At 35.8% G+C, this 69,794-nt stretch overlaps 11 protein-coding genes across 11 annotated transcripts; 5 read left to right on the top strand and 6 right to left on the bottom strand.

Annotated features, from left to right (window-relative positions):
* Window positions 1-1,959: 1,959 nt before the first annotated feature.
* LOC116022420 (uncharacterized protein At4g06744) lies at window positions 1,960-3,812 on the bottom strand. The gene has a single exon (XM_031263151.1). It carries the CDS (start codon window positions 3,579-3,581, stop codon window positions 2,385-2,387), a length of 1,197 nt encoding a protein of 398 aa, XP_031119011.1. The 5' UTR covers window positions 3,582-3,812; the 3' UTR covers window positions 1,960-2,384.
* An 8,751-nt stretch (window positions 3,813-12,563) lies between these two features.
* LOC116022502 (probable WRKY transcription factor 7) lies at window positions 12,564-14,369 on the bottom strand. The gene is made up of 3 exons (XM_031263236.1): window positions 13,442-14,369; window positions 13,224-13,349; window positions 12,564-13,133 (listed from the first exon to the last, which is right to left on the bottom strand). The coding sequence occupies exons 1-3, from the start codon at window positions 14,224-14,226 to the stop codon at window positions 12,971-12,973; spliced, it is 1,074 nt and encodes a 357-aa protein (XP_031119096.1). The 5' UTR covers window positions 14,227-14,369; the 3' UTR covers window positions 12,564-12,970.
* Window positions 14,370-21,905: 7,536 nt separating this feature from the next.
* LOC116022323 (low-temperature-induced cysteine proteinase-like) lies at window positions 21,906-24,438 on the top strand. The gene is made up of 5 exons (XM_031262977.1): window positions 21,906-22,410; window positions 22,627-22,862; window positions 23,327-23,467; window positions 23,543-24,001; window positions 24,093-24,438. The coding sequence occupies exons 1-5, from the start codon at window positions 21,939-21,941 to the stop codon at window positions 24,204-24,206; spliced, it is 1,422 nt and encodes a 473-aa protein (XP_031118837.1). The 5' UTR covers window positions 21,906-21,938; the 3' UTR covers window positions 24,207-24,438.
* Window positions 24,439-25,635: 1,197 nt separating this feature from the next.
* Window positions 25,636-27,706, bottom strand: LOC116022487 (transcription factor EMB1444-like). The gene is made up of 8 exons (XM_031263211.1): window positions 27,619-27,706; window positions 27,340-27,478; window positions 27,201-27,254; window positions 26,967-27,098; window positions 26,760-26,868; window positions 26,602-26,643; window positions 26,456-26,512; window positions 25,636-26,378 (listed from the first exon to the last, which is right to left on the bottom strand). Exons 2-8 carry the CDS (start codon window positions 27,465-27,467, stop codon window positions 25,815-25,817), a joined length of 1,086 nt encoding a protein of 361 aa, XP_031119071.1. The 5' UTR covers window positions 27,468-27,478; window positions 27,619-27,706; the 3' UTR covers window positions 25,636-25,814.
* A 3,036-nt stretch (window positions 27,707-30,742) lies between these two features.
* Window positions 30,743-34,668, top strand: LOC116022688 (mannose-P-dolichol utilization defect 1 protein homolog 2-like). The gene is made up of 8 exons (XM_031263518.1): window positions 30,743-31,045; window positions 31,862-32,015; window positions 32,335-32,407; window positions 32,559-32,625; window positions 32,790-32,849; window positions 33,769-33,829; window positions 33,973-34,014; window positions 34,273-34,668. Exons 1-8 carry the CDS (start codon window positions 30,893-30,895, stop codon window positions 34,374-34,376), a joined length of 714 nt encoding a protein of 237 aa, XP_031119378.1. The 5' UTR covers window positions 30,743-30,892; the 3' UTR covers window positions 34,377-34,668.
* Window positions 34,669-35,212: 544 nt separating this feature from the next.
* LOC116022215 (F-box protein At1g47056-like) lies at window positions 35,213-37,263 on the bottom strand. The gene has a single exon (XM_031262833.1). It carries the CDS (start codon window positions 37,108-37,110, stop codon window positions 35,503-35,505), a length of 1,608 nt encoding a protein of 535 aa, XP_031118693.1. The 5' UTR covers window positions 37,111-37,263; the 3' UTR covers window positions 35,213-35,502.
* Window positions 37,264-40,859: 3,596 nt separating this feature from the next.
* Window positions 40,860-45,827, top strand: LOC116022748 (protein DCL homolog, chloroplastic-like). The gene is made up of 3 exons (XM_031263608.1): window positions 40,860-41,266; window positions 42,706-42,820; window positions 45,261-45,827. Exons 1-3 carry the CDS (start codon window positions 40,950-40,952, stop codon window positions 45,426-45,428), a joined length of 600 nt encoding a protein of 199 aa, XP_031119468.1. The 5' UTR covers window positions 40,860-40,949; the 3' UTR covers window positions 45,429-45,827.
* A 2,413-nt stretch (window positions 45,828-48,240) lies between these two features.
* On the top strand, window positions 48,241-50,173 carry LOC116022512 (cyclin-D3-1-like). Its single transcript, XM_031263246.1, has 4 exons — window positions 48,241-48,866; window positions 48,963-49,164; window positions 49,486-49,616; window positions 49,703-50,173. Exons 1-4 carry the CDS (start codon window positions 48,360-48,362, stop codon window positions 49,928-49,930), a joined length of 1,068 nt encoding a protein of 355 aa, XP_031119106.1. The 5' UTR covers window positions 48,241-48,359; the 3' UTR covers window positions 49,931-50,173.
* Window positions 50,174-60,777: 10,604 nt separating this feature from the next.
* On the top strand, window positions 60,778-62,667 carry LOC116022591 (probable isoaspartyl peptidase/L-asparaginase 2). The gene is made up of 4 exons (XM_031263357.1): window positions 60,778-60,967; window positions 61,122-61,355; window positions 61,715-61,801; window positions 61,932-62,667. Exons 1-4 carry the CDS (start codon window positions 60,806-60,808, stop codon window positions 62,424-62,426), a joined length of 978 nt encoding a protein of 325 aa, XP_031119217.1. The 5' UTR covers window positions 60,778-60,805; the 3' UTR covers window positions 62,427-62,667.
* A 1,406-nt stretch (window positions 62,668-64,073) lies between these two features.
* Window positions 64,074-65,527, bottom strand: LOC116013248 (probable carbohydrate esterase At4g34215). Its single transcript, XM_031252906.1, has 2 exons — window positions 64,931-65,527; window positions 64,074-64,415 (listed from the first exon to the last, which is right to left on the bottom strand). Exons 1-2 carry the CDS (start codon window positions 65,525-65,527, stop codon window positions 64,074-64,076), a joined length of 939 nt encoding a protein of 312 aa, XP_031108766.1.
* Window positions 65,528-66,945: 1,418 nt separating this feature from the next.
* Window positions 66,946-68,869, bottom strand: LOC116022628 (probable carbohydrate esterase At4g34215). Its single transcript, XM_031263398.1, has 2 exons — window positions 68,052-68,869; window positions 66,946-67,369 (listed from the first exon to the last, which is right to left on the bottom strand). Exons 1-2 carry the CDS (start codon window positions 68,712-68,714, stop codon window positions 67,103-67,105), a joined length of 930 nt encoding a protein of 309 aa, XP_031119258.1. The 5' UTR covers window positions 68,715-68,869; the 3' UTR covers window positions 66,946-67,102.
* Window positions 68,870-69,794: the final 925 nt, after the last annotated feature.

Raw genomic sequence — 69,794 nt, 5'->3', positions numbered from 1 at the left:
AACCTAAATGTCTGCAGTAGCACTAGAGCCACTGTTTTAGGATGTTCAATCTTTCTTATAATTGGAAGTTGATGTTAATATTTTATGCCATGAATAGTGATGTCAATTGTACCCGTACCCGACGGGGAATCCGATTCCCCACTCCTACGGGGATGGGGATGGGGACAAAAATAGGGGATCGGGGATGGGGATGGGGGCAATTTTAAATTCCCCGCCCCGTCCCCGAAATATATATATGTATAGTCACACAACACACACATATGTATTACTTTGTATATAATCTATACGGAGTATAATTTTAAAAGCATATTTGTCATTGTATGTCATGAAATGTATATTTAGGTAACATGTTTAATTGTAAAATATTGAATACTACTTTAAGTTGGAGATGAATATATATGCGTTATTTATTTAAATATTTTTAATGTTTAATTTTTAAATCTGTTTATAACTTATAAATGGGGTGGAGATTCCCCGTCCCCGAATAATCCCCGTGGGGATGGGGATGGGGGATTTTTTCCTTCCCCGGCGGGGGTGGGGACGGGGAATGGGAAAGAAATTCGGGGGCGGGGATGGGGGTATGTCCCCGCCCCCATCCCGCCCCGTTGACATCCCTAGCCATAAACAATACCTTAGGCCCTACTTATAAGAAAGTAGATTCATGTTAACAGCAAAGCAGTGATATGATGAAAGATTTGACCTTTGCAATCCCAATAGAAAAAGAAAAACAGTTTCTTTATCCTATGTTATCATTAAGTACAGTCCTAATAAACAATATCATGGAGAAAACCAACCACTAGAAATGCAATTTAGCACAAATCCCATTGATTTGTGCTAAAAGTAAGCTGAAACGCGAATCAAACTTTTAACGGAGTATTCATTTCTTGATGGAGAAAATCTTGCCTTGTCCTGAAATCAGAGCCTTCAACGATCAAGGTAGGGAAGTTTCAAACTGGTCAAATTCCACTTTTTAGATTATGATGATGATGATAGCTCACTGCAATTAGCGCAATTGTTGTGTGTTTGTCGGACCCAAAGCCAAAATAGTCACTTTCATTACTGTTTGATTAAGGGGGGTAATCTCCACTCGTTTTTACAGGGGCCCTGAGGCAGATTTTCCAGTTTAAAGAAATGGATTGATAATGACATTACTGCGATTTCTGCGTGTAAACTGTATTCCTTTTTACCTGCATTTACATGTCACAGAGATTTCTACAATCTGGGTATCTATGCATTGTATTGAGGGTTGAAAGTTTGCATTTTGCAAAGAATGTTTCGGATAGATTTAGGATGAAAGTTGGGCTGAATATAATATACTTCTTGCAGGCCAAAGAATATAGTTTGATGCTTATTGGTTAGTAAAGACAAATTGATGCATTGTATAATATTTGTGTCCACTTCTTATCTGCTGCTATATTCTCCACTAACCATTATTTGAGGCTTTGAAAACTAAGAACAGTGGTTGTATGACAAGGCTGAGGCATTCAGTGCCGCAAAACTGATAGTTTGATGTGTTAATGTTTGGTGAATGATAAATATAATGTTGTTGTCTGTCTTCTGTGAAAAAAAACTATTTTGCAGGTGGTAGTGGATTTTTGGGTAGCCTCTAATTTGATCCTCAATACATCAACCTTGATGGGATATTGGGATTGATCACTAACACCCCATTAACATGAGTGGAAGTGTGGAACTTCACCTACCTAGTAAACTAAAGTTTGCATCATTAGAATTTAGTACCATGTATGTACCTTTTGCCCTGTTGGTCCAAAATTCTTGCCTAGGTTCGTCACAAGCTACCAAGTCCACCAGATGTTGATGTTCTTGCCTTTCTAAACTAACTTTGGGATTGTGTTAAATTGTTCTCCTTTCATGTTTTCTTTAAGGAAATGCGTGTTTTGGGTGATCTAAAAAAGAAACGGATTTTAAGCAAACCAATGGTTTGGAAAGAACACCACTCTAGACAACCCAATGAAGTTATTCAGATTGTTGATTTGGTAACACAAGTTACAAGTTTGACTCCCAACGGGAGTAGCCTAATAGCCTTCTCGATTTGAACTGGTCAGCTATAGGCAACAAAGCTGGTTTACCTTTTTGTGGTCATTTGTCGACTAAGGCCACAAGGCGGGGTTTACCCAGTACACACCTTCAGGTAGTGGCTATGGTTTCCCTCATTACTCAAAACAAAAAGAAAGAGCACCACTCTAACCAGTCTCATCTGGTTGGTTTATATGAGTGTAGGAAGATAACAGCAGTTCAATGTAAGGTTGGGATTTAGGAACATAGACATGTGAAGGAATGATTGGAAATGTAATGCATTCATGTTTGATACAGATTCAGAAGTCCATGAACAGAATATTCCAAGACCAAAGACTAAGCAGACCATACTAGAAAGGGGAAGGAGCCATTTCTTCTGCAGACTTGAAGTTGGGGTGCGAGCAGGGAATGTAAGTATATGGTGGCATGTTGTGACAGAATCTTGGAACAGCAAAGAACTGTACACACTCAGGTATTGATCTCTGGAATGGCAGACCAGGAATGCAATTGTTCCTCACATCAAGCACTCCGCTTCTGATCAAGCCGAAGCAATTTGGCCCTATCGCGTTGAAATAATTATTAGCCAAGGATAGATTTGCCAGGTTTCCCAGGGCACATATCACATCTGGCACCATTCCATACAACAGATTCCCTGCAAAATTCAAGACCTCAACTTTGTCCAAGCACCCTAATGAGAATGGCAAGGGACCTGTTAAGTGATTGTTGCCAGCATCAAAGACCACAGCATCGTTCAAAAACCCGAGTTCATAAGGAAGACAGCCACTCAACTTGTTGTTAAGCAGCAAAACCTCTGAAACACCCGACAAGGCTTTCGAGATGGTTCTCGGGATTGGACCAAAGAAGTTGTTGTTGGCTAAGGTTAGGAAGTAAATATGGGTGCTGAAAGCATCAGGCAACCTCTGCATGAAGTTGTTGTTGTTGAGGAACAGCGCATCAAACTCCTCGGTGAACAGCTGGGGTGGAACTGACCCGGTGAAGGAATTGAAACGAATGTCCAAGAAAGTAAGGCCTTTCATGCCCAGAATAGCAGTTGGGAACTGCCCAGAAAACAGATTGTTACTAATATCAATCTCATACAAATAAGGAAGCTTAGCAATATCCGGGGAAATGGTTCCTGAAAAACTGTTGGAATTAGCATGGAACAGGGCTATATCCGGGAGCTTATCAATGAACCCATCAAGACTCGGCGCTGTGAGGCGAAATCCATTGAAATCCACAGAGGCAAGAGCAATGGCTGATTTATTGTCTGGGGGGATCCCACAGAAGAACCCAGTGTAGTTGCAGATGTTTGGACCTACCCAAGTCTTGGTCACTCCCAACGGATCAGAAGTGATGATATTCTTGAAATTCTGTATAATGGGGTAAACAGCAGCCAGTCTTTGATCTGCAAAAACTAGCTCCCTTTCTCCCAACCCTGAAACTGCAAGCTTCTTTTTGCCTCCATTAACAAGAGTGCTAGTACTATGGAGTACGAGGAACACGCTGAGAATCAAAACGATGATGTTCTTCCCCATAACCTTAACCATCTTGTTTCTATATTGAAATTTGGTTCCACAGTGGAGAAAAGAACCAAGCTGAACATGGAAATTAAAGCAAGCAGCCTAGCTAGCTACTTTATAGTACTTCTTCCAGTATTTAATTCATTCATACAGAGTATAAAGTTTTGTATCTATCATTTACAGTGTTTACAGTCGTCTCGTTCAAAACAAATTGCAGACACAGAGCCCAAAAAAAAAAAAAAAGTGACCAAATGAAAAGTTCACCATGTTGTTGTGACCACAGATGAGCATGCTTTTCATTATTAAAGAAATGGAGAAGAGCTTCTTTGCAACTGTGCGTTTGGCCGCCACATTCTCTATTATTCATTTATTCCATTCACCTTTCACTCTTATTTTTTATATTAATAATAATTATAATCATATATTTGTGACTGGAGTCCATTACTTGGTGTCACATTTCATTGTCTTCTGTACGTGATTATTGTATGCAGGCCAGCTACAAGTTACAGTCTTGGATGCTAGGGAACACCATGATTATTAACTCTCCAGTCGTACGTAAAGGGGTACTTTGTATAATGAATATCATAAATTTAAGATCAGTTAAGTAGGTAGATTTTAATTGTATTGAGCTTTAACTTCTATCGAATAGGACTTGACCAAATTATTAATTGATCAGTTAAGTAGGTAGATTTTAATTGTATTGAGTTTTAACTTCTATCGAATAGGACTTGACCTTGACTGCAAATTATTAATTGAAGTAATACTATATTCAATTCTTATACTGCCAAAGACGTTGTGGTCTCAGTGGAGGCAACTGTTGACTCTTTGTGCTTCAGTAGATTGATAAAGTAGCTATGAACAGATACTATATTGTAACAGAGTCGGTAGTACGCAAAAAAATATATATATTCAATTTTTATATGTCAATGACTTTGTAGTCTAGTAGCACCCGGTTGCACTCCATGTGGAAGGAAGTGAGCTTGAGCCTCATGTTAACAATAGTTACATATAATCTAAATATTATTTTATACAAAGGTCTGTAATACAAGGTAAACTCTGGTCAATTTACATACTATATTAGGGTAGGGTGTAACCCAATTTTGTTGGGTTGGGTGAAGTATGAGGTTGGCCTAACCCGATCTAGTGAAGGATTGGCCCACTGTGCATGTTGATTGTTGAGAGGCGGTTATTTCACATATTTAATTGTATAATGTCGAATGAAACTGTAGTTATATTGAAAGGAAACTGTATGTGTGTTGAAAGAAATCTACAGTAAATACACACGGAGTTACTTTTTGCGGAACGAGTATCGTTTCTGCCGTTTCTTTTCATTAATCAAAACGATGTCATTTTGATGCATGGATTACCATGCATTCTGGACCGTGGTGCACAGTAAAATTTGCAGTTGAGTGGTGTTATGCATCTTGAAGATGGAGAATGGGGTGGTTATTGGGTGATTTCACAAATTATACCGTGGATTATGAATAAATGTTTATGGTTTGTGTACTAAAATTTAATTCTGGCAGAATACACATTACATTAAATTAAAAAGACAAGAATCAACGAAGCTTTTTGATTGGTGGAAGTTATTAATTTTTAAACTATTTTTTGTATTAATTCGCATTAATACTATTGTTATGTTTAAAAATGATGAATTTGGGCAAATTATGTTGTGGGCCAGGTCCACCTTTGAGTTTATTTATTTAGTTTACTTATTATGATTTTAGAGCAACATGAGAAATTTAGAATCATTTATCATGATACATAATTATAATTAATAGATAGATTATGTATCTAAAAATATAAGTTTATGTACCTACAAAGAAAAAGAATTAAAAATTGCGCTAATTTAAATAAAATGACATTATTTTGAATCAATGTTCAATTGTTCATAATGCAAGATAAATCATAATCAATGATATAATTTGCGTTTTATAAATAAGTAATTTTTGAATATAAATTTTTAAAATATTATTGTCGGTGAGAATGAGTTGGGTCACCCAATGTATATTTACTTCAATACATTTTTGGTGAAACCAATAGTGCATATTTCATTAATTTGGATAGGGAGTAGGGACGAACTAGTATAATGGGAAACTCTTCAGTCGATATTACTTAAATGCTCATAAGTAGTACTTGTACTTTCTATAATCAATATGACAACTTTAAAAATGATGTAAGACTATATTGAGTTTGAACTTGTGAATGGAGCTATGGCTATAGGGAGCTCTGTTCTAAAGTAAGAGTAATGTTAGGTATCCTTTTTAAAAGTTTTGTTTCTAATTTTGTCTCTCGATGTGACACAATTTAATTAGATTATTTAGCATTTAATTAAAAGTGTACGGGGTTCGTCAATTCATGACACTTAATTAATATAAGTCACATCATATAGGTAAAATGGTATGAGAAATTTAAGATAGGTAAATAACATATTAATGTAATTTATTGGTAGTAAAAATAATTAATTTTAAATATTTATATAATAATATATGAATTGAAATATAAATATCATGATATGGCAGCGATGACATCAGCGTCATGTAAGTTTAGCTAACAGTAACATTAAAACTGTTAACTAGTGTCCTTAATTGCACTACTTTTTAAAGTTCAGGTACTAAATTGAACAAAACACTATAATACATAGACTTCATAAGTACTTTGACCTTAAATAATGCGGAGTACTATATAACAAAATAATTAGAGTTATTATTGCATGGACCATAGTCTTTCTATATTCATATGTACATTATATGTATTTTCATTCACTATGTAGTATGTTCTTAATATTACAAAGCTTGATGTACATAAATATTACATTACAAGTGCTTGATAGCTATAGTGTGCGATAAATAATGTGAAGGAATGTTAATCATACTAACTTGAAACAATGTCATTTTGAATTGAAGTTTATATTATAAAGTTGATCTAATTCAGGATATAATGATGGTACAATGTTTAGTACTTCAATTCATGTTTGGACAAACCAATAGTTAATTATACGGAGTATTTAATTAAGTTGGATAGGGAAGACCATGATTGGAAACTCTTGAGCCGATATGTAATTCCTAATATTTCCTATTTCCGCCTACTTGGTTAATCAATATGAGAAATTTAAGAACGTCTAAGTAGATGAAGTTTAATTGAATCGGATGCAAACATGTGAATGGGTAATAGCCACGAGAGCTTTATTCAAATAAGATTATGTCATAACATTGACTTTGTTGTAAAATACTAAAAAAAAACATCTCGAAACCGAGAGATAAAGAAGAGAGAAAAAAAAAAAAGAATCTCAATTCATGGAATTGCATGTCACCTCTTTTATTGATCATTTTATTTTACATATATAATTACATTATCGTAACGTAACTACTCCATAATAACTACTCAAAATACAATATTTTGAGAAAGTGGGATAGTGGAGACTAGAGAGCTCGTATGATAATGGCCATAACTTAATATTTATAATAAACTCTAAATTATTAATTCAAATAATACTATTTCTTGGAATAATTACGAATGACCCAATTTGAGTTAATAGCCAATATTAGTCATTGATTATAGTGATTTTCTGAATTTAGTTCTAAATGTCTTTTTGTGGTTAACTAGGTCATTGATTTCGATGACTTTTCCTAATTGAGTCATCAGTTGTTAGAATCAAAGAATTAAATCGAAAAAATTTACTATAGTCGATAGCTAAATTGAGTATTAACCACTATAATGAATGATTAATTTTGATAAAATCACTATAGTCAAAGACTAAATTTAGTAAATTTAGTATTAATACAGGAGAAATTGCTAAACTACCGTTATAGATGATTCAAACAAGAGTCATTGGCTTCTTCTTCTTCATTTTTTTTTCCTTTAGTTTGAAACCAGAAGTGGTTCCGGTTCCCAATTTTATCAAACCGAAACTGAAACCTTTTACATTTTGGTATGGTACAATTCTCAATTTCTACCGTGAATGATTCGAAGCAATCCCTGATCATCCCTATTCGAGGATCTAATCCAGGGAACACATAGTCTACTGTGCATGTAAAGAGGTGTTATTGAATTTTGAAGACTCGAAGTGGATTAGTTACTAGACGATTTGTTTGGTTAAAGGGTTATACTTATTAGGTATGTATACCATCTTCATCAAAACATAATAATGAATTTGGGCTGTCCCAATTCTTTTGCCCTGCTATTGGATTTGCAAAAGCCCAACTACTTGAGTCTTTGAAAATAATAATTTTAGTTTATATATATATATATATATATATAAATAAGCAAGTTTTAATATAAAATTTTAAAATCTTATAGTTGGTGAAAATGAGTTGGGTCACCCAATATTTAGTACTTCAATTCATTTTTGGTCAAACCAATATAGTACATATTTAATTTATCGGATACGTTAGTTAGGGAAATGATACATAGACTTTTCTTGGGAGTAAAATTTTCATGTATTATAATTTTATTGATAGAAAAAAAAAATAGATGAATAAAAAATTAAAAATTGTGACTCACACTTTTTTTTCCTAGATGAATCATAGTAGATTAGTAGGGCACTTAAATAGAGAGTAAACAAAAAAATAAAGTTGCTTTAAAAGAGCTGATTGAGCGGGTAGAGCATGATTATTGTACCATTAGATTGTAAGTTTGATTCTTATTTTGAAGATTGATTCTTATTAACACCATTTTGATTGAGTTTATTGCGCAAAATCTTTATATTGCAATTTATCACTCTTGAGTTTGACCCATTCAACAAATTGCATGTCCAAATCACCCATTTATTACGTGTGTTAATCTTCCATGAAGGCATATCATACTTGCCTACTATTAAGTGGTTTAAATTTCTTTGAGTTGACCGGACAAAAAATATTTCAAATCAAATAAAAAGGAATGAGAATTGATATATATTACCGTTGGTGTAAATTAGACTAGCAATCCCATCATAAATTATTGGACTTAAAATTTAAAACAATTTTGTTGACATGTATTTGAGGTAATAAGGATAAAACAAATGAAATTTTCATCACTCGGGAGTCGAGTCGGGATGATTGGAAAACAATGCTTCATTAAAATACTCCGTATCAAAGTGTTGATCACTTGTTAGTACATGGATATGCATTTATAAACAAACTAGTTTACCATTGTGCGACTTATTTAAAATTCATTTATATTTAAATAAGTAATTCAAAATATAACAATGCAAGACTATATATGAGAAGTTCATTATAGAATTATAATTAGCATTAAATTAAGGCAAATCCTTATGTGAGATCGTCCCACCGTGATACGGTCGGGTCGGGTCGGGTCAAGATACAGATATAATACTTATACGCACAAATGTCATACTTATATGCTCAAATGTAATACTAATCAGGAATAAAATTTTTGTTACTTATAACGGTAAATGTAATACTTTTAAGGAAAAATACAATACTTTTATATTTCGATTTAAAAGTATTACATTTTTCCTCAAAAGTATTATATTTTTCCTTATAAGTTAGGGGCACTTGTCAACATTACTTATTATGAAAAATATATTACTTTTCTCTTATAAGTAACAAAAGTTGTATTCCTAGTTAATATTATATTTGAGCATATAAGTATGACATTTGCACATATAAGTATGACATTTGCATGTTACTTCGACCCGATCCAACCTGTCTCACGAATAAGGATCCTTGAAACGGTCTTACTTGATTAATGTTTAATTTGTACCTTTTTCTTTTCTTTTCTTGAAACAGACAAAGGAACTTTCCTTAGACCATGTCAAAATCCAAACTATCAAAAATGATAGCTAGTGATACATGCATCAAACGAAATCATACATTCAGTCATAGAAACAACAGCCCTCGCAAAACTGCAAAAGAGCACGTGCTACTCGTGTGTTTGTCGAACGATTGATAATATAATATTGTTAAGAAAAACATCAATGAGAGCACTCACCGACTGGCAACTAAATTCTTGAATCACTTGCTTGGCGACTAGTTGATGTCCGACTCAATATGGAGTTGTTAGTGTTGTTGTTGTTGTTTTTTTTTTTTCAATATTATTTTTCAAATAATTGTTATTTTCTAATTAAAATTACTTTTTAACATGTCATTATTTTTAATAAAATAATTTGTAAATTGGTCGATCGAAGAATCTACGTTACACTTTGTTATATGGGGTGTAAGTTGACCAAAAACACTGGTCCAAACGATTATATAGACAATACTCTACAATCGAAAATGACAAGCCCCTTTCTTTGACTGCACCTCAATTTCTGCCATTATTGTCTTCCTCAAGACCTCAACCCTGCAATCCAGTTCACATATCTGGGTATACCTCTTATAATAATTTCTTATTTTATTTTATTTTTAATATCCCCATGTGTTCTTGTTTAAAACTAAAACCAAAATGATCTAATATTAAACCAACAAAAAATGTTAATAATAATTGAAATGAAGACATAAATAATATTTCTTAGATAAAAACTTGTGTCAGACCGTCTCACAGATACTTATTTGTGATATGACTATATGGGTCAGGCCGAGATGAAATGTAATACTAAATCAGGAATAAAATATGTTTATTACTTATATTAAAATATAATACTTTTACATTTTGATGTAAAAATATTACATTTTTAATAAAAAAATATTAAATTTTCCTTTTTTTTTTAGTACTACATTTTTCTTTAGAAGTGCAATACATGAAAGAAAATCTAACAATTACAATCAAACTAATATAATCTAGACACACCAATATTACAACTAATTGAGAAATGTAACCTTAGATCATATGCCAAAGAGTGTTGTAATATATTCAATGGAACTTGGTGATAACGGTCTAAGTTGTTATCTTTAAACGATCATGAATAAATTTTTGGATATATGTAATTTTAAGATTGATGGGGCTAAGAATGATTTGTTACGTGAGAGTTTAGGGTTTAGAGTTTGCGTAATAATAACCAAGTGACTCAATACTAAAGACTTAGGTCAAATATAATAAGACGTGGGTAATAACTTTAACTTTGTCTCAAAATTATTGTTTAAAAAGTTCATATATAGAGGGTGAGGGTGGGGGCGGGGGATGAGAGATCCACAAAATAATTGATGAATATGCATAGGATACCAAACAAAGAGGAGCTCTCAACTTTGATCACAGACAAAAGACGAAAACAACGGCCAAAGTGGAAGGTGTACTAGGGGAGCCTAACCTGGAACTCCTTTGAAACTTTCACACATGTGACTCACCTCCAAACAATCTTCTTACTTTTTTTATTCCCATTTTGCCCTCACCACTCCCGCTTGCCCCGGTGACTTGTAGAAGAGGTAAATCGCATAATGTGTCTCATACTATCATACTTGTATACTAGTGTTCAGAGCGTTCTACAACTGTTGACAAAGCAAAACTTCTCAACTTATTTTGTATTGACGGACCAGTTGAGCTACGCTCCGATATATTATTATTATTATTATCCTAAGGTGCTAAGTCTATTATTATTATTATTATTATTATTATTATTATTGTTATTGTTATTATTATTATTATTATACAACATAGGAAACAAACAAATTCAAACAGTGGTTGATTCATATCATTGAACATTTTGTAGACTTTAATAAACAAAAGCTCACAAGCTATTATCACCACCACTATTCCCCTTTGACTTTCCCCCCCAAATTATGGTGTTTGGTCAATGAGTAGATCTCCAGAGACTCCTCATCACAAAACCAATCAAATCCACACATGATCTCAAGATTCTTTACCCAATTACCCTCCATTATATTATTCATTGACAAAAAATAAATAATATTTTTTGATATATTTAATGATTATTTTATTTATATATATATACGACTATACCTAACAAATCACATTCATTAATCCAGTCCTGCCCTTATAATTCAATCTAATCTCTGCCATCAGCTACCATGTACTTTGAAAGATACTATTCATATCACTGTAATAAGCATAGAAAATATGTTCATGTAATTTGTTGCAATTTAGGGTTGCACATAATGAAAAACACGGAAAGCTAGAAAAACATATAAATATAAAAGCAAAAGTATAAGACAACAAATAAATTTCAACAACACTCGAATAGACAACAATTTTTAACTGTTGTCTTTGATATATATAAGACAACAATTAAAAACATTTGTCTATATGCGTGACTTTTGACAACACTCAATAGATGACGGTTAAAAATTGTTATTTTTGCGCGGGACTTACAATAACATTGGTTTCAACAACAAAATTTTTACCTCAAAGATAATACTCCGTAATTTTTAACCGTTGTTTATTTGCATTTTTTCTTGTAGTGTTGATTGTACCAAGCACCAACAAAAAGATGTATAAATTTGACATTGTTATATTTAAAGGATGGCAAAAACTTGTGTGAGATCGTCTCACCATGAGACGGGTCGGGTCAGGTCGGGATGCAAGTTTAACACTTATATGAACAAATGTCATACTTCTATGCTCAAATGTAATACTAATCAAGAATAAAATTTTTGTTAATTATAAGGGTAAATGTAATACTTTTAAGGGAAAATACAATATTTTTACATTCGATTTAAAAGTATTACATTTTTCCACAAAAGTATTATACTTCCCTTATAAGTAAAGAGCACTTGTCAACATTACTTATTATGAAAATTGTATTACTTTTTGTCTTATAAGTAACAAAAATTGTATTCTTTAATTAGTGTTATATTTGAGCACATAAGTATGACATTTGTATAGTGCTTTGACCCGACCCGATTCGTCTCACGAATAAAGATCCGTGAGGCGGTCTCACACAAGTGTGACCTTAAAGGCTTATAAATAAATTGAGAAACGCGTTATTTGACTTGGGGACAAAAGTGTAAGGAGTCATTTTTTTCGTTGATTGTGTTGAAAGGCAAAATTTTATTAGTATATCATATATTAAAGTCATAATATATAATAACTTATAGTGATGGAATACCTAATCCCTTCTCATATACCAAAGTAAATTGCCAATCGTCCCACTTACGGCACGTTGTGATTAAAATATTCTTTAATCAAATACTCCATTGACTAGCTAGCCATAACATTTAACAATTAACTAAAACAATATATTAAAAGAATAAAATAAAGCGTTTTGAATAAGATACGTACTGTATAATAATATTGTTAGGAAAACATACAATATGCAAAGTACCCACTACTTGCATGATTCAATTCCCACCAAATCCTCTTTTCTTTAATTTTCCTTTTTTTTGGTATTTTTTTTTTCAACGGCAAAGGATGGAACAAATCATATGGTAGGAACCAGCAGCGTTGACCGACTGTGCAAGTCCCTTTGTCATATTCCGTCTGAATCTTGGACGGCCTTGATTTGATTTCGACTAAACTAGACGCTTTGGTTTGGTTCCGTAGCTCTGCGCCGTTGGATTTGAGGACCGCGTGATGATCCACGGTTAAGATGATTCGAGGATTAGGGAGGCCGGAGTGTCCCCGATTGATTGCGAATGGTTGTGTTCTCCTTCGTAGGTTACAATTAACATCGTCGGATCATCCAGTGCCCGTTCCACATGCTTCCTCGCCGGACATCCTCGTACGCTACTACACTTATAATATCCCCTGAAATTTAAACATAAATTGATCAGATCATGTGTTCTATTTTAACTAAAAGTTTAATTATGGAATATGATTGGAGTTTAAATAGATTACCTAGGATGTGGGGAGCCTTTGATGGGCTTTTGGCCGTATTTTCGCCAGGAGAAATCGTCTGGGGGAATATCAGCCATCTTCATGCTGATAGCAGGGATTCTAACCACTCTTTTGACTCTTGATTTCCTGATTAGGATGAAATTAGACGTTAATGGTAAAGTTTATGGTCAATGAGTTGATAATTAGATGTGATAATGGTTTCTTAGCGTTGACTTTACCTTTTCTTGGGGCAATGGCAACGTCCTGAGGCTGACCCACCAGCACTACTGCACTTTAGGGACGAATCGTCCATTGAATTGCACTTCCGTTTGAACGATGACGTGGACAGAGGGGGACGGCCGGCCGACGAGACCTGGGAGAGATTGGTTATCTGGAAACCAGAGGAAAGTGAAGGTTGTAAGCTCTCTGTGTCGCCTGTAAGCGATGAGATGAAAGAGCCCGGCGAGGATGTGGCCTGGGAGGCGGAGAAATTGATGGTGGTCGACGATTCTTTCCGGTCCGGCGCCGGCGGCGCCGGCCCGTTCTTCAGAAGGTGGTGGTGGTTGTGCGGGAGCGGCGGCAATCGTTGAATCGGCGGCGGAGAATACATTTTGGAGGAACCCGTGTGCGCCTTCTCGGAGTTCTCGACGACCCGGGTTTGACCCGATGCCCCGAGCTCCGATTCCTGATCCATTTTCTTCTGAGCCGGAGGAGGGTTACAAATCGGACCCCTCCGGAACCGAGCGTGACCCGTCCGGGTCCGATCCAGCAACGAAATAAACTTCTTAAACTTACTCACCGCCACGTCCGCCACCGCCTGGTAATCCGCGGAGCCTTCCCCGGCCGCCGTCGCCGGCGGCATCGGCGGCGAAAACCCACTAACTTGCGGCTGCGATTGAGAAAGCAATCTGATAAGTTTCTCAACGCTCTGAAACCCAGCCGCGGCCGCCTCCTGGACGGCGTTTTCCTCCATCTTAGCGGCGAAACCGCTGTTCCTGTAACTAGACAACAACTCTACAGCCATATCTATTCCACCATAAACCAAAAACCCCTCAAATTAAAGATCTCTGAAACTCTGGAGTCAAAAAGAAAGAGAGAAGAAGAAAGGGTTTGAGAGAGAGAGAGAGGGAGAGAGAATCAGCAAATTGAACCCAACTCCAAGGCGATTAAAATAGAGAAGATGTAGAAGAGAGAGAAAGCGGAGTCAAACTTAAGATGCTACCTTTTCTCTTTCTATCTCCTCGGGTTTTTCTTAATTGTTGAAAATATTGTTTACTGACCTGTCGCTTCTGACTTTATTGCAGTCAAAGACAATGGCTAATGGGAGGGCTCCACGTGGAGGGTGGATGGGAGATTAAATGGTTTAAGGCCATTGACCAAACCGAGTAAATAAGGGGTAATCCGGTGGAGGAGATTGGGAGACGAAAGTCAAAAGGAGAGTAATTGACCGTTAAAAGAAAGACTCGGTAAAAGCAGGGTGTTAAATGTGAAAGGCATTAAGGTTGGACTGCTGGTGCCAGCTAGGCAGAGTTGACCATTTCACGCCTTTTAATCACTACAGCCATCACTAATTTATTATACCAAAATATTATTTGCATTATTTCCGAGTAATTACAATATTTTGCATCAAATCAATTTTCTTTTTTGAGTATGCATCAAATCAATTAATTAAAATATTTTGCTTTAAATTTTGTAATATTTTGTGAGTTGCGGATTTTCATTGTCTTTGCTGGCCATTTTAAATTTAGTATCAAATTATCGTTTTTGTCATTTAATACTCTAAACTATCATATTGTGAACATTTTTAGTCATTTCGATGACTTTTTTGTGTGTGAAACCCTATTTTAAGCAAGGGTATTTTAGATGAAAATACTCTTATCTAAAATAGGATTTCACCGGAAAAGTCATCAAAAAATTCAAAAGTGTCCAAAATATGATAATTTTGAGTGTTAAATAGCAAAAATAATAATTTGAACTAAAATTAGAATTGTCATCAAAGACAAATGACCTCTGCTAAAATTAATTCTATTTTTGTCATATATTTTTAATTTGCATATCCTACATAAATCATGAGACTAATATATATTGGACTTAAAACAGTGAATCTATATAAAATGAAATTGAATAACAGTTTCACATATTTGAGAGTCTATTGTCAAATGAAACTGTAGTTATATGAAAATGATACTGTAGTTGTGTTGTAATGAAATTATAGTGTATATAAAATGAAATTGAATAACAATTTCATATATTTAAGTGTATAATGTCGAATGAAACTGTAGTAATATCGAAATAAAATTGTAGTTGTGTTGAAATGAAAGTGCCGTGTATATATAAAATGAAACTGAATATGTTACACAAATATAATTACTTTACACATAACGGTATGAACAGCGCGGACAGTTTTGGACCATAGTACACGGTATAGTTTGCAGAGTAAACTGGGCCTACGTGGATGTTATATTTACCGGAAACCGGACGCACTGTGGGCAAGTTGAAAGTGGAAAGGTTACAACTCACATCGGATTCTTTTCTTTTCATCGTTCCATTCGTTTCCTTGAGGAGGGTGGCATTGTTTTTTGACTTTTTCCCATCCTATTCTCATTTTTCTTTTATAAATCAAATTAATTTTTTTCACACATAATGGGCTAAATTATATAATATTTATAAAATTTAAATTCGTAACATCTTTATATGAAAATTATGTTATATTCTTTCAATCATCTCTTTTGAGATAGGTAATAAAACTTTAATTAATTTGTTCAAATGAATTGTATTTCGAGTCCCAATAAATCATAATGATTAAAGGGATGGAGGTTTCCTTTTCACACCTTTAACCACTACTGCTTTCAACGACTGTATGTTCTTTGGGGCTAATTGATTGAAGATACTTTTTCTCATTTACAAGTTACTTCGCATCCCTATCTTCATCATTTTCATCGATGTGTGAATGCACTAACGAATTAACAAATCAAAATTAGTGAAGATTAAGAATCCCACCTTTTCATTTTATCATTTTTTAATAGGCACTTGACTCGAATAATCTTTTGTAGTATATTGAGAAAGTCAAGCCAAAAGTCCATAAATTTGAATGACAATTTATATTTGTTGTTATATTGATTATTGATAGGTTAATTAGATTTATGGTAAAGTTGCTAAACACTTTGTGTTTAGATAGCATATAGTAGATCCCCCATATGGGAGATTATGATGTGAGATCGAGTTTCAAGACCCTAACTCCACCACAAAAGCTAGCTCATGAGTGGAGGTTTGGCCCCAACTTAAGTACCACTCCACAATCTCTTGTGGAGCCGATGTGGGATCGTATCATTGCCCCCCCCTTGAGAAGCCGACGTCCGCGACGGCTTCACCACAAAAGCTAGCTCATGAGGGGAGGTTTGGCCCCAACTTAAGTACCGCTCCACAATCTCTTGTGGAGCCGATGTGGGATCGTATCATTGCCCCCCCCTTGAGAAGCCGACGTCCGCGACGGCTTCACCACAAAAGCTAGCTCATGAGTGGAGGTTTGGCCCCAACTTAAGTACCACTCCACAATCTCTTGTGGAGCCGATGTGGGATCGTATCATTGCCCACCCCTTGAGAAGCCGACGTCCGCGACGGCTTCACCACAAAAGCTAGCTCATGAGTGGAGGTTTGGCCCCAACTTAAGTACCACTCCACAATCTCTTGTGGAGCCGATGTTGGATCGTATCATTGCCCACCCCTTGAGAAGCTGACGTCCGCGGCGGCTTACTCTAGACGGCTCACACTCCGGACTCTTCTCGGCACCAGGTTTTTCCCCTTTGGATGGCTTCACTCTAGACCTTATCAAGCACCAGGTAGCCCTTTTCTAGGTCGCCCCCTCCGCTAGCAAGCACCAGGTAGCCCTTTTCTAGGTCGCCCCCTCCGCTAGGCCGGCACCGGAAGACCTTTTCTAGGTCGCCCCCTCCGCTAGGCCGGCACCGGAAGACTCTTCTCGGCACCAGGTTTTTCCCCTTTGGATGGCTTCACTCTAGACCTTATCAAGCACCAGGTAGCCCTTTTCTAGGTCGCCCCCTCCGCTAGGCCGGCACCGGAAGAGTGGATGGCTTCACTCTGGATAGCTTTCACTCCGGACTCTTCTCGGTTCCCTTTGAACCTTATCAAGCACCGGGTAGCCCTCTTCCAGGTAGCCCTGGGTAGCCCTCTTCCAGGTAGCCCTTTCCCACCACACTCCGGCCTCTCAATGAAACCTTATCAAGCACCGGGTAGCCCTCTTCCAGGTAGCCCTTTCCCACCACACTCCGGCCTTTCAATGAAAGCATCAATGATACGGCACTCAGCCCTTTCCCACCACACTCCGGCCTCTCAATGAAAGCATCAATGATACGGCACTCAAGCCAAGACCATAACTCCACCACAAAAGCTAGCTCATGAGTGGAGGTTTGGCCCCAACTTAAGTACCACTCCACAATCTCTTGTGGAGCCGATGTGGGATCGTATCAGTGCCCACCCCTTGAGAAGCCGACGTCCGCGACGGCTTCACCACAAAAGCTAGCTCATGAGTGGAGGTTTGGCCCCAACTTAAGTACCACTCCACAATCTCTTGTGGAGCCGATGTGGGATCGTATCAGTATAACTTTTTAAAATGTAAGATGAACTTGGGAGGCTCTATAAATGTCCAGAAGTGTAAAAATGTATTTTAAGTCAAATTGGTCCTACCAATAGACAGTTCACACGGTGGGTCGAATTTGAAACCTTATAATATATATTGTTGAATCTATGTTAGTATTAGGAGTAGAATATTGGTATATTTATTAATGATATTTGAGTTTAAGAGTATAACCTTTTAAAATGTAAGATGAACTTTGGAGGGTCTATAAATGTCCAGAAGTGTATTAATAAACTAGGAAATCAAATCCCTCAACAAAGATCGGGAGGCACATGCCTAACTCTCACATATAGATCCAACGTTGTGGTGGTGTGATGTTGGTGGTTTAGATTGATGAGATATGTGTTAGACCCTGATGTGATTATGGTGCAATGACAACGTAAATGACCTATTTGTCGACAACATTAAAAAATTAGAATATGTCATGATTTGGTTGGCTCTCGAGTTATAGTAATAGCAGAGTTGCTGTATAACCTTATCAATTGTAATGAATATAAAATTATTGAAGTTATGTATATTATGTACATACAAATTTGTGACGATAGTAACCATCACATAAAGTTGTAAAAATGTTGTACAAATATAAAATAATAAAAAATAATAGTATAAAGATATTTAGTTTGGTCAACTTTGAGTCCTTGATCAATATTAGAAATTGGTTGAAATTATTGGGGAAAAAAAAAAAACAAAATGAAAAGATAAAAATATAAAAGTTGAAATTAAAAAGGGAGACCAACTTTTGACTTGGTTATTTGGGCTTTGAAAATTAGAGTCTGGAATCTTTACGAATGAAATCAAACTACACGTTAACCGGCTACATGAATGTATGAACAAATGGAAAATGCCATTCGAATTGAAAGATTAAGCTATATTATAATTAACTACTCATCCGTCCTATTTTGGGTGTCAAGTTCAACTAATAAGACATGATTGAGTTTTAAAAAAAAAAAAAAAAAAGAACAAGACATGATTGAAGTTACGTTTTACGGTTTACTCATTTTTCATAATATTAAGTTTATTTTTTTTAAACGAGTTTATTATTATTTATTAGTGTATATATTTGTATATTTAGAAATTATTTTAAAAGTACTACGAAAAATTAAATTTTAAATATTAAAAAAACAAACATAGAAGAAATAATTAGTTTGACTAATAATTGGAAATGTTATAGGAGTATAATTATGTGTAATAACTCACAAACAAAACATGAGAGACAAATTGTAAATTGTACTAGAAAAATCCTATGCGACAAGTTCGACCAAGAGAGAGTGTTGGCAGGAATTGAACGATACATTCAATCAAGAGAAAATGTTGGCAGAAATAATTGAACTCATGATGTGATTTGAACTTGTGGGCCGGCCTTCTGGTGCGATAAGTTTGACAAAAAAATGAGTGTTGATAGTAATTAAACTCATAATTTGACGTGACCTTCAAGGTTCTACCCCCATGCATGGAGTGTTGGCAATACGATAATCATGTTTTACCCCTTTCGAGTTCGTTCGTGTATAATAGCCTACATGTAAACCACACAAGAAAGGTATAAATTATTACACTAAGAAAATCCCGTATGACAAGTTTGATCGAGAAGATGTTAGCAAAAATCAAATTAATTTTCGACTTTTGATACAAAAATAACACTTTACCCACTCGAATACTCAGTCATGCTTTTTGAGAAATCTATATTCATTTTCTGTTTTTCGGTGATGAGAAAAATCCAATCTTTATTATATTATTGATATGATGCGAAAGGGTTTTGGATTATGTATAGTGTTTTGGCACCTTGTTTGACCACATATGATCATTCTTTGCCACAAATAATGTAATTCAATCATCTTACCTCACTATTTGTGGATATATATGAACGCGGAAAACATGAAACAACCCAATGCTTTAATCTCTTTCACGACAAGTTTTATAGTTGGTCAAACCATATAATTATCATGCATGTTTCGTGGAACTATGTTATGGGCAGCATCCACGTACCTCTTTTTCCTTTAAATGCTCAGATGCACTATACGTCTATACTCTCATATTAGGAATGTAATTGAAGAATGTTACAGTGAATGGGCATTAAGACTTCTTTGGTAGGCTATAGTTGTAATTCAATTAGAGTCTAATTCTTTATGACGGATATAATTACTTTGTTTGGGTAGAGAGAATTGCATGGAAATGAAATTCATAGGACTATCCCTATGAATTTTAATTCGGTGGTGAATTAAAATTACAACATTACCCTTGATTATTATTATAATTATTACTCTGTATTATCAAGGGCATTTTAATCTTTTTCTTTTAATTCCCTGAAATTCTATTCATGCCTACTAAAAATTGTAATTTGAATTATTCATACTTTATTTCCACTTTTATTTTTTCCACAGAATAACAATTTCTTTCCCTCTTAATTCATTCCTTTCAATCAAATGCCGTGAAGATGGAGAGCAAATTAGGTTACTCATTACTTGCTCGGAAGTATACTTCTATGACTGATGGTAAGAAGTAGTTTTCTTTCTTTGCAATGCTCTGAATTTTTCTTAATTAATTTATGTTTTTTTCTTAAAAGAAAAAAGAAAAAAAAAAGTGAATGACAGAGGAATCCCATGATTGATGTGGTTCTGACAGCAAACCCACCCATTATATTGGCCCATTGGATGTTATTTTGATTTAGTTTTATTGGGCTATATATGAGTCTATGAGACCAATTCCTATATATGTGCATCTATACATGCCCAGAATTGGAAAATGCCCCCAACAAGGTGTAAATTGCTCATATATTCACGTGAATCTAGTATTACCATTGACCCGGGTCTATCTTACCAGGTGTGTTCGTGTCCATTTACATACTGAATGTTTATAATTTAAATTAAAAACATTCGATATGTAAATTGTGTATTTTTGATTCACCCAGAATAATTTGCCCTTGAAAAATCACTCCTATCCCACTAAACAAATAAAGCTAAAAGTTTAAGAAAACTTGAAGGTATCAATTACTACTAATACTTCTTGCATTTAAAAATGTTATGGACTCAATAAAAAATGTATTAGTAAGAATTGAACCGGTGACATTCTAATACAATATTCCATGAACCATGGAATAATTATGTGAAACATAATTAAAAGATATATTTTTAGTATACTAAAAGCATATTATTTTATATATTATCAAATAATGTATTTTTAATATATTAAAAATGTACCATGCATGGAAAAATTTTACCAGACATGACTACTCTATTTTGAGACTATAAAATATGTACGGAGCAATGATTTTACATCTTATTGTAGAATCTATTTTGAGACAATAAAATATGTACGGGGCAATGATTTTACATCTTATTGTAGAATCCATCTCTCCATATCTATGCTTAACTTTCAGCCTTCACCAATCCCTTATCAACTTACCAAAAACGAAATAAAAAATAGTACGGAGTGATAAGGTAAATGAACTGGCCTGTAGATCACTCATAATTCATAAATCAATTCAGGTTGGTAACAGTACATTTTAATGCATTTTTCTAAATTCAATTTCGTATACCATATCATCAAAAACTACAGCACTTTCAATATTTTACATATTTATAACTAACCCCCCAGACTCTAATCAATTTATAAAGAATCAAGAACAACCCCAACCAAGTTGGTGGACCAGTTGATTTGATAACATACAATATGTTTCAAGTTGCTGATCAGCAGTTAATTTGGTAACCATAAGATTCAAAATTTGAGTTTAACTATCTAGTGATTTTCTTATTTTGAACCTATTTGTTATAAACAATCTAAATTAATTTACTGATGAAAATACAGCATTAAAATATTCATGCAGCCTCATTTAATTTGTTTCTGCGTAACTGCGTGCATGTTTTGTTAATGATAAAGCACTAAAGAAGTACGTAGTTGATGATCTGTGGATGAATATTGTCATTTAAAGACATCGATTTGGTTGATGTAAACAACACTCGTAATTATTTTAAGTATAATTGTCGTTGTCGCATCCAATTTCTAATCCTACAAGCTAATGCCATCGTCTTATTTATAGTTTACATAGCCACTTCACCCGTTCTCCATTTTTCTCCTCGCTCTGATTCGCCATGGCAAATCTTTCGATTCTTTTAATGTTTGTGTTCGCCGCCGTTTCCTTGGCGGCGGAGGACATGTCGATCATAACCTACGACGACCGACATCCGACGAGAGGGCAGGGCAGGACCGACGAGGAGGTCATGGCTTTGTACGAGTCGTGGGTGGTTAAGCACGGAAAAGAGTACAACGGTGTCGGAGAAAAGGAGCAGCGGTTCGGAATCTTTAAGGATAATCTTAGGTTCATCGACGAGCAAAACAGTATTGGAAACCGGACATATAAGCTTGGGTTGAACCGCTTCGCCGATCTCACCAACCACGAGTACCGGTCTGCGTTTCTTGGCACCAAAACCGATCATTCTCGCCGGAGAATCTCAGGGAAGAAAAGCCACCGGTACGCTCCGAAAGCCGGCGAAAGCTTGCCGGCCTCCGTCGACTGGAGGACTAAAGGCGCCGTCACTGAGGTCAAAGATCAAGGGGGCTGTGGTAATATTAATCCTTGAAGAATCACAAGAAAATAAATCAGTATAAGTTGTCTTATATCTATAAGATAAAGCCTAATAAGTTGAATTGAATTTGAAATTTTATACTGACTAAGTTATTAGTCTAACTAACTTGGTTGGGTTATTAATAAAATGTATATATGTTTTGGTTTAGAGTTTGGGTAGTTAAAATTAATGAGTGGATTAATGAAATTAACAGGGGGATGCTGGGCATTCTCAGCGGTGGCGGCGGTGGAAGGTATAAACCAGATTGTGAGTGGGGAATTGATCTCGTTATCAGAGCAGGAGCTGGTGGATTGCGATATATCATATAATAAGGGCTGCAATGGCGGTTTAATGGACTATGCTTTTGAGTTCATAATCAAGAATGGAGGCATTGACACCGAGCAAGATTACCCATACACCGCCAAGGATGGTACCTGCGACCAATTGAAAGTCAGTATTCAACAATTTATCAGTCTATCATATTGATATTCTTCACTTGACATATTTTAATTCATTTACAAAAATATAGGTCACATTTTTTATTTCTTTCTTTAATATATTATGATGGAGATTTTACTCCCTTAGTCAATTTATCATAACATGAGACTGAGTTTTGGATAATTCCAATCAAGTTGGTCATATTGTTGACTTAGTAATCTCACGATTTGACTTCTATAAAAAATTTATTGTCTTTTTCATTTAAACCAAGGTTATGAACAATTTAAATTGATTATTTAACTCCTTATAGTCATTTGTCCACTAAAATGACTTATTTATTTATGAACTTTTGTCAGTTACGATCATAAGGCAAATAACTTAATAACTTAAATTTACTCAGTGAATTTTGGTAGTGGTTGCCGGTTCTCTAGTCACTCAAAAAAAGACTGATTTTGTTGTATAATTTGTCTCTGCAGAGAACTGTCAACGCAGTTTCCATTGATAGCTACGAAGATGTTCCTGGAAATGACGAGAAAGCGCTGCAGACGGCTGTGTCAAATCAGCCCGTTAGCGTTGCCATTGAAGCTGCCGGCATGGCCTTCCAGTTCTATGAATCAGTAACAACATTCCATTCTATCTTTTCTCAATTTATGTATGTTCTCAGAACATAGATGATATTTGTGTATTTCCAGGGAGTATTCACTGGACCGTGTGGCACCAATTTGGACCACGGCGTGACTGTTGTCGGATACGGCACAGAAAACGGCCTGGACTACTGGATTGTCAAGAACTCATGGGGTTCACACTGGGGAGAAAAGGGCTATGTGAGAATGCACCGTAATGTGAACACGAAAGCCGGGTTGTGTGGCATTGCCATTGAGCCATCTTACCCTATCAAGAAAGGTGGGAATCCTCCCCACCCTCCTCCAGCCCCTCCATCTCCTCCGTCTCCGGTTAAGCCCCCCACCGTGTGTGACGAATACGACGAGTGCCCGGCTAGCACCACTTGCTGCTGTGTTTTCACAGTAGGAGACTTCTGTTTTGCTTGGGGATGTTGCCCTCTTGAAAATGCAATCTGCTGTGATGACCATTACAGTTGCTGCCCTAATGAGTACCCTGTTTGTGATGTTAAGCAAGGCACCTGCTCGATGGTAGGTGACGTTATTTCAGCATATAATATATAAACATAAATGTGCAGTGTCAGTATTTATTAACGTGTGTGTAACATATTTGACGATGCAGAGCAAGAATAACCCGCTTGGAGTGAAGGCGATGAAGCGCATCCGAGCTCAACCGATTGGTGCTTTTAGTGATAAGGGAAAGAAAAGCATCAAAGCATCAGTTCTTGAGAATTGATTATATTCCAGTTTGAAAGCAGTGGAGTGGGGAAGGAAAAGTGTGCATTATTTTTCTGCAGTCTATTTTACTGCTTGTTTCTACTATTGTATGTATTCTCTTGAATTCAGTTCCTCTTCAACCAAGTATTCAGATATTGATAATATTTTTCTTTCATAATATGCTTATTGTGATTAATTTTATGTGATCCCCCTTAGAAAAAGAAAGAGCAATCCCAGCTGAATTGGTCGGACAATTGACTTTATAATTACACCGTTTCAAGTTCAACTCTTTGTGAAAGCTGTCTATTGGCATTTTCGATTTGAACCAACCAACTATGAATAACTTAAATTGGTTCGGTTAGGTTAGGATCACAAAACAAACTTCACTCAGAAGACATCTTTTTTATGAAAATGAAAAAGATTTGAGATTTATTATAGCCAGACTGGCTATGCTTTTTTATGTTGGAAATTGTTAAGGTTGGCATTAACTGTCCAAGAATTGATATTTCATATCAGCAAATAAAGTCACATCCTTCTAAGCTAAGGGCCCTCCTCTTATGCCCTGTAATACACATCACAACTCATTTAAACATCAAATTCAAATTCCCCAGAAAAAAAAAAAAAATATCAGACAACCTTGAGTCTATGGACCATCCGTTTTGTCGGATGAGGTTTCCGCTGTCTCTGTTCAACAACTTGTTCTTTAGCTCATTTATCATTGCTGCCCCTTCTTTGTTTTTCCCATATAACCTCCAAGAAAATTTACACAATTTCTACTGGTTCAATGCAACAGTTAATTTTAGTGGATAATTAGGGTTTTTTATTTTTTATTTTTTTTTATTTTTATTTTTACGGTGGGACTAACATGAGTGGTTAATCACATGACCTCAGTCAGAGCTAGAAGCTGTAGGGTGACGACTCGAACCCCACCTCTAACATTATTGGAGTTGGACTCTCGAGGTGTAAGTTGGGCTACTTGTGCCACAATAAGGCAAAAGACTAACTAGAACCGATGTATAAAAAAGCCCAAAAAAAGTGGGAATCAAGTAGGCAAGAGATCAACACAGGGTTGATCTAAACGATGATGTGATGTGTTATAATGTGTAGTGTGTACTAAAGTCTTGAATAATGAATACGACACCGGTGCCAACTGGTTGGAATTCTCTCCCAAGGACAATTATTTTCCTGAGCAAATGGATTGCTCCGGGGACTAACACCATATGCACAAAATTTGTTTTTAATGTACTTTTCACGTACGTACAGCAACGTCAAGAGAAAGTTTAAGATATAGGTTGTGCTTATTAATTAACAGCGTTTTAACGTTGTTTTCAGCTGGTAATCAGTTGTGATTAGCTTGACAGACTTTGCACTATTATCTCCTTCAATTATGGCACGAATCAAGAATGTGGTGACATGGTTTCATGAAATCTGGAAGGGGGAATCAAGAATTGAAGAAATAAGATTATAAAAGATTGTGGGTCGCTTTCATGGATGTAAGCAAATTAAATTACAGTACTTTATTAACAGGTTAAGCCACCAACCAACAAGGCAACAAAAGGCTACGTACTTGGAAATCATGCAATCTAACAAGTGAAGACAAGTCTAATGTTATATTAATTAACATTAATTATTGAGGATTTGGTGGGTGGTGTTCTTGCCTTCCACCCTCCAAACTCCGATTCAGAAGTAACGAGTCGTGTTCGTCTTTAGCCTCCATCTTCATGTCAGGGAATCGGTTGTCTCTTGAGGATGATTCCGTGCACCCATTGGGTCGGGTTGGAGGTGTAAAATTCGTGTCGAGGACGTGGAGGGCAGTGTAGGATGATGGCTTTGATAAAAGGGCTCCAAGGCTGCAAGGCATGGAGGGGAAAAGGGGGGGAATGGACCAGAAAGGAAGAGCATTATTTTGTGGGCTGTTATAGCCTAAGTTCATTGACTTAACCGGAGACTCGTTTAGTTCTTCAAGATTTGTTCTTTTTGAAGGGGTATTAAGCAGGGCTGTTCTTTTGTCTTCTGTTTCATAGCCAGATTTGCAGGCTTCTATGGCTGCTGTAGAGGGGGTGTTTGGCTTGTATGTGTATGGATGTTGGAGGGGCAAGTATGGCCTCTGTATTGCATAGATGCCTGGAATGCTCTGCAGATAACTGAATTTCCTCTGAATGTTTATTACCAGATTAAGGTCTTCTGCAACCTGTGAAACAGAGAAGCTGTCAAAAATGGTGTCACAGAAAAGAAGAAAAGTTGATTGCAGAAGATGAAGAGAGAGACCTTAGAAAATGAGCCAAGTTGAATGATGCCTTCCCTCACAGATATGATTGCAATTGTCTGTCAAACATAAGTAAAACAAACTTTCTAAATTGGTAATCTTTAGAATGAAAAAGAAATTATTAATTAATACTGAAATCTCCACTGGCCTGAATGCCTGAGTTGAACTGAACCTCCCATGCTCTTGGCTGCTGAGATGTTAAACAATGAAACAAAAAGATGAATTTGGGGGAAATAAGAATGGTGAGGAACTGATTCTTGAATTGCATGGTTTGTTTCGACGAAAACTGGGATTTTAATTGCTTACAGGATCAAGTGATACATTCCAGGAAGAGATGAAGGAAGGATCAGTCTCAGTTTGGCTGTCTCTGAACACCCATTTGTGACTGTTATCAGCTGCAACTTTACCTACCAATCTGGAAAAAAAAAAAAGAAGAAAAATTCACATCATCATCATCAACATTTCCCCCTGCCAAACTAAAGTCAAGAAAGGAAGCTGGAAATGGAGCCTCACCCTTCACCAAAATTGTAGACTTCATGAGACATTTTGAAAAAGATATCAGCACCAAACCTTCCCTTCACATATCCACTCCCGGCCCGTTCACATTCACAGAAATCACAGAAACCATCTTCCCAGACAAGAATCCTGAAGTAAAAACCAAAATGCCAATTCCCATCATCATCATCAGTATTACCAGGAAAGAACTCAACAACTCAAGATGCTCATTACTCCTGCAAGTGTAATTACCAATTCCTTTTATTCCCTTTCGCGCGATCAAGCAGGCTTCCTCCATGATCCCACCTGCAAAATAACCAAAGAAATGCCACCATGTTAAGAAACCATCATTTTCTTTTGACCTTTCCTGCTCTGCAGCAGAACTGCTTACTTTGGAGGAGGGTAAATTCTGGGGAGGATTCTCCAGAAAACAGCGTAAACCCATTTCGGGGAAGGGGAAGAAGAATCTGAGCATGTACAAAGGCTTCTGAGAGTGTGCTGCAAGAGACAGTTGAGCATGGGAAGTCCACCTTCCATATCCAAAAGATGCAGTCTTTAGAGAGAGACTATGTAGAGCACATAGCTAGGCTAAAAGTCTTTAGCTTGATGTCAATGTTAAATATGGCTCTCTTCCAATCACAATTAAAATCAAAAGGGTAGAAGAACTCACACTGCAATGGCAATGGCACGCGTGGGGAACGTGAGTGAAATGCACACTCCAGTGAGAATTGCAGGACCGCCACCACTTTTACTCCATTCCCACTAATCACCCTCTGTGCTTGTATTATTATTATTATTATTAAACCAAGCATAGAGCGTGAAGAAAAAAATGATGGGCCGACCTTTCCACAGTTAAATTTTCCAACTATACAAATCCCGATCACATGATATTTAACAGTGATTATTAGATAAGCGGGTACTAATGCAACTACTTGGTTGGAAGATTTGGTACCATGTTAAAGATAGTGGTCCTCCCGTTAATACAAACTCTAAGAAAGTAAATAAAAATTTAACATTTTTTATACTATGTGTGTGCTAACTTTTCTAATGTTAGTGTACCGTGTCATGTCGTCTTTAGATGAAGGTACAAGAAGTTAGCTTATGTATGTGGAGTATTTTGTTAGCTAGTATGATATAGCTTACAAAGTATAAGTTATGGTACAAATTGAAAATTAAGAAGTTGACAAAATTTATAAGTTTAAGTCCTACACAAAATTGATAATAATTTATACATAATCACTTTGCAAAAGATTATACAATATAATATTATTAAAATCGGTTTAGTAATTTTCAAGTTTATGATTAAATGTTTCAGTCTCAAAATTCTTACAAATTAGACATGGTGTAGCAAAACCTAACTCCTGTCCAAACTACACAAGTGACTCAATGAATAAGGTGTTGGCCAGGATCGAACTCGTGACTTTTAGATACGAGAGTCCTACTCTACTCACTCAACCACCCCTTTCGAGGGGTATTAAAGGCAATCTTGCCAACCCAAAAATGGGTAACTAACAAGATACATATATCCTGGTACCAATGCAACCTCAAACTATTTGAGATTTGTTATTAAAAGAGCTCAGAATGGAAGATGCCTACAGAAGATGGGGCATCAAGACAACGGCTTGTCTGTGGTTGAAGTGGTCCTCCAAGACTAATAGGTTTTATCACTTGGCAAAATGCACCAAAATAGCCTTATATTGATTTGAAACATTGTCTATAGTCCCTACTTGTTAGCCCCAAACATTTCCTACCTTACAACCCCTTAATGCCCATCACTACATCAACACACATTCCCCTCCCAACAGGGTCAACATTTTCATAAGCTTCTGTAGCCATCAAACACATAAAGCTGCAATTTAAAACAGTTACCACTACAGATTTATAGAAGCTGCAAGACATCTCAATTAATATGCTGATATATGAAATGTGTTCATAATTCATATAGAGTTATAGACAGATACCCACAATTTGTCTAAAGAGTGTGTTTAGCAGTTCATCTACTGATGTAACATGGTCTTCTTGCTTAGACAAATTGGTTGAACTGAGAAAAAGAGGTCAAGATTCCAATGCTGGTACGTACTTGTGAGGTTGGGAGAGTCTGGCCACTCACACCAGATCAATAAATGGACAATGGTGGTCCTCCACCAATCTTTTTACAAGCGAGAGCACTGCATCCATAATGGCTGTGGTTGAAAGTGACCCCATTCACTCACCTGTTAAACCAAACCATTCATATAAAGTATCATTGCAAAAGACTAAGATCATACGACTTCAAGGTGCAGTGCATCAGGCATTAATCCAAAAACCGGAATACAAATCACAAGGTGATGCGACCCAAACTAGCTTAGTTAACACAAGTTGAAGAAGCTAAGTGTGTGCGTGTGTGCGTGTGTGCAGAGTTTAAGCCAGTGAGTGTACCAGGCATGGTAGGGCACCAAACAGCTATAAGCTGAAGGCAAAAGGGCATTCAACACCTAAAAGGACAATTATCTGTATAGATCTTCCAAATCCCCCAGTGATACTTAACCCTACCTTGATACCTTCCCTTATCTTTCAAGATAGTGTCACAATAATGGACGTCTTTTTGTGCTCTTCAAATAATTCATATTCCTTCATGGCAATTCACAAAAAGGAAAACTAAATCCCCGTAGGGAGATAAGCTGCATACAGAACCACATAAAAAGATTGATATCTCTGCACGGTTGGAGGAGCTGAGCCATAATTATCAAGACACTGAGAAGATATATCTTCCATCAACAAGGAAAAAAAATGCACAGATAGTCGAGGGAAAGGCTGATATTCTCAATATGAAATTTCAACGATGAATTACAGATCCTTCTTTTGATAAGTAAATGAATTCCACACATATTTACTTGAGCTCTTCCTAGTAAATCATCACTCTCCTAACACAACTTTCTAACAAGATCTCCTCCCTAAAAGAAATTCACATTCTCACCATTGATTGACTTAATACACCAATAATCTCATCTTCTGCCTGCACTTGCACATCAATTGAAGTTGCTCTCACTGCACCAAAATCCATGACTTCTTTACATCAATTTATCCAGCCACCAGTAATGTTCCTAAATCCTATCCCTGACAATGCCAATTGAGCTTCTATCATTTCTCACCTAAAGTTTAAATCCATCATGTAGAGTCTCAATTATCCAACTCCACAATCGAGATCGCAGTATACATATACAGGCACTACTAGAATTGCAAATATTTATTTGATTCCCCTAATGTTACGAGTATTTATACGTAAACATAACTACATCTATGGATCTTCAATTAGAAAGAGTCTACGATTGGGAATACGAACCAGAATTCAAACTCAGGGAGACGGCGAAAGAAGGATCGGAACTCGTCGGAGCCGCGAGTCAGCTCTTGCATCGTCAACTAGGTCCCCTGCGGCACGGCGGACGCCGCATTCGGCCGACGACGACGTTCATACTTGCCTTTTAATTTTCAAATTTTTTTTATATGTTTGGGATTTTTGCGCCAAGGAAAGATCAGTTGAAACTGGTGTTCTTCTCGATTGTTAACGGTAGTTGACGACGGTTGTGACTTTGTGAATCGCGATTTGAAGTCTGAGAGTCCAGTGAAATTTGGGCCTGCTAAAGTGATCCATTGGGCTTAAGGCAAAATATAATATAGACCAATGAATCACTAACAAATGTGACTATTTATGGGCCCAAATGCAGACATTCAACTCCGTATTTTATACGCAGTATTTTTTTCGAAATATACGGGAGTACAAACGTACAACAGTTACAGCATTGAAGAAGACTTTCGCTGCAATAGATATTTCTCAAGGAGAAGTATAATTTGCCGCGCTCTGAAGCGTTCTTCCCCTTCATTATTGTTGCATTGCAGATTCGAAAGGTTCAATCTTTCTGTGAATTTCGGAGACTGAAGATTGGTGTGTCTTCAGGTGAACCGCAATGGAGTTGAAGTTTCTTGGGATGGACTTTAGCTGTGTGTTTGGATCAGTTAGCAAAGGCGAATTCCCCGAGAAGGACTGTTTGCTTCCATTAATATCAAAGCTACTGGGCTACGCTATCGTCGCTGCCTCCACCACTGTCAAGCTTCCTCAGGTATTTTTCTTTATAGCCACTGCAAAGATTCAATCGCTCTGTTGTTATGCATTAATTTGAATGATCCTAGATTTACAAAAGAGATTAGGTTGAACATTTGAATGATGTCAGTTCTTGATCCATGTATGGGTGTCTGGCTAAAAGCAATGCAGTATGACCTTGATAGCCGGTTATGTTAGTTGCTGTGATTGAGCTTTAATTGATTGAATTTCTAGTTGGTTTGAGTAAAAATATGAACTTTCAGGAACCCAGGAACCCAGTTTACCCTTTCAGGGAACCAGGAAGTCCTGTGGTAGCTTATTACTGGAGATTTGGGTTGGGCATAGATATTTTAGGTTCTTAGTATATGCATGATATAGTGAAAAATGGTGGTAAAAAATTTTTTGGTGTGCCAGTTTTTCATTGATAAAGATGGAAACCGGGAATTTAAGAAGTTCTAATCACAAAACTACTGCCTAATATGTTATGGAATGGCCTTACTAATAAGTGATTGGTACGCTTCAAGACTTAAAGTCTTCCATGCTTGTGGATGGTAACATGAACTTCTGTCTACTACTTATTGAAGTTTCTTTCTAACCCCATGAGGCTATGGGTATTCATGACATATTTTGGCATGTGGAGATTTGTGGTTGATGTTCGTTGCAATTGTATTAGACCTTGTGTTTCATTAAAAAACATCATTTCTGTACAGAGCTCTATTTACTTCCTTACAGACTTACAGTCCAGATCTTATGTTTCTATTCTTAGCATAATAGGGACTTCTACAGAGCATTTTATGTAGGCATGTATCACTCTGCTTCTGATCTCCATTTGCAGATATTAAAGATTCTGAGCCACAAAAGCATCCGAGGGCTTAGTGTGGTAGCCTTTGAGCTTGAATTACTTGGTTACACAATTGCCTTGGGATATTGTCTTCACAAAGGACTTCCCTTTTCAGCTTTTGGCGAGTATGTATTTCTTCTAATCCAAGGTACATAGTATTTTTATCTCTTGTTAACGACCTCCTTCTGTTTTGAACTTGTCTGATTGTTTTATTTATTGGTCACCACATGTATTTAGTTATTTACTATGACATTTTATCAAAGCAAGCACTGTTTTCCATGTGAGGCAGTTTATGTTTTCTTCATAAAGTTTGAATTTTTTGCCCCACCCTTGTGTTGTGTTGTGTTGATAGCCACTCCTTTGTGGGCTCGAGGCAATGAAGTCCAAAAGTTGCAATTAATTGTTTTTACTATCATAGTTCTCTGTTGGAACATAGTTTCACTAATACCATTTTTTTCTTGTTGCAGCGTTAATCTTAGTTGCAATCATCTATTATTTTTCTCAACCGTTGAGCACAAAGAGATGGATGATCGCACTGCTGTATCCTGTTTGCTACTCTATTGGATAATTGTGTATTATAATGAATTTGAGAGTGTACACAAGGTTTGCAGCCATTACTCTGGTATTGCATATTTAAAATTTTATTTTTAGTGGGACGAACATTTGCATTTCCTTACTGATCTAATAATAGATACTGTGGTATAGCGCCAACTATTTTAGCAGGAAAAATTGATCCCATCCTTTTTGAGGCTCTATTTGTAAGTAATGACTTTTAATACCATGTTTATGGATATTCCTATGCCTTCTGTTTTTTGTATTTCTTTTTTCATTTTAGGATCCTCATTCCGACAGAATCAAGCTTTTCTCATTAATGAACTCAAAGTGACTTCAATGTTTGAATTCCTGTCTGTGTTCTTTTCAGGCTTCCCAGTATGCTATATTCCTTTTTGCTAGAATTCCTCAGATATGGCAGAACTTTAAGGTAGGCATGCAAGTTTTTCCTTTTTTTTTCCTCGCTATGATATTGGATGTGCATTTCTCTCTAATAATTAATAATCTTCTGTAGATTGAAATGATATTAATTGCTAGAGATTAGAGAACACAAACTATAATAATTTTTTATGCTATGAACCTTTGTGGACTTTTTACACGAGGATGCATTTCCTTAATTATATTTTTGACTTCCTAGAAAAAATCTTAGTACTTGAAGGCTTCCTTTTATTTTACACAATAATCTGCAGCTGCTAACTATTTGTTCGCCACCACTTTCCATTTACTGTAATAGAGATTCAGATTTCTGGTTCTTGTCCATATTTCGGTTCAGACTCATCATCCACACTTAACCAATCTTCAATCCACCTAGGGTAATAGTGTAATACCTTCCGACCTATTTTACCCCCAAAATTTCTGCAGAAACCTTCCCCAAAATTCGGTGCCAGATCTACACTACATTATCAAGGGTTTTGAATTCAAAAGTCAGATTTTAGGTGACAAGTTGTTGTATTCAAGAATGTTTTCATAATATTATTTGTTTATTTATTGGTTCATTTTGTATCAGTGCACCAAGGGTTGGCTGATAAAGCATAACTAGTGTTCTGATTGACCCCCCAAATCCCCATTATATAACAGTTTCCATCCAACTGATCCCATTGTTTATATCGTGGCTCCGCCCTTGACTCGTTGGTTACTATCGTGATTCGACATCCTTTGCAATTCAGTTACACATTTTATATCGTATTTCAAAGAGTACATGGATTTATAAGCTAAGCATAGTGTCCTCCTACAGAAATAGATATTTTAAGAAGTCTTTGAACCTTGAAAATTATCATTTTCATTTTTCTTATCAGCTGACTGCTTTCATTCTCAAAGAGTTCATCATTCTGTTCTGGTTTCTCGTGCAGAATAAGAGCACAGGACAGCTAAGCTTTTTAACGTTCTTTATGAACTTTGCCGGTTCCATGGGTAAGTTCATTCTAAATGACAGCTAAGCTTTTTAACGTTCTTTATGAACTTTGCCGGTTCCATGGGTAAGTTCATTCTAAATGATTCGTTGTTGTAGGCAAACCCTGCAATTCTAATAGATCTCTCTTTTCTTTCTCCAACAGTGAGAGTTTTTACCAGCATCCAAGAAAAAGCTCCAATGAGTGGTATGTATCTCTCTCCCCCTCACTTTTCAATTGATCACCCTGCATGATGCTATTGCTTTATGCACCAGGTTTAACCTTTAGTATAATGGTGTCTCAAAAATAAGGTTTAGTATAAATGTATAATAATGTCACAATTAAACCTTAAGAATAGTAGTGTCTTGAAATAAGGTTAAAAATTTCCCCATTTATAAGTTTGTGTCTGTCAAACTTGAGCTTTGTAGTTTTGTCATATTTGTTAAAGATTGGTTATTTTTACAGTTGCTATGGGTTCTGTGCTTGGTATATTGTTGAATGGCACCATCTTGAGTCAAATCATCCTTTATGCGAAGCCAACTCCAAAGAAGGAAAAGAAAACAAATTAGAAGTTAGAACTGCAAGCCAGGACATAGAATGGGTTGATTTCATTGCCCAGTTTAGCTGCCAAGAACCATGGCGTTTTAAGGTGCACTTTTGTTGGGGACTTCCTATTACCATTTTGCTCAGTTGCAACACTTTCGTTGGGGACTACTTATTTCTGTTTTGCTCATTTGCAAAACTGCCAACAACAGAGATCTTATGTTGTAACCGCTTGAATTTCATTCTTCCTGCATTATGCAACTGTTATGTTATGTTCGTGCTCTTTGGTACACACCTAAATGGAACGAGTTACCAGCAGTAGGACAGCAGTGCAGTTTCGACCTGAAAGTGTGAACTAAAAGAATACAACAAATAGGCAATGCAAATTGCAAAGTTCATGAACAAGAACCCTGAAATGCGTGTCTAGAGAGCACAAAATGGATGACCCTCCACTCTTTTTTCTCTCCCATGGTGTAACAAACAAAGCAATTGTTTCCTTTGAATGAACAAAGAAGGCAAAGAAAACAGATTCCTATGTACTGGATTCAAGTATCAGAACCTATAAGCAAACACCATTCAAAATGGCATTTTTACATCCCTCCCAAGATATTGGAGAAATAAAAATAAAAAACATTGCAGGCTGGCTTACCAGGCAGCAGAAACTATATTGACATCCATTAAATATAGATATACTACTACAAGGACAAGAAGACGGTCATTACGCATTAAATCCAGATCATGTTTTGGCAGAAACCTGAAAATCAGAGCATAGAATATAGAGATTTGAAAAGGAGAAGTTTCTCTTTTGTCTATCATTGCTAGAAGAGTGTTATGATATTTCTCTGGCTGTGTGACAGAAGAATTCCACATTGTAAATTAGTTTTTCCCAAGTGATTAAAGAACAGCAACAACCTATTCCCATTCAACTGTTATCAGTCTAGCATTTTGGGGAGCACACAATGAAGAACAAAGCACTATTTCAGACATGTTATAGAATCAGACTTCCACACATAAAAGAAGTAATCTATGGAAGGCATTAAAACAGAGCACCCAAATTAGAAACACAAAGACAAACAGAAAATCACTACAACGCAAAACAATTTGAATAGATCAGGAGTGTTGTTCTCCACTCCAAATCAACCAGTTCTTTGTCTAATTATTCCTGGAATTTCCACCAAAGCTTGACCACCTTCTGAATGTGCAAGCAACCAAATTCCGCCCTGTAATAAGCCCTAACCTTGCTTTGAAGGAAGTTGATCTTCCAGTACTGCTTGATGCAATACTACCACTGACATCTTGGCCACCCAACTGCCGGTTCTCCTGGCCAACTTCAGGGGCACCACCATCACTAGCAGCCCCATCAGGATTCTCCAACTCGGTAGTATCTAAATTCACAGCAATGGAACCCCTACTGGCCCTCAACCAATCTGCACCCTCAGTAGTTACCAATCTGCATTTCTTAACCTTCACCTTGATCAAGTTTGGACACCCACTGGCAAGAGCTTCCATTCCCTGGTCTGTCACGGGGCAACTCTTTATACAAAGTTTCTTCAATGCAGAGCATTTTGCAGCAATACAGGAGAGCTCTGGGTCCCCAACAGTCTCGCTCCCACACAAAGCTAACCTTTCTAAATTTACACAATTTGTAGCCAGTTTCTCTAAACTAGTTCGAGTTGGATTCACTCCAATCAAAACCAATTCTTGTAAATTGGGGCAGTGCTTTGCCACAGCAAGCAACCCATCATCACTTATCCTATTTGTTTTCCATCCATCAATATGAAGCTTCCGGAGAAGTTTGCAGTGTTCAGCAACATTCTTTAGCCCAATATTAGTACATTCAGGTGTTTTTACAAGGTGCAAGATCTCGAGATGTGAACAGTTGGAAATTGCAGCAAGACCGGTGTCACTAACCTGAAGCCTTTCAAGGTGAACCTCGACGAGTCCGCTCACCTGTTCGGCGACCATTTCCAGAAGCTTGTCCCAATCACCAGAGCACCTGAAGAGCTTAAGCGTCTTCAAATTCTTCGATCCAATAATCAAAGGTCCAAAACACTGTCCATTGTAAAGCTCCTTTAGGCAAATAACTCTTAGCGATGCGCCAACAACGCCGGGACCAATTGGCTCCGCTGCAGCGGCATCCGTGATGCCACGGAGGCGCTTCACTGATAATTCTTCCAGTGAAGGGCAGTTATCTAGCACAGCGTTCATGCCTTTAGATCCGAAGGTGCAGGATCCACAGGAGAGCTTCTTCAAACCCTTGCAATTCTTCACAAAAGCTTCCATCCCTGCGTCAGTAAGCTCTCGGCATGACCGAAGCTTCAAGCGCGTCAGATTCCGACACCGAAGGGATATAAGTACTAAGGCATCGTCACCGATACTCACGGATCTGCGGTCACATTTTAAGGCGAGTTTGGTGACCGCATCGAATCGCGAGAATATGGAAGGAACAACGTCGGCAAGGTCAGCTAGCGCGTTGAGCGAGAGACGGTGGCGACTCTGTCCTTCGATCCGTAACCACCGACTGCATACGAGGGAGCACCGCTTCCGGTCCCCGGAACTAAGGCACTGGAATATACACGCCAAACACTCGTCCGGAATATTGGAAGTGTAATCGTAATAAGCACCGTCGTCGATAGAGCCGTCGGTGACGTCATCCGAGCTCTCGCTCTCCTTCATCGGGGAAATCGCTGCCGTAGATCTGCACTTTGCTCGGTGGCTTTGATTCTGAGCTCCGGCGGCCGTGGAAGCTGATTGGCCCATCCACGCGACCGTACGTGAAACGACGTAGCTCCGCCGCCCTTCTCTCTCTCCCTCTCTCTCTCCGCCCACAGGTGGTTGTAAATTTGTTAAGCTATCAGCGCCGATTAGGTGAGGAGGACCGCCCCTTCACACTTAATTAATTCCCATTTCTTACAGATTTGTTTGCTTTAAATCCCCCCCTTTCGCGAAATTGTTATATCCACTTTGGAGGTAAAACTTCAATGTGTGTGACCCCATTGTACTTGCCGTGTGGACTACCTTCACTTTGCTTTCCTGTCCACTCGCGCCTCTTGCCGTTCATACACGTCCATTACCTTTTACTCTTCCCTTTATGCCCCGATGAGCAAGGAAAGACTCAAAGTCTTCCACTATACTCCGTATTACTCATTTCCTTCATAACAATTTACAACAATTATTTTATAATTACAGTCAAAACGAGTTAGTGCCTTGGAGGGGTGAAGCATAAAACAACATGTCTCAACCCTCTATATATTTAATACAAAATTTTATAAACAATAATGAGTCTAAATAATTTAAAATGAAACTAAAAAAATGTTTAAATAGTCCAAATATTAAAATACACATACAAATATTTTTATATTATTATTATCATTATTAGTGAAGCAAACCTATAAATTTCCAACCACTCCAATATTATTAAGTGGTGAAAGAGGACAATTCGATAAATAAGCATGTTTTGATAATTATAGATACGAATATAATAAAAATATTTGAACAGATTAATGACAATAATTAACATCGTCATTCAATACTTTTTTAATTCCTGGTACTAATGAAATATCTTTTTCGAAGAAATTTTGAAGGTATTTAATGGAAGATTTTTTTCACTCCTAAATTTCGACACACTTGTTAGAAAATTCCATTGTTGTCACCTTTCATTCAATTTCATGCTTGGAAATTTCCTTAGACCAACCAATGTTGATGTGTCCTCCATTAAATTTGTTTTTCTCTAATCTAATACATTTCAATGGATTGTCCATCCGCTTTCTTAGAACATCCCACCGTCAACCAATTTTGTCAAATTTTGTTGCCAAATGAGAGAGGGCATAAAAAAAACAAACAAACAAAAAAGAAAAACAAACAAACAAAAGTAAACAAGTTACGTTAAATGCACTAGTGAACAACTGAACACTATTGGTGCGCATAACATGCACCATTCGTATTTTTTTTAAAAAAAAAAATTGTTTCCTTACAGACTCCACAAAATATGTAACTCTTCTTTTAAAAAAAATATCTCATTTACTTTATCTTTCTTTCAACTCAAATTTTAGTCAGAAAAACAAAACTTAACAAAAATCACTAATAACATTGCTCTTATCCAATTGGACCATATTGCACCATACCAAATCAAAATTATTACCTTCAAAAGATATTTAAAATGTTAAATTCAAGTGCGTAATAATGCCATTAAGACTAATCATCGTGCAAGTCTTTACTCACTAAGCCTAACAATATTCATTTATTTGCATCATGGATGATAGATGATGGCCACTTTTGTGCACAGCACTTGCGTGCTCATTCTGGCGCACCACCCATGCATTTCCCTATTCCCAGCACGGAAAGTGGGCTGCGTGTCTTTCTACCATTGCCTCAAACCTTACCTACGGAACAGGGAATTGGCATGTTGCCGACGAAGCTTTTTCACCTAACACAGTTAAAACCTGTCTGTATACATATGATGCCCAATTTGCAGCTGCAATGCTGAGATGCTGGACTCAATAATGTCTCCAATTCAAACCAAACTGGATCCACCCCCGCAGTCAAACCGCGCCCATATTATATTGAAATAACTAGATGATAAACTTCCCAATAGTAATACAAAGTACAAACTTTTAGCAACAAATTGTTTTTCCAACACTAATTGAAGTGACTTTTAAAATACGATCATAATTATTATAATTCCATCTCGTAGGACCTCACTCGAGATTTCAACACGCCACGTGCATGTTGTGTCGCGTAACGAGCCAAAAACTTTGTAACGTAAACTCATCTATATTACTTCGAACACGATACCAATCATAAAGTTTTGTACAAATTAAAAGCACATGGTAAGAGGGGACGGATCAGGAAACCAAAGGCGATGGAAACGAACACACGCAGATGATAACGCACATATTATCGTGTCTGTTGGTGTGGGAGATGCATGATTGAAAACCATGGCAGCAAAGCTCAGAAATTGTTGCAATTGTGGTGGTCCCCGGGCCGCCGTGGAGGCCGGGGGGGCTTGTTCCATATCATCATATATGCATTGGTTCAATTCATTAGCGTATGATAGAATGCAAATAGACCGGGAGCCTAACTGATTTTGAACGGAGTGGACCGGATGAATGGGTTCTTTTCGTTTGTGTGTTGTTTGGAAGAGACCAGCCATGATGTTGTGTCGTCACAGTCACAGATCAGAGTTTGAATGGAGAAAATATATGATAATAGAAAAGAAAAGAAAAGGTTGCCAGTCATCAGTGGTTTGTGGTATTGAAGAAGGTAGCCATGGAAAGTTTCTCGTGGGCCGTGGGCGTGACCTACTGGCTTGGCCTTTTGCTTGCTTTTGTGAATCAATGAATCAATGCAAGTCTCAAAGTCATTGTTTGGATTTTAAATTTAATACAATAAATGGACCACATGACTTTGAATCAATTCTTCAACTAAATAGTAAGCTGAGTCTTCGGATTTATATCAACCACTACTCAAAAGTATGCATTAAATAATTTCTGAATTAATTTAGCTTTCAACTTTTAAGTAAGTTGGTATCTTTTTCCTTTGTTATTTTTAGTTTATCTTATTATCATGCAATATAGTATATAATATACAAAAGGGGAAAAAAAGTGAAAAATTGAATTATTATGAATAGTTTTTAAGGGCCAGAGACCTTATGGTCAAGCAGTATAATTGTGACTTGTTCATAATAATTTGGGTGTTGAAACTGCTATTAAAAATGTATCTTAATGTACATTCAGTACATAAATAATGTATCATGGTCTACACAATAATTTGTCAAATCAATAGTACTAACAAAATGTATATTTCTTGTCATTTTGTTGTCGTCCAGTGGTTAGGATATATGGCTTTCACCCAGGTAACCCGGGTTCAATTCCTGGCAACGGAAATTTTGAACTTCATTTGAAGAAAAAATTACACAAAAAAAAATAAATTGTATTGTAACAGAATTAATAGTACTAAAGAAAGTGAACGGTGGGCATGGGCTTCAACAAGCGATTCGGTTGGGTTTTACGAGTGCTATTTTAGAAAGCGATTCTAAATTTATAATCGAGTTGATGCGCACTAATGGGCATTCAAAGGGAGGAGTACATAATGTATTTGAACGGTGTAGAGAGGTTATCACCCGTTTTCATTTCATTGACTTCCAACATGTCTACCGCGAGCAGAACAAAGTCGCTGATGCCCTTGCAAAATCAGCACTGCGGAATCAAAGGACTATTGTTGATATTGTTAGCGCTCCAGCCAGTGTTGTGTCTCTGTTAGAGCAGGATCAGTTGGGCGTCAGAGTGGTGCGTGAACCTCCTGATCGTGGGGATGTTGATGGCCTGTAATTTCTTTTTAGTTTGTGTGTCGTTTGGGTTTCACCCTCTTCTCTTGATAAAAAAAAAAAAAAAGAAAAAAGAAAGTGAATTTTTCTTTTTTATAAAAACGTGCCTGGACCAAAGATACGGAGCCCATAATAGAGAGATTCATTGAAACTATGTTGTAAGCCCAATAGTTTAACGGTCCAAAATTGGTGACCCCATTAACGAGAATGGACGGACCATGGAGGTTTAGCTTTCTGTGCGGCGTCGCCTCTTCGCTGTGCTGAATTGCAAACTATGGCTGCTCCGCTGCTCTTCAGGGTAGCGCCGCTTCTCCGGCTGCGGTTCTACCACCACCAGCAAAGCCGTGGCCTCTGCTTCGGTCTCCTTAATCGCCGACTGTTTTGCGCTTCTACCGAGCCTTCTCAGACACCAGAGGACTCGTCTTCTGCGGGCCAGAACCCGGACACCACCGTGCTCAGGGTGAACGAGCCGCCTCGGTTCCCCAGGTGGTCGGAACTAGATTACCAGAAATGGAAAGAAAAAGAAGCTGAGATTCTGCAAGACATCAAGCCCGTCATTTCCCTCGTCAAAGATATCATTCACTCTACTAGGTTTCCTCATTTCTCACAATTTTCTTTTCGTATATTCTTCATTGTTCAGTTACCTCTATCGCATGTCGTTTGAATGTTTGATGAGCTGCTTTATTTTAAATTGCGCTGTGTTGATCATACGAGTTTCCTGTGTAGCGTTGATTGTATTCCGTTTCCTAGAATTAAATCGTTAGCTTACTCTTTTTAATTGGATATGAGGTTGCTTGTGCGCTGCGCCAATCTGATTGAGCCAAAAATCTGAGAAATCACATCTGTTTTACATAAAACAATGGATAAAGGCTATTTGGCACAGATTAGAATGCATGTACTCTCATTGTGTTCTGCCTTGAATTACTTAAAGATGATAGTTCTTGTTAAATACATTACAGTGTCTACTAATTATGACATCTGACTTTTTAATAGAATACTGCTAACTCACTAAGGTGCAACTTATAATCTACCTGGAGTCTACCACTATTATGCAAAACAATGAGGTGCAAATTTTGTCAAAACCCTAAGCCATATATTTAGTAGGATTGCAGATTGCTCCATATCATAACATTCCCAAGTTGAATATAAGTTTGTAGATTTCTAGTATTCTGCAGATATGAGATGCTCCAATGCCGACTTGCTTTGTGGTCATTTCATATGTGTTCCATTTTTGGCTTGTCACTTGGTTGGCCCTAATGGAAAGAAGATATAGAGGAGCTGGATGAGAAGAAACTCTCACGTCCGGTTCTGTAGTAGAGATGGAATTCAGAAAAAACCAGTGTTCTCCTTTTCAGTTCTTGTTTCATAAGAGAAAACCTATGCAATAATTGATGTGTGTGGATGTGGATAATTGACCAAAATTAATCAGAAAATGATACCAATAAAAAATTGATAGTAATAAAATGAAAGTAGATTACAAGTTTTTAACTTTTATTAATTTTCTTCTCAACATCTTTCTTTCTTTGGTTTATTATTATTATTATTTTTTGATACTTTTCTTTATTTAAACACAGCACATAATAATTTCTTCACCAATTGAATTCAATTAAGAATTTCATCATTTAAACTCTAATTTCATCAATTTTCATCTACTGAATAAATATTGCTTGTTTACTGGTCAATCTAATTTCATTCATTCATTTGAGCATAAATTTTATTGTTTTTCCATGAAATATTCTTCCCAATGCAATAGTATTATGCTTATTGACATGCAGAACTCATTCTTTGCTTCTGATTTATTTTATTTCTGGGGAAAAAGTTACCTCAGCTGAATACAGAAGAAAACATGATTTGCACTTGTTCTTGTCTCTTCCCTGAGTTCAGAAAAAAATTACCATATGCTGTTATGCTGTATTGTTTCTCTGTGATCTCTGTAATTTGTTAGCAAACATGTCTGCTTCCATTGCATTTCCTGGGATCTTTCAATCATAAACGTGTAATAATGACAATATTATCATTTTTATTAATAGGTATTTGGATGGAGAACGTCTTACAGCTGAAGATGAAAAAATTGTGGTAGAGAAGCTTCTTGCTCATCACCCTCATTGTGAAGATAAAATTGGCTGTGGCCTTGATTCAATTATGGTATGTTTCATACTCCATGATAATATTGCTTCTTTACTGGCCAATCTACTTAATCTCATATTGTTAAAGCATTGCAACTAAGATCAAAATGATATTTGTGAGTAAACTCTATTACTGTTTTGGCGTCTTGCTGTTTTCGTCCAGCTGTATTATTTTTCACAATATGCATGTAAGTATGTAACTAAACTTTATTAGTATTTTGGGCATCTCGTTGTTTTCATCCAGCTGGATTATTTTTTACATTTCAAAAAGCATTTTTCTGATCCAAAAAACATATAAACCCCTTTCTTTAAATCTTGCTTCCTTTCTCTTTTTCTTATTGGCACAGAATCTTTCTTCTTTTCTGCTATAGTTTGAGTAATGGTCAGAGGGACTATATGGTAGCTATTTTATTTGTGTGTGTGTGTGTGTGTTTTTTTTTTTTTTTTTTTTTTTTTTTTTTTTTAATTGTTATATTCTAATTCAATATGAATATAACCTGAAAACCTGCTGTCTTCTTCGTTTTTTATATTTGTTGAAATTCTTAAGTGCTTGAATTTAATTTTGAAATTTCTTATGGCTTCATCTATTAAAAGTTTTGTTACCACTTTTTACAATTTTACTCAGTAAAGCTTTATTGAAGCAATTGAGTTAATTTCGGAAATGGTCCGTTGATTATTGACATTTACCAAATTTTATCTTCGACTTTCAATTAGACCATAAATGGTCCCTTGACTATTGATTTTGTTCCAAATTTGGTCCTCAAGTTAAATATCCATTTAGCAAACATTAAATTTAAGGGCAATAATGTAAAAATTTGGCTTGTTGTAGAGATGGACAAATTGGTTTCATAAACTTAATACATTGGGCCCATCATTAGTGGGAATGTAAACCAAATTTTTACATCATTACACACTTCAATTTAAATATTTAATGTTTACTAAATTGAATTTAACTAGAGGGCCAAATTTGGAACACAATCAATAGTCAAGGGGCCATTTATGGTCAAATTGAAAGTCAATAATGAAAATTGGTAAAGATCAATAGTCAAGTGACCATTTATGGTCCAATTGAAAGTCGGGGTGATAAAATTGGTTTTTTTTTTTTTTTTTTTTTTTTTTTTTTTTTTTTTTTTTTTTTTTTTTTTTTTTTTTTTTTTTTTTTTTTTTTTTTTTTTTTTTTTTTTTTTTTTTTTTTTTAATTGTTATTCTAATTCAATATGAATATAACCTGAAAACCTGCTGTCTTCTTCGTTTTTTATATTTGTTGAAATTCTTAAGTGCTTGAATTCTAATTTTGAATTTTCTTATGGCTTCATCTATTAAAAGTTTTGTTACCACTTTTTACAATTTTACTCAGTAAAGCTTTATTGAAGCAATTGAGTTAATTTCGGAAATGGTCCGTTGATTATTGACATTTACCAAATTTTATCTTCGACTTTCAATTAGACCATAAATGGTCCCTTGACTATTGATTTTGTTCCAAATTTGGTCCTCAAGTTAAATATCCATTTAGCAAACATTAAATTTAAGGGCAATAATGTAAAAATTTGGCTTGTTGTAGAGATGGACAAATTGGGTTTCATAAACTTAATACATTGGGCCCATCATTAGTGGGAATGTAAACCAAATTTTTACATCATTACACTTCAATTTAAATATTTAATGTTTACTAAATTGAAATTTAACTAGAGGGCCAAATTTGGAACACAATCAATAGTCAAGGGGCCATTTATGGTCAAATTGAAAGTCAATAATGAAAATTGGTAAAGATCAATAGTCAAGTGACCATTTATGGTCCAATTGAAAGTCGGGGTGATAAAAATTGGTAAATTTCAATAGTCAAGGGATCATTCTTGGAATTAACTCTGAAGCAATTCTACTATTAAACATCATAGTAGTTACCTGTAAAATATTGCTATGTTTCTCTGTATTTTGGTCTGGAATACTTAGATGCTGATGCTATTTGCAGGCAGTGTTTTTAGAAAAATAAATTGTCCTAGTTTGTTTGAAATGTTTAATTTTTGTCTGACTTCTTTTTGTAAGGTGGACTATCAAAATCAGAAAAGTTCTAAATTTTGAGCATCTTATTCTTCACTCATACTTTGCGTGCCATCTGCTTTTCACCCCCACATTGCTGCACCCCACTTGTGAACTTGATATGATCCATATGAAAGTGAATGTTGGGTCTTACATGGTCCTTGTTGGTGTATTCATAGAAATCTTAACAACCTACAGGGACCAAGCATCTATGGTTAGATATGCAGATCCAGGGCAGACTTGGTTTTGGTCCCTATTTCATCATTCAGTCGTGTTATTTATAGATATAGAATTAAGCATTTGACAAATAAACTAAGATGGTAGACTATTGTCACCAGCAATCCCATTATCATCATATGTGACTTTTAGTTTTGTAAAATCTCCTATGGAGGTTATAAACAGCTACTCCATTCTGTGTGTAGGTTGATCGTCATCCCCAATTCAGACAGTCGAGGTGCCTCTTTGTGGTGAGAACAGACGGGGGATGGATAGATTTCTCCTACCACAAGTGTCTGAGACGGTATGTTCGCGATAGGTATCCATCCTTTGCCGAAATATTTATTAGAAAACATTTGAAAATGGGGAGTTAACTCTTGTCATCTCGATCACCAAGAAGCTGTAACTCACTGGCACCTGCATTCGTATTGGTTTGGCATGCATTTTTGTAGCATCATTTGAGCCACACATAGCCCTGTAATGCGCTTGGTCAAGAGGCGGTAGATATACATGCTGCAGACTGCCAGACCATCGCCTTCACGGTGGTTTAATTGGCGGGACAATGTAAAATGAATGTAGTAAATGTTAATTAGTTGAGATGTTGACTGTCCCCATCTCCCGGCGAATAGTTGCGTTGCATTTATTCTGCCGGGTCATGGCTCAAGTAAAATTCTGGCAATGACATGATTAGATTAGGTGGGTTGATGATATTTGAGTTGGAAGTTGATGAACACAACACAGGACATAAATACATAATAGTTATCCACAAGTTACAGCCTTTGTAGCTTTGTAAACTAGTGCAATAAAACTGGTCAAACAGAACCTTATATTAATGTTCAGTCGGTCCAAGCTAGGACGCATAGAACATTTATGATTTTTAGGCCGTGAAATTATAATTATAATAATAATAAATTAATTACTGGTACGACATACTCCGTAGCCGTAGGACAAGACCTCTCCCGGGTAAAAGCAAGCCAAATGTTGGTTAGTCACATCAGCAATGCAGTAGGCTATACGGATCATGCGTAGCTGAATAATGCTGGATTGCTGGCTGGAATCCAACCAGGATAATACAACTAAAATGAGGAAAATACCTGAGTAGTTAAAAGTTCAAGGGTTCGATCGTTGATATTGGATATGGAGCAGTTTTAAATCTTCAGACCAGTTTTCTGGTCAATAGGTGCCTACAATTTAACAAAGGTGATTAGTCATTGTGATCTGGTGAAAATATTGGGAATACTAGATAAAAAAAAAAGGTGAGTAAATTATGAATAATTTGATAGGCTAAGCGGGAATGCATGTAAAATTTGGGATTTCCCTCCCATGACGCATGGCGAAGCAGGATAGAAATAATTTTGCCGGGGCAGTTGGTCTGAGATACACAGCAGTAGAGGCTACCGAATCAGTAGTCCTTTCTCTTTTGTCCCTTTTTACATCTGTCTGGGAGATCGAGCCGATGGAATGACCCCATGAGCAGAGCGACTGAGCGAGGGAATTCAATTCAACAACACTATTTGCAAGATGCAGGGCGAGGCAGCAAAAGAAAGAAAGAAAGAAAGAAAGGAAAAGCAAAGAAAAGAAAGCAACTTATCGTAGCAGACCACCCCCTACAACACGCCTATGAGCCTATCTATCTACGTTTTTCTCAGCGCACTGTATAAACATACGTACATGCGATGCGCCTCTCACAAATCACAATATTCATACTACCATGCGGAATACATATATGGTAAATGCAGCTACCCTTTTCTCCTTCCTTTATTCTGTTTCCTATACACTTCGCACTGCCCCTCTGCAACCCCCTTTAATACTCTGACACTTGCTGCTGCCACTACTGTTCATTTTGTATCCCCTCTTCCCCGCCCTTCCCAAAACTATGGTTAATGTGTGAAAAAATATTATAGTTTTGATGTAAACACTTATATTGGGACACATGTGAAAAAAGTAACGTACCCGTGTCAGTCACATTAGGAAGTAGTAAAATTTAGCAAGTAAGAACTCTAATGTGTGTATATTTTGTTATATGTAATGATCCATTTAACTTAGTGAATGGTGATGACTTTGTGAGTGAGTACACAGTGGCAGAGAAAGATTAAAATTTAGTTGTGCCAATATACTAAATTTAATATTACTCTAAATGATATAGAAATATAGATATAAGTTACATCCGTAAATAAATGTCTTCATTTTACTATTGTCCACGATTCCACTAATTTTTTAGCATATGGTAAGAATTGAAGTCTGAGCTATGAGGTGAGGCTGGTAACAAAATAGTGGGCATGCATAGGGAGTAACTTTTGGTTGCTTTTACTCTTTGTACTCTTTTGGTAAAGTAGAGATCCCAAGGGATATATGTGAGTATTGTACCGCAGCAAGCAGGCCCACCTATAAAGCCAGTTGAAACTCAAAAGAGAAAAGAAAAGTAAAGGGAGAGCGATACATATAAATAATCACTGTGCTTTTTCCTGGCATGCGAATAAGGCAATTCATGTAATCTCACTTTAATTACGCTCCAAATCATCATAACATCAATATGTGCTGTAAATTTTTTGTTGTCATCTTGTGCCCAACTTTCAGCGCTGACAACTCATCTCCCTGGTCAACTGTTCACTTTGCCCTCTATGGGTAATATTCTTCTTTAACTAATTAACTTCTTGTAATAAAGTTATAAACTTTGCCCCGTCAGAATAGCTCCGGTGATCATATAATTAACGTTTAATATTATTTTATGTTACAATGAAAACCTCTTTAGTAAGGAGGCGGAAAATTTGAAATTCATTCCCCATACAACTAACAGTTCTGTTGATTCCTGAATGGTAGATAGCTGACAAAGATATTAGATCGCCCGACAATAATATAGTGAGAATTAAACTCAAAACATATGTTATAAACTTTAAATTAGTTTAAAGACAAGATTCGCCGGGGCATACACAGTAAAATTATCCAGGTAACTATATTTTTGGTGCTTGTTATCCAGGTAACTATACATACATACAAAATAGTATATACATACTCTCGAATGTGGGACCCTCTACAAGAATGGCCCACTTTATATCGTAACTCGTTACAGGTGGCACGTGTCGATTTATTGCGCTGCATGATCCATGATCTGTTTCTCCATAACTATAAAACGGAGAATAAAGCTTAAAATGCCCAAAAAAAATTATAAGCCCCCCTCCCCCTCCCCTACCCCCTTTCTTCTCAAATCTTCTCCATCCAACTTGTTCCCAGTCTGGCTCAAATAGGGAGGCAAATGGGTTGAAGCTAAGAGAGTTGAATCTTAAGAATGGAGATGAAATAAGTGAATGTTTACAAACCTTAGCCTCTGTTACATCATGGGTTACCCAGAAACAGAAAAAGTTGCGTTCTTGATGGATGCTCTGTACTGCGAAGAGGAGCAATGGGGTTTCCTGGAAGAAGAAGAAGAAGAGGAGGAAGAGGAAGAGAGGTTTTGCCGCGATGAGATTGATGCAGTTCTGGGAGAGCAGGATTTGTTTTGGGAAGACGATGAGCTCTGTTCTTTGTTTTCTAAAGAACAGGAGAGTCTGAGTGAGTTGCGGGGTGGTTTTGAGGGAAATTTATGTGTGGGTAAAGCAAGAAAAGAGGGTGTGGAGTGGGTCTTGAAAGTGGTTTCTTATTATTGTTTCTCAGCTCAAACTGCGCTTCTGGCTGTGAACTATCTTGATGGGTTCCTCTGCAGTTTAGAGCCCCAAACTCAGAAGCCATGGACGAGTCAACTCGCGGCTGTGGCTTGTCTCTCTCTGGCTGCCAAAGTGGAAGAGATTCATGTGCCACTTCTCCTAGATTTCCAAGTATGTTGCCCAAAATCATACCTTGATCCTTATCTGTTCCTTGTTTTGTGTCTAGGGAAACACTCAACACACATTCTGGGCTTTGATTTGTTTCAGGTTGAGGAATCAAAGTACATGTTCGAGGCCAAAACGATCCAAAGAATGGAACTACTGATTCTGTCCAATCGCCAGTGGAAAATGAACCCTGTCACCCCATTCTCCTTTCTTGATTACATTGCAAGAAGACTGGGGCTAAAGAACCCCATCTGCTGCGACTTTCTCAGGAGATGTGAACGTGTGCTGTTGTCCATAATCCCTGGTAATTAATTAACCATGCATTTCTCTCTTTCTTTTTCAACATAAACTAGTCTGCGCTGTGATCCTAGCTCATAAAATATCATATTGTTAATTAACTTTTTTAATGAGTAAATCACAATAAATTTAGTCACCAAGTTGCTCTTTCATACGAGAGGTCGTTGATTCAAACTTTAGTGAATGCAATATTAACTAGGTTAGTGAATGCAATATTAACTAGGTTGGGAAAGTAGTTATGAACAGATATTTAATTGTAATAGAGTCGGAGTATTAAAAAATAAAATCGCAATAAATTTTGTAATAAATTGGAAACTGTGAACCCCAGATTGCAGATTCAAGTGTTACCTACCCTCTGAGACTGCGGCTGCCACAATGCTACATGTCATTGGCAAACTACAACCAAGCATTGGCGAGGAGTCCCAAGAACAGCTGCTCAGCATTCTGGGAACCAACAAGGTTGCCATTTCAATGCTACTTTCATTAATTCATCATATGATCTGAAAATGATTATGGGACTAACTAACAGTGGCGTAATGAAACAGGAGAAACTAGAGGAATGTCGTAGGCTAATCAAAGAGGCGGAGACAAGAATGCGATCTGGTTGGGCTTACAATAAGCGCAAATTCGGGATGGGAATGCCATTGCCGAGGAGCCCAAAAGGGGTGATGGATGTGTCGTTTAGCTCCGAAGATTGGAATGATTCATCAGTGTCTTCATCCCCAGAGCCATTATCAAAGAGGACCAAGAACACTACTACTAGCCAAGATTAATTAGCTTTATAATTTTCTTAGTATAGACTAGTCATGACTATATAGTAATAATGTCCAAATAATGTTAAATTGCTTACCATCTTTACAGTTTCAATCCAACCCCCTTTTCATATGTGCTTTGGTTAACTGTGTATGTATGATGGGGCATGGAGATTTGTACCCTATACTAGAGGTGGAGATGGTTGGCATTTTATCCATAAGGAAACCCAAAAAAAAGGAGCAATCAAGAGGAGACTTTAATTATTTAATTGTTTTTTTATATGGATGATGAGAAAAATTTCACTATTACTCATGTGTGTATATTGGATAAGTTATGTTTCTTTATAACCTTTATTTTAGTTCTTGAATAACCAAATCAGTGACATTATTGTTTAAAAAAAATCATTTACATTATTAAGGGACAAATTAGTGGTAGAAATAGTCAATAAGAAATTAAAATGTGTGCATAACTTAGGATTAAAAGATGATCACGCATATAACCGGAATTAAATTTGTACCACGAGATAACTGAAGGATAAAAATGTAATTTTCTTTTTTATTTTAATTAGATAGATTAATGTTTGGAATAATCTTTTGATTAAACTAACTTACAAATGTAATATAATGCGATGTGATGTGATGTTGCATTCCCATCCCGATTTATTTAAAAACTATTTATCTCCTTATGGCATAATTATTTCATATTTGATTAATAAATAAATTTATTTTGTAACATGTGTGATCGGCCAATTTGTAGTAGTTCATGAATTAAAAAAAAAATATTATCTCATTAAGAAGGAGAAATAACACAAATTCGATTCCTTATATAAAAATTGTCTATTGATATTTTTAATTTGAGTCAGTTAGCTACTAGCAACATATATAGATTGGTTTACCTCATTATGGTATTTCACCATGGTTATAAAAAAGTCTTCATTTTGTAACTGTGAATATTTCTGTAAATCAAAGAGAAAAATAACATTATTCATTATTACATATATTCCAACACTCATGTGGAAAGTTGTTCCAACATTAATTTAATTTGTGTCGATATATAGCAAATTAAACGCAAAAGAGATGACTTTGTCTTTACTCCATGTATCATATAATAAGTCTAAACATATGCGATGAAGACCGAGTCTGATGTTATGTTTTTCAACAGAGAAAGAGATGGGTGCGACAAAAATAACAAGAGTGGGGAAAAGGTGTGGTTTTATATACATGAGAATGGACTTGTCGGCCATCGCCATTCTCTTCATAACCCTCATAATATTATTCTACGTTTGACATTGTTACAAGGGTCTGGTATGTATTACTAACTGAAAGCCCGCCTTTTTATCATAACTGGCAATTAATTATATTATTCATAGTTAATCGGTTCAAATTTAGAAGGTTAATAGACAAGTTTCACAAAAAGTCAAATTGAACCCTCCTTACTAAATTAGCTGTCTAATCAATTCTGTTAAGGTTGTCTCCAATTCAGTGCTATTCTCGACCATCAACCCTCCTTAGCTTACTTTAGATATCGCAAGAAGCCTATCATGCGAATTCTTTGATCTAAGCTTTGTAGGGTTCTTGTGTAAGGATGATACGCATAAATCGAGAAACCAACATATAAAAGTATATGTAGTTGGAGAAGTAATTCTTTTACTCCGTATGTTTTTTAATAATTCATGTTGGACGTAGCGTGAATGTCGGAGCGGTATTGTGTTATACAAAATGTAAAGTTATGCCGATGTTATATTCCCGCTGCGGTTGACTATGCGCTCTACACAGCTCAAGGCCACTCATATTTGCTTGAAAAACCAGGATACATTGATTAATAAATAGACAAATAGTCGGAAATGAGTGATTCATATGATGGAATATGATTTTCGTACCTAAATGTTATTATAAATTTGATTTTGTTAACATTTTTTTTTGGTCGAACCCGCCCCTCTTCTAAATCTATAATAAGAGGAAATCTTGCTGATAATAAATTTGACGTGATAATGTGCTATTAGTGACTTGAATTGGTCGTGACATGTGTTTGGAGAGACAGTAGCGAGAGTGACCCGTTTGAGCTAAATAATTTTCAACAAAATTATACTATAGTTTCTATTCATACGATAATAAGTACTTCATTTTTGGTGAGTGTAGTGAGTTGTTCATTGATCATTTGATTGTGTTAGTTGGAATTTTAATAAATTGTATATTTTACCATTCCGAATTTTTTTAAAAAAAGAAAAAAAAATCAAAAAGGCCCAAGAGGCAAGAACAAGGTATTAAGGTGTAGTAGATGGCAACATTAAAGTGATGAAGGTCATACGTACTTAACAGCATTAAAAGTGCTGTGAGTTGAAGATTAAACGACAATTAAGGATGCTAATAGATTCATCGCCAAAAAATCTCAGGAAATAGACAAAGGATAAAAGGTGGATAAAATGTTGAAACTAGGGGACAGTATCTTATGATTTTGGATGGGGATGTCTTTTATGAGTTCTTAGTCCTTTTTGTTGTTTACTACTTTCGGTTGAGTTGGTTCCAGCAAGCATCTTCTCTTCTTATTTTTATGGAACCGAACTAGACTGAGAGTATATTAGCAAGAATTGAATTAGTGACCTTTAAATATAAGAATCTTGTTTTATCTACTGATCACTTCTTTTGAGGTGAAATTTGAATATTTACATTTATGTTTCTGATAATTGTCCTATGGAAGTGCAGTATGTTCCAGGATACTACAGCACCACTAAACATTGACTGCTAAAACACAAAGAAAGACCAAAGAAAAAATTAAAAGGTTAGTTCAACAACCATTTATTCAGTTCAGAATTACCAAATCCTCAAGATTGGTGAACACTGATGCAGTGCAGTTCAAATGGACATTCTTTATATGATTTATAAGATGAACAGTCACATCTAGACACTCGATTAAGGGTGTTCAGTCTCAACTAGAAGTCTAAGTTATAGTGGATACGCGATATAGTCTCTTTAATTGGGTGACTGTAAATGCTTTAACTTTAATACTAAATTAAAGGATGTGTTTTGTCTTAACTTAAAATTTAAATTGATAGTTGGATCGCATATTTATTATTTATATATATTGTACTCAACCGGTCCAAATTCTGGGTTGTCTTGAAGACTTTAAGGACTGTTTCATAAATGTTTGGGGGGTCCTGTGGCAAAGGTATTGTCATTAGTTAAGGAGTGAGACCAAGTTTTGAAACCATTTCTACGATCTCACCTAACGTTCTTGCTTTTAGTCCAACACTCCATTCACCTCCAGAAGAAACTCTTGCTTTGTGTCTCACAATTATTAAGATATGTTACATCACTGAGCTCACATCTCTGAATAAATGAAGTGTAATTAATAAGTTATCTGATTATACTTGGTTATTCCCCTCAAATTATTTACTAAAATGACTTATATAGGGTGGTGTTTTGAGACGCCCGGCCCTTTGACCAGAATATATATATGGTGAAGACGTGTAGCCGGATGCCATATCAGATCCGTCAGCAACTGGCCATCAATTTTTTTTTTTTCACATTTCGAATACAAATAAAGCTAACGATCAACTTTTTAATTATAAGACACTCACCCGTTTACTATATACTTAGCATATTATACTTAAACTACTATATTTTCATCCATATAAAGTATCATACTTCCTGCAAAACATAAATTTACACACAACATAATAGTGTTTACAAATTCATACTTCTAGAACAAATTAATTACTCTATCAAACACTAAAGACACTAAATTTAACTGCTTAAATTACTTCCACGTACTCATGTGAAAACTAATTATATTGTACTCCGTAGTATGAACGAACAGCACAATTATTTGACATGCGACCGCTATAAATATAGTACCTAGTATTAGTTTTTCTTTCCCTATCATCATTCACTTGATTATTTATTAATTTATTTTGGGCGTTGATCTAGTCTCATGAGATCAAGTCACATCACATTATACATAAATAATAAATGTGTTCTTCCCACTCTGTGGAATTATGCAACTGGAGAATGAAGTCAATCTGAACATACACCAACTTCCTAGACTTCAGAAACACTGCATTTTTTGTTATAAAAGAAACTTCCAATCATAATGCGATGATATTAGATAAACTCTACTCCTGAATAATTGTTAGTAAATCATATAAAAGAAGTAAACTGTACTAGAAAGATCTTGTACTGTTCAACAGGTTCGACCGAGAAGGTGTTGGTATGAATTTTGAAATATTTGGTTGTCAGATTTCATTTTCCTTTAAAAAATAACAAACAATTATCTGGCATGGTGTATTTATTGGTTTGATTGGAACAACACTCTGGGAAGTATAGCCAAATTCGGTAACTGATATATCAAATATCATCCAGCTAGCATTTGGCAGGGGGGTAAAGGCTACTGGGCTACACATTCCATTTGCGTGATCGGCATAATTGTACAATACTAAATTCTTTGTTGTATGCATCATTATTTTTGAAAGAATTTTTGTTGAGTATACTAAGCCCATGAGGAGATGCCCATAGTTTAATGAGATGTGGGTTGGACTGCAACTATTACAAAGACAATACCAACTAAATTCACCTATTGGGCCCTATAGATTGAAGTCATTGAACAATATTTAGTTTTCTTTCGACTTTGCTTTGATGAAACTGGGTCTTACTTGGTCCATTCTCTGACGGTCCAATGCAACATGAACATTAATTATAATAAAAATGATTTTACATGTAATTTTTTTTTTATTTCTTTTTCTGTGTCTAGTAAAACGATTGATACTCAACGTAACAGACGATACGATAAGAGTGTTAAAATCGAAAAAGAAAGATTAACTAACAAAAAAAAAAAAGTAGAAAGGGAAAAATGAAAATGATTTTCGCTGTGCAATGGTCCATGCATTTCTGTTACATATAACAACAGTGTACGTACGACGTATGCATGCACTATTGTCTGTTAATTTATAAGCACATATATAGGAATCCAGCTTGCATTTGTCGTCGAGGCGGCCCTCCATCATCAACTCTTATCTATATGAGGTTAGAAGACCATCAACTTGCATCTTCCTGTTACTTATGTACACATGTTGAAGCCTGTACATGAAAACAGACTTCTGATGGGTAGTAGGACTTACGTGGCAGAAAATTTGCAAAGTTTAATTTCATAACAAACTCTACTTAATTTGATTCGATTGATTTTATGGGTGACATTTGATGGTTAATGATTAGGTTAATTTGTTCATTGAATCATTGGAACAACCCCAATCAAGTTGGTCGGACGGTTAATTTAATAACTGTATATATGATTTCAAGTTTAACAAATGTTAGCCTGTACACATGAAAACAAACTTCTGGTAGGTTGGACGTGGCAGAAAATTTGCCATGTTTAATTTCATAACAAAGTGTACTTTGATTTTATGTGTGACATTTGATGGTTAATGATTAGGTTAAATATGTTCATTGAATCATTGGGACAACCCCAATCAGGTTGATCAGACGATTAATTTGATAACTATATATCAGACGATTAATTTGATAACTATATATATATATGATTTCAAGTTAAACACATGTTGAAGCCTGTACATGAAAACAAACTTTTGGTAGGTAGGATGTGACAGAAAATTTGCAAAGTTAAATTTCATACAAACCCTACTTTGATTCCGTCGATTTTATGTGTGATATATATATGATGGTTAATGATTAGGTTAATATGTTATTGATCCATTATAACTTTTTATATATTGACCTTATTGATTTGAGGCGGTAAGTTATGAACGACCTAGAATATTTTACAGCTTCCACTGAGGCTCGAATCCACCATTTTCTATATGAGACTGCAACCGAGTGCCACTAAACCACAAGGTCTTGGCATTTAATTTTATAATTAACTTTTCTAAAAGTTAAATCACATAAGGATTTACCGACATTTTATTGCTTCATGATGCACGTTTTTTTATAGTAAATTTGACTATGGATTTGGATGAACTAAAAGTTGCATTTAGCTGGGATAGTGGATTAATTTTTAATCAAATTTAAAATAAATACGTATTTGATTTAAATATATAATGATTGGGTCTGCATATTAATGCGACTTGTGTATATACGACTAACACTAGGGTCCAGAGCTCAGGCCATTGGAGCCGACAACGTTAGTTGTGTGAACTGTATCTGAATCCGACGACATTGTATGTCTTGGATTCTTTACGTAGGTGCGCATGCAAAGCTGTAGAATTATTGGATTTGGTATATACCTGTAATAGGAAGGACCATCCCAACTTTATAGCACATAAAAAAATCTGTGGAGAGTATGCATATACTATGCAGTGGTGCATGTGACCTGTCAGCGGGTTAAGTTATTCATGAGTTATTCTGTATTAATTTAACAAAGATTCATATTCAATTTATTTATTATATCAAGCTAAGTTCAAGTTTTTTTGAAATCAAGCTAAGTTCAAGTTGTTTAAGTTAAGGGTAAACAAATAAATTCTCCTATTCGTGAGTTATTTGGGATCTCAACAATGTTTGAATTATTTGTTATTTAGCAAAGTTTGAGTCATTAGAGTAGCACCAAAAATATTTTAATTCTTAATTTGAACAGCCTGGGAGCTTAATCCAGTGTGTCTGTATGTGTATGTATGTATGTATTACATTTCCACTATAAAGTGTTATTTGTTCATTATAAAATATAGGTGAAAATGTAATATTTTTAATAAGAATTTAATACACGTTGATTCACTTAAGAAATTACATTTTTAATATAAAATAGTATCTGTCTCATGTCAAATGATGTCGCAACAAACCAATTGTTAACATTATATTTATATATTATATATTAATTACGATTGAGATATAATATCGAGTTCTTTTGTATGAATTTAGTTGTAAAATATATGTTATTATGTTTTTTGTGTAAAACGTTTGAAACAAATCACTTTATTAACCCACTTAGATTGAGTTCGAACTCAAAAAATTATAGTCAGTCAAATTAAGTCTAGCTCGAACTTTACTTTCTAAATTAAATAAGAGTTAATTCCAATTTTGGTCCTTGACTTATATGTGTCAATCTACTTTTAATTCTTTTTTTATTATAACATTCACATTTAGTCCTAGTATTATTGTGGCATGACTAATTTTAGTCTTCCAGCAACAAAATCTTTGAAATGTCGTAAAATACAAAGACATTTCAATCTTTTTTATACAAAGTATGTTGAACAACTATATTTTTTATGTATATTTTTTTGAAAGCATTCATAATTGAAGACCGAAATGTCCTTGTATTAACGATATTTAAATTGATTTGTTGATAAAAGACCAAAAATGATCATGCCACAATAATATTATGATCAAAAGTGAATGTTATAATAAAAATGGACTAAAAGTAAATTGTCTTATAGGACTAAAAATGAAATTAACTCATTAAATAATTTCAAATTTTTACCGTTTGACCTCGAGTCGGTCTGATTACACCCGTCCGACGGGTAGTTGGATGCTTGATGCACGCAAAAGCGGAAGATTCCACAGACAAAAAGTGGGGTACGAGATACGAATCTTTGAAGGGGGGCACACAAGTCAGTGTCAGTAAGAAAATAAAAGTGTTTAGATTCCACACACAAATAGAAGATACTCGGCGTTAGGTATCCACGAAGAGGTGTTTGTCCCCACAATATCTTGTCCTTTTTCGTGTATCTTAACGTGGTTTTCGTTCATTGTTGCAAGTTGCAGTCCTTTTTTCTGACGATTTTGGACAAAGGCGTCCGGGAACAATGGAACCTCGTGCATTGCCTTCCATGTTCCGCACACCGGCCGGCACCGTTTCTTCCTTAATCGATAGTCCGTTGATTTCTAGTCACTTATTTTAATTGTTTGTTGACAAATCCTTAGATACTTTTCGTAACAACATGTTACTTACATTGATTATCTATATATAAGATGAGATAATGTTTTTTTTAGTAATAAAAAAAAATATGCAGTCACTACTCAAGAGTGTTTAATAAAGTAAATCAGAGGTTGCTCATAATTGACTGATTCAAATCAAGAAAGCCTAATTGACTCAAATCAAAAGGTTCAATAGGTCAGTTAAGAATCAAACTTATAATTAAATTTTGCGGTTATCAAGTCAACAACCTGAGTTAAACTTATAGTTAAATCTTGTGGCCATCAAATCAACAATCTCACCAATTTGACAAAGGTTAGTCCAAGATAAATTTTTTTAACCAGTAACAAAAATATACTTTGAATTTTTTTTTTTAAAGTTAATAATAATTATGGCATTTGAAATTCTCAACTAGATTGGTGTGGGTTTGTGCGGTATTGAGGAATTATGCAGGTTTTTTTAACGGATCAATTACTTGTAAATTAATAATAAATAAAAGTTGTCTGATTACAAACTACAAAGGCTCTCTTTTTTTTGGTTGCTTTTCTTCGGTGTATTTGTTATTAAAGCTTTTTATTTTTTTAATAATTATTTATAGTGACAGAAAAGTTCAATTTGCCCAGCTTGCAATCCACCAAAAAATAAAATAATACTCCGTAACAGATAAGAAAAGGACAAAAGAGACATTAAAAAAGGCCCTAATTCTTGGAATCCAACTTTAATTAATTTAATTAATTATCTTATTAGTCGGCTAGCCGCCTTCTTTTAAGTACGCTAACTACAAATAGGGATAAAAGACATACCGCCTACGCCTAACAAGCAAAGATTCATTTCTCAAAGATAATTAGCTGTTGTGGGTTGGTATGTAAATTTGTCTTTTTACAAAAATTTATGAATTCGAGACGTGTCGGTTGAATATAAAAATGTAATATTTATACTATAAAATGTACTATTAATAAGGAATATAGTATTTGTTATTACTTATTAGTGTAATACTTTGAAAAGAAAATGTACTTTTTAAAATTTTTATTTAAAAGTATTATATTTTTCTCATAAATATGACATTTTTTTAGTATAAATATTATATTTTCAAATTGACCCAACCTTTGTCTTTTTGATTATAAAGGATGGGTTAGATCTTGAACGACTTAAAATTGCACCTAACGCACTTAAGAGACTCCTTAGCAAGTAAATTAGTTGTACGGCTATGCTTCTGAACACATGATGAAGAAATCATATTATCCAATATCGACCAATAAATTATTTATATTCCTCGTTTACAATAATAGTTAAATAATTAAAATTTAAAAATATGTGAAAAGTTCGTCTTGTATCATTTTGTTCTCTCTTGTTTTTTTTTTTTTTTTTTTTTTTCGGTCGTGTATACGACTTATAACAACAAAATCCCTTTGCGTAGGTATGGTGTGAACTAAATTCGCTACTTTATAAACTTTTCCGAATATCAAGACATGCATATGATGTTTAAAGAGACATCAAGAATGTACGGAGTAGCAAATTATCATAGTATAGTACTACAATGAGTACTGCAATTTCACTTGTCACCTAAATATAAATTAACTCTTTAAAACGGTGCTAATATTTTATTTTTAAAATAATTAAGAAAAGAGGCACTTTTTTTTTCTCTAAAAAGACAATGCAAAAATATCTTAACAAAGCATGTAATGAAGGACTAATGTACCATTACTAAGTTACCATTATGTATGTTAAAATAAAATTTGTTAAGGCATTTTTTCAACTTTTGCGACTCACTGTACTGCACAACTTTTGAAACCCCTTTTTCATAAAGTCTCTTCAATCAATAATGTTGAAACATCAAATCTATAATGCTTACACTTCTTCTTTCTTATGAAATGAAAGAAAAGATTCACGAAATATATGATGATATTTATTTTAAATAATACACAATAAAAAGGATATTTTTTGGGGTTATTTGTGACTTAGCAAATAATGATATGAATTAATAAAAAGAAACTCATATAGTAATTATTTATATATATAAAAACTCAATGCAACAATAATTACTCACATTTATTTATATGGCTTTTGGAGTTTTGAATTTACACATTAAATATAATTTTTTTTTATTACAACAGAAACATGTAATCACTATTTGCGAGAGTGTCAACTGAGTAAACCAGCTTAACCAAGAAAAGTATTCAATGGATATCCCATTAAAAGGACGTGGGGAGGTGAAATCTCATGATTAAGAAAGCATGTAATAACTCACCAAGACTAGTCCAATAATATACCAATGGGTAGGCTCCAACATGTCGGATATATAATAATAATAATAATAATAATTATTATTATTATTATTATTATTATTATTATTATTATGAGCCGGAGAATCTTGGACCAGTTAGTTAGGCACCAAATATGGTTTTGTGATTCCAAGAATTAATTTAGATTCCTTAGCGGATTCCGCGCCACCCGTATGGACTTGCATGCATGAAACATGCCCATTGGCCATCGTATGTATGTATATAACGATTGAATTATTAATTATCCAATTTTCATACAACTACTTTTAGTAAACTAATATTAAATGTGGTACTGAAATTCTGTACAGTTTGACGATTGATCGATTTTGTCAAAGTTGGTAGCTTAATATTAAAAATGTTTGTAATCACGTGGTTTTGCCTTCTGGTTTGTATTTATTTTAATTGTAATCCGTTATTATTTATTGTCGTGTTATTATTGTAGTAGATAATTTTCCCTATATTGATTATGGCATGGTAGCAAAATATGGTACACTAATAATTAGTATAGTAATAAATTAAGAATGGTAGTATAAGGTGTTTGATTTGATTTGAATTGATTAAGTAATTAGTGATGATTCTTCTATAAAAAAAAAAGTAATTAGTGATGATATTACGGTCCAACATAGATTTTGACGATGGGCGAGGGCGAAAGAGGGGGCCCGCGACATGTGGAATTAGGTGTATTTATAGGGAGCGAGGGAAGCGCGATTATGCATCAAAGACGTAAGGGAAAGAAAGAGAGAAGGGGGAGGGAGGGAGATGGGCGGTTGGGCAATTGCTGTTCACGGCGGAGCTGGAGTGGACCCTAACCTTCCCTTGGAACGCCAAGAAGAAGCCAAAGCACTCCTCACTCGTTGCCTCAATCTTGGAATCTCCGCCCTGCGCTCTTCTCTCCCGGCTATCGATGTCGTCGAGCTTGTCGTACGTTCTCCATTTCCGATCCGATCCTTTTTTTTTTTTTTTTTACTCCTCCACATTTATCGTCAAATCCAACAAATTAAATTAAATGTCATTTTTCGCCTACATTTGTTGTCGTCAATTCCTTTAATCTGGTTTAATTTGCATGTTGTGACAGGTAAGAGAATTGGAAACAGATCCGCTGTTTAACTCCGGCCGTGGATCTGCTCTGACCGAGAAAGGAACGGTGGAAATGGAGGCCAGCATCATGGACGGCCATGGCCGTCGATGTGGCGCCGTTTCCGGGATAACTAAAGTGAAGAACCCTGTCTCTCTCGCTCGCCTCGTGATGGACAGGTCACCTCACTCTTATCTCGCCTTTTCTGGGGCTGAGGAATTTGCCAAGCAACAGGTCTTCTTCACCTTCATAAAATTAATATTCTTAATAAATACAAAAAAAAAAAAAAACAAAACCTGATTTCAAATCAAAAGTAAATTATGAGCAAGGACCTAGAATTGAGTCCTAGCATGAAAGTTACACCAAATGTGGTGAGCTTTCCAGACTGATGAACAGCCGGTCCCTATTATTCCGTCCCATGGAGCTGGGGAATTTTGCTTTTTTTGTGAGCAGGAAATAAAGGGAATAAGGAGTACTTCCTTTCAGTGAATCTTTTGAAAAAAATTAAGAAAATAGCTTTTAGAATCTGGTTCACGTGGGAATAAGGAGGATTAAATTAACATAAAACTGCACTTTTTGTCTTTTTCCTGAAGGGCGTTGAAATGGCGGAGAACGATTACTTCATCACTGAGGACAACGTTGGCATGTTGAAACTGGCCAAGGAAGCGAAAGCCATTTTGGTAACTTTTACACCAATTTAATTAATCAAAAATTGTCTTTTCCTGTATTTAATTAATAAAAAAAGCCAGCAGGCTGGCATGATTAATTGATTAACAATTCCTGATTGACGGTTGGTTGGAAATGGAACAGTTTGATTACAGAATTCCACTGGCGGAGTCCACGTGCGGGGCGGCGGCCGAGAGTCCAATCCAGATGAACGGCCTCCCAATAAGCGTGTACGCCCCGGAAACCGTGGGCTGCGTGGTGGTGGACACCCAAGGTAGGTGCGCCGCCGCCACGTCAACCGGTGGGCTAATGAACAAGATGACGGGCCGAATCGGGGACTCCCCAATCATCGGAGCCGGCACCTACGCCTCCGAGCTGTGCGGAGTCTCTTGCACGGGCGAAGGCGAAGCCATTCTCCGCAGCACCCTGGCCCGGGACGTGGCGGCCGTAATGGAGTACAAAGGCCTGGGGCTACAAGAGGCGGTGGACTTCGTGGTGAAGAAGCGGCTGGACGAGGGCCAGGCTGGACTGATCGCGGTGTCGAATAAGGGAGAAGTGGCCTACGGATTTAACTGCAACGGAATGTTTAGGGGATGCGCTACTGAAGATGGGTTCATGGAGGTTGGGATTTGGGAGTAGAAAAACAACGACAAAAATATATATATAATTCTAGCTGTATCGTTATCGGTGGATTTGCCTTCCTTGTGATTTGCGTGGTGGGTGATGAATAAAGCGATGTGCTAAATTTAATGTGTAATTTAGATTCCTATTGTTTCTAGCTCTTAATAATCTTCTAAATCTTGTACTTATCTTCTAAATGATTTATGATTATGTGAACCATTAACGAAACAAGCAAAGATTGTGTGTTGTTTTTCTGAAAGATCAATGAGCTATTTGAGCATTAACCCAAGTGTTCTCCACTATTTTGACTATTTGGGAGATTCGTCGTCGTTCTTAAGAAATGTGTCGGCCAACGTTATTCCTAGTTGAACGTAGCCTTCCATTGTTAGGTGAACTCCATCTGGTCCGTGTTGTAGTCCTTCACCATCTATTTTGATTACATTGGAGACTTTAGTCTGTAGTTGAGCATTTCTTATCTCTTCCACAAATGGAGATCGGAGTCTAATCAAATTTTCAAACTGTTAATTTAGTACCTTTAACTATTCAATCTCTGGTAACATTTTCAAACTGTCAATATGTGTTAAATATTGAAATTGATATTATGTTAGAGTTTTGGTTACTATATAGTTATTTGTGCTATTTTGAAAGAGTTATTTTTAATTTTTTTTATCATGATTATATTATTTATTGTTGGGTATGTCTAAAGATGACCCCTCTCGACTTCAGCAATTGTCTTTGGCCCATCCAAGTCCCCACCCTGGGTCCAAAGCGACAGTTTGGGCCAAGTCTTTTCTGCAAGCATGGACCCTCGGCCCAAGACAAATTGGCATGGGATGCAAGATATCTTTGATCATGGATATGGAAGTTAATTAGAGCATCCCCATCTGGGGTTATTAAAAGGGATCATGTCAGAGCAAATGCCATGTGGCTGGAGAGAGAGAAAGAGAGAGAATGCAAAGGGTTGTTATGCAAGAACAAGATATTGGAACAGGAAATTGATTTCTTAAAATCGAAGCAAAGAAGGCAGTTGTGCGCGTTATGCGCACAGCTGGGCGCCCATGCGGGCGCGTGCACTGCACCTGACAACTTTATATTATATATATATATATATATATATATATATATATATAAAATATATATATATATATATATATATATAATTTGATTTGTTTTTATTTTTTTTCCTTATCCTCCCACTTTCTCTTTCCTAATCACACTTACAAAACTCCTTAATTACCGCGAAAAAACTCCACTGATAAGGATGCTCTTATGACTGAAAATTATATTTTGAAAAGTTTTATGGTTGAGGAAGCTAGATATTATATATAGAAAGTCTAGATTTTACATTTTTTTTTTTAAGATGGAAAGTCTAGATTTAATTTACTAAATTTGTATAGTAGATCTTTAGGAATTTGTTTCCCATTGACATCTATGTTGTACAAAAACACCAAGAGATGAGTAACATTTTCTCATTTTGGAAACACCTCCTCTACTAATTTTAGCATATAATCTATTACATAGCATAGAATATTTCATACAAATAATAAACCAGACAACACCAACAATCAAGAAAACATGTCCATTATATATAACTCATAAACGTGGAACATTGCAAATGTTGCATGTTTTCCGACCTAGCTACTAGCTAGACCAATGAAAGATGAATCAAATGGATGTTCGTGGAAGCCATTTGGCCATTAATCTAAGTGCCAGAGTGTAAAATCCAGCATATGATGAATAGGAAGCTACTTTATAATCCGAACTATTATAGATTGAAACAACAGTTTCGTTCCTCAATAATTTGGAGTTAGTTTTAAGGAATGTGTCGGCTAATATATGTCCTAATTGAATGTAACCCTCCGTTGTTAAGTGAACCCCATCAGCTCCAATTGGTAATCCTTCTGCTTCTATTTTGATCAAATTGGTGGCATTAGTCTCCATTTGAGCTTTTCTTACCTCTTCCACATATGGCCCCTGAAATGGCTTTTTCAAACGTGGAATAATTACCTGCATATATCATCAATATAACAATGAGTAACTTCAATTAGTCACTAATAACGTAACCCCGCCACTATCCAACCCAATCAAAGGACCAGAAAGAGATAAATCAATCTACATTGATCATAGTTAATCCATTCAAATCAAGTTGTTCCTATGGATGTGTAGTTGAGAAACCACCAACTTAGCAGGGAATCATCATAAATCTTTTCTTTTTGAGTGACGAGGGAAACCTGCAATCATTATCTATCTAATGGTGTGCACTAACTAAACTCAATCCTTGTGATCCTAGTCTGTAAATGACTACCAGTAAGTAAACCAATTTGTGTACTGTGTAAACTCCGTCTTATGACCTTAACAAGAAAATGACCACCATGAGGTAAATGAGAGGTTGTCTATAGCTGGCCGACTTAAACTAAAAAAATCAATAGGCTGATCCCACCTTAAGTCAAACTTGATACCTTGTGGTTAGTAGGTCAACAGCATAAGGTGTGTAAAAATGTAATAGCTAGTATTAGGGATACCTGATAAAAAGGAAGGGTGGGTAAACCTAGATCATTGCGAATCTTATGAATGAATGTTTGGAGATGAATCTTGTAGTTTTTTGCGTTGCGAGACCATCTTGTATCAGTCTCTCCTTGATACCAAAAAATTGCCCTGAGATTCCCTCCACTCTTGACTGCAAATTTAGCTCTCTTGGCCAACACTTTGTAGGGCTTATTGAAAGAGTCGCCGGACCAATTGGTAATGGAAGTCCCGCCGGCGGCACTGGGAACCAAACCCACGACGCCGAAGTTAGGGTCCATTTCCAGGAGCCTATTTGCAAAGGCCATTCCGATCCCAACACCGCACGTGATTTTGCAGTAGATTCCATGGCTAAGGGGCTCACGTGCCAACTCCCACCGGAGTTCTCCATCCAGCCGGAAAACCGCCGGATTTGGGTGGCTCTCCGGCGGCACCACCCCGTCCCATACTTTGATTTGTTCCCCACTGTACGATGTCGTTTTGGTGACTCCTCCACGCCCCAGCATGTTGCTTTGTCCTGCTAAGATGAACACTTGCTTTTGCTTGATGTGCTGTTTATGCAACTCCAAATCCAGAATTAATTCCTCAGGACTCATTATCCACCAAAAGTATACCATAAATGCTATAATTGTTAATAACACTATAACACCTTCACTTCTCATGTTATTCTTTGACTTGTTGATCCAGTTGGTTGGGTGCAGTAGTGGAATTCGAATAGCAAAGAAAGAAATCGTCCTCTATAAAATGTGACACGTACCTTATGTTAGTATAAATTAAGATTATTGTGCTAAAATTGGTCATTCAATTACATTGATATTTAGAAGAGAATATGTCACTATACTATGCATATATGCATGCATCAAGATTTTTCTAAAATGTTTTACTCTTCCCGTTAGGATGGGAAGAATGTATGTATTTTATTATCTATTGAATCTTTTTTGGGAAATACATAAGTAGTGTATCAAGTATCTTCACCACATTACCATAGAGTCTAATTCTTAGTAGGGGGAAGCGCCTAGATATTATCATTGCATTAGCGGTTCGCTTATCAAACGTTCTGAACTGTTGGATAAATCACTAATTTGTTAACATTGAAATGTAGGTTAATTTTCTAGACATATACAGAATTAGATAGATTTCTTTTTTATTCTACAAAATCTTAGTGCTTCATGCATCATGTCATCAACTCCATGCAATTCATGGATATAATATTAAGTCAATATCATCTCATTAATACGAATGCAAGATATTTCTCTGGGAGTGCACATGCCAAAATCCATTAGTATACGAGAAAGTTTGCAACTGTTAATTGTTAGAGTCATATGAAAGATGAAGGAAAAGAATATATCTTATCAGGATCACAAAACAAATGGGCTCAGTTGAGCAATGGGCTTCTTGACTTATGATATGATGAGTGCATTAACCAACAAAATTAGAAAAGTATGAGCCCTTTTACAACTTCTTTTTATAAAAAATTATCTTCTAATAATCAATTTTCAAAAGCCATCACTTCTTTTCTTATTAACATAAGTTGAGATTAGTAAATTTATAGATAATTAATGAATATAAAAAATTGTTTAAATAAAATGCAATGCGATCTTGTAAACATTATAATTTTTTTGAAAGAAAATTAATTGAATGGCTAAACTAATCATTTAATCAATCTTGTGATCGAGTAGTATAAATTTATACTCTTGGTCTTGGAATAAAGCAAGATCATTTTGTAACTTTCTTAAATGTACTTTTTCTTGCTGGTATTTTGCCGCGTGGTTGGTGGAGAATAATCTATTTATTTTCCAACTATTTTTTGTGTCCTCTTATACTAATTTTGGCATTTAATATGTTAGAGATTTTACATTTAATTTGGGTTTATAAAAAAAAAATTTTAAAAATCTTGTCGGTTTGATGTTTTCTTTATCGTATGCAGTTACATACACATGAGATAACATATAATAACATGAATTGATCGAAGGTACATATACATAATTAATAAAGACAAATAGACCAACACCAATTAATGAAACATGTTTTTCATTACAATAAACTATATAAGTCCAAAACAGAGAAAACATTAAGTATATATTTTCGTGATATATGTTGCATGCATGCATGCCATCTAAACTAATGAAAGGTGAATAAAATTGACACTCATGGAAGCCATACAAACAATACTACGCTATATTAAAATCGGAAGTGTTGTACATTGAAACGACATTTTTGTTTTGTAATAATTTGGAGTTGGTTTCTAGGTATGCGTTGGCCAGCGTAAACCCTAGTCGAATGTAGCCCTCCGTAGTTAGGTGAACGCCGTCCGATGAAAGTGGCAATCCATCCGTATCGATCTTGATTACGTTGGGGAGATTAATGTCGCGTTGAGCCCTTTTCACCTTGTCTACTAATGTCCCTCTAAATGGTTTCCTTACTCGTGGAAGAATTATCTGCAGTAAACAATTTACAAGAAGTTCAGTACAGATATAGCTAAAGATTTAGTACATAATGATAAAAATTAGGGTTTTTAGAGGCTGGATTGTTTATGATTTTGAAAGTGAATAAGTTACTGTAAAATTGTGGGTTTTAAATATTGTGATCGCAAACTTTTAAAACAATCCTCGAAAAATTTTAATTTTCATGGTTAGAGGGCCAAATATGAAATTATGAATGGTATTTTTGTCATTTTCAAATTAAAATCTCAATTCGCAATTCTTTTCCGCAAATTAAGGTAGGATGGGGAGGATAATTATGAATTATATTGGGATAATCTTATGACTTAAATCTCTTTATTTATGCTCAAAATGGAATTTTAATTTGAAAATGACAAAAATACCCTTAAAATTTTTAGATTTCGGCACGTCTTAAACAGCGTGATGAATTTTGACACTAAATGAATAGTCTGGATGAAAATTGGTAGAAATAATTAAACATATGGATAAAAACTGCCATTTTGCCTATAATCATGGTACTAAAATTGGTATTTGCTCCCTCTAAAACCCCAAAACATCCTTCTAAACAACTTAATTTGAATGTTTTCGGTCAGCAAAGGACCAAATTTAACACAGATACTAAATTATATAACCGATTAACAATTGAGTGATCAGAAGAGTGATAGATTATTAAGAATACCTGAAAGAAGGGAAGGCTAGGAAAATGCAAATCATTGCGTAATCTATGAATAAATTTTTCAAGTCCAGTCTTGTAATGCTTTGCATTATAAGGATGGATCGTATCAGCTTCGCCTTGATACCATATAATTGCCCTAAGGGCTCCCCCTTTCTTAACTGCAGATCTCGTCCGTTCCAGTAAAACTCTGTAGGGAGTATCGGCGTAGTCGCCGGACCAATTCCGGACAGAGGTCCCGCCGGCGGCGCTGGGCACTAATCCGATGACCCCAAAATTCGGATCCATTTGCAACAGCTTATTTGCGAATGCCATTCCCATCCCAACCCCACACGTTATCTTGCAGTTGATTCCATAGTGGAGGGGCTCATGCGCCAATTCCCATTCCCAGTGCTCGTTTAGCCGGAAAACCGCCGGATTTTCGCGGCTCTCCGGCGGCACTACGCCGTTCCAGACTTTGATTTTCGCCCCATTAAAAATTGCTGTCTTGTTTACTCCTCCTAGCCCCAGCATGTTGCTCTGCCCTGCAAGCACAAATAATTGTTTCTGGTGAATCAGTTTATGGGACTGGAGATTCATTAACATTAGCTCCTTGGGGCTCATCATCCAGCAGAAATACATCATTATAACTGTAGTTGTTAATAAGACCATAATCCCTTCACTTCTCATGTTTTTTTTTTTTTCTGGGATTCCTTAATTCTAGCTTGGTAGCTATAGTCTGGGAAAAATTAAGATTGTTGTTTGATGATGATGATGGCCTGGGGTGATTTTTAAGATGGGATATGTGGCTATGATATGCATGCACCTGAATAGCTATGGAGATTTTTGTTGTATGTTTTAATTAGTATATTCATGAAATTGGGAGTGCCAGATGTATTGTCTTCAATTTTTTTCTGGAAAAGGCTCAGGCAATTAATTAGTTAACTTTGCTGGATATCTGCATCTTTATTGTATTGTATTGCCAATTTCTCATCTCCATTTGATCATTATCATCATCATCATGAAGGGCCAAATTAATAGTAAAAGATAATAAGAGAGTGTTAAGGTAAATAATCCCGACCTTCGAAGCTCGGGAGCCAATTGATAATTTTGTCACCTTAGCCATAGGCCCATAGCACTTAGGAAGACAAAGTATTCACTCCAAGACCAAAGGAAGAGTCAACAGATTGACCTAAACGTTCAATGATTCCTAGGGAGCAGCAAATGAACTAATATAATGGTTTAAGGAATTGAAGATGGATTAGGCCATCCAGGTTAGATAAGTTACTATAATAGTTTCCTGTTGTCCAACATTTGGTTTGGTTTGAATCCGTTTTTGGTGTATTAGGCATTCTGTAATCTGTATTAATCAACATCAATGAATCAAAACACCAAATTATTAATAATTTCATCTAATCCATCATTCGGTTCACTGTTTCTACGTCGGATACCTTAGCCATCATATCTTCTGCTGCAATCATTACCTATGAACCATGGCCCATAGTTGTGTAAATCATAATACCATACTATCAAATAATGTACATTCAGTACACAAATAATGTATTTTTAATATTAAAAATATACATTGTATTTAAAAAAAATACACTATTTAAATACTAAAAATACATTATTTTATATAATATATATTCAATACACAAATAATATACTTTTCATATATTAAAAAATATACTTTTTATTATGGTCCAACGTTTACGGAATAACTTGCCCTCTGCTGATTCCTTAATTGGTGGGTCCAATTTTTAATATTTG

Source organism: Ipomoea triloba, chromosome 1, assembly GCF_003576645.1.
Source record: "Ipomoea triloba cultivar NCNSP0323 chromosome 1, ASM357664v1".
Classification (NCBI taxonomy): Eukaryota; Viridiplantae; Streptophyta; class Magnoliopsida; order Solanales; family Convolvulaceae; genus Ipomoea; species Ipomoea triloba.
Note: the sequence above shows the minus strand (reverse complement) of the source record. Positions and strands in the feature narration are given on the sequence as shown.

Coding starts and splice junctions, on each gene's coding strand:
- LOC116022502 (XM_031263236.1), bottom strand. CDS start 14,226: ATGGCTGTAGAGTTGTTGTCTAGTTACAGGAACAGCGGTTTCGCCGCT. Junction 13,350..13,441: donor TGCCATTGCCCCAAGAAAAG/GTAAAGTCAACG, acceptor CATCCTAATCAG/GAAATCAAGAGTCAAAAGAG. Junction 13,134..13,223: donor AAAGGCTCCCCACATCCTAG/GTAATCTATTTA, acceptor TTTAAATTTCAG/GGGATATTATAAGTGTAGTA.
- LOC116022748 (XM_031263608.1), top strand. CDS start 40,950: ATGGCTGCTCCGCTGCTCTTCAGGGTAGCGCCGCTTCTCCGGCTGCGG. Junction 41,267..42,705: donor GATATCATTCACTCTACTAG/GTTTCCTCATTT, acceptor TTTTATTAATAG/GTATTTGGATGGAGAACGTC. Junction 42,821..45,260: donor GTGGCCTTGATTCAATTATG/GTATGTTTCATA, acceptor TTCTGTGTGTAG/GTTGATCGTCATCCCCAATT.
- LOC116013248 (XM_031252906.1), bottom strand. CDS start 65,527: ATGAGTCCTGAGGAATTAATTCTGGATTTGGAGTTGCATAAACAGCAC. Junction 64,416..64,930: donor CCACCCTTCCTTTTTATCAG/GTATCCCTAATA, acceptor TGATATATGCAG/GTAATTATTCCACGTTTGAA.
- LOC116022591 (XM_031263357.1), top strand. CDS start 60,806: ATGGGCGGTTGGGCAATTGCTGTTCACGGCGGAGCTGGAGTGGACCCT. Junction 60,968..61,121: donor TCGATGTCGTCGAGCTTGTC/GTACGTTCTCCA, acceptor ATGTTGTGACAG/GTAAGAGAATTGGAAACAGA. Junction 61,356..61,714: donor AGGAATTTGCCAAGCAACAG/GTCTTCTTCACC, acceptor TTTTTCCTGAAG/GGCGTTGAAATGGCGGAGAA.
- LOC116022628 (XM_031263398.1), bottom strand. CDS start 68,714: ATGAGAAGTGAAGGGATTATGGTCTTATTAACAACTACAGTTATAATG. Junction 67,370..68,051: donor CTAGCCTTCCCTTCTTTCAG/GTATTCTTAATA, acceptor TGTTTACTGCAG/ATAATTCTTCCACGAGTAAG.
- LOC116022512 (XM_031263246.1), top strand. CDS start 48,360: ATGTTTACAAACCTTAGCCTCTGTTACATCATGGGTTACCCAGAAACA. Junction 49,165..49,485: donor GCTGTTGTCCATAATCCCTG/GTAATTAATTAA, acceptor TGTGAACCCCAG/ATTGCAGATTCAAGTGTTAC. Junction 49,617..49,702: donor GCATTCTGGGAACCAACAAG/GTTGCCATTTCA, acceptor GTAATGAAACAG/GAGAAACTAGAGGAATGTCG.
- LOC116022215 (XM_031262833.1), bottom strand. CDS start 37,110: ATGGGCCAATCAGCTTCCACGGCCGCCGGAGCTCAGAATCAAAGCCAC.
- LOC116022688 (XM_031263518.1), top strand. CDS start 30,893: ATGGAGTTGAAGTTTCTTGGGATGGACTTTAGCTGTGTGTTTGGATCA. Junction 31,046..31,861: donor CCACTGTCAAGCTTCCTCAG/GTATTTTTCTTT, acceptor CTCCATTTGCAG/ATATTAAAGATTCTGAGCCA. Junction 32,626..32,789: donor TCCTTTTTGAGGCTCTATTT/GTAAGTAATGAC, acceptor TGTTCTTTTCAG/GCTTCCCAGTATGCTATATT.
- LOC116022420 (XM_031263151.1), bottom strand. CDS start 3,581: ATGGTTAAGGTTATGGGGAAGAACATCATCGTTTTGATTCTCAGCGTG.
- LOC116022487 (XM_031263211.1), bottom strand. CDS start 27,467: ATGCTCAACTGTCTCTTGCAGCACACTCTCAGAAGCCTTTGTACATGC. Junction 27,099..27,200: donor AAAGGGAATAAAAGGAATTG/GTAATTACACTT, acceptor TTTTTACTTCAG/GATTCTTGTCTGGGAAGATG. Junction 26,379..26,455: donor AACTTGGCTCATTTTCTAAG/GTCTCTCTCTTC, acceptor TCTGTTTCACAG/GTTGCAGAAGACCTTAATCT.
- LOC116022323 (XM_031262977.1), top strand. CDS start 21,939: ATGGCAAATCTTTCGATTCTTTTAATGTTTGTGTTCGCCGCCGTTTCC. Junction 22,411..22,626: donor CAAAGATCAAGGGGGCTGTG/GTAATATTAATC, acceptor TGAAATTAACAG/GGGGATGCTGGGCATTCTCA. Junction 24,002..24,092: donor AGCAAGGCACCTGCTCGATG/GTAGGTGACGTT, acceptor TTGACGATGCAG/AGCAAGAATAACCCGCTTGG.